Raw genomic sequence first — 72,089 nt, 5'->3', positions numbered from 1 at the left:
TTATGGTTCTGACTTTGTACATTCCGATAAAATAGTTGGCATAATTAAACCATATGTCGAATCATACTACGACGTTGTAGGTGATGGAAATTGTGGTTTCCGTACGGTAGCAACTTACATTTTTGGTAGCGAAGAAGCGTGGCAGACAGTTAGGCATCACATTCGAAATGAAGTAATTGCTAACCGTTGTCTGTATCAAAGAGTGTTTGTTGATACTATTGATGCAGCTATTCGTAGGGTAAGTTGGGACGGTGCAGGTTGTACGCCGGATTATTGGATGCTCGTTTGGGATGACTTGTGGCCGGTTGCTACATTGTACAATGCTGTTGTCATGTTATTTGGCTTATCGGGTGGGGACACATTAGCGTTGTGTGGTACTATCTTACCATTGTATGCCGCATCCACTGCTACAAGACCAGCACGTGAGATTTGTATAGCTCATTTAGGGAATCACTGCCATCACTATATACGTTTAAATTTATCGCCTAACTTTCCAGTGCCCCCTATAATACACTGGTGATTTCTGCACCGAGGTCAAAGCGTTGTAGGATGGGAGCGCTTCTATCAGGATAGAGTGGCACAGTGGACCAGATTGGCCAAACTTAGGGGATATTAGTATTTGATATTGTATGGTTTTGTAATGTTACAGGTGAATTGTGATGAATTCTGTGTGGTTCTGTATGGTTCTGTAATGTTGCATGTGAATTCTGATGAATTCTGTGTGGTTCTGTAATGTTACAGGTGAATTGGGATGAATTCTGTGTGGTTCTGTAATGTTGCATGTGAATTCTGATTAATTCTATGTTGTTTTGTAATGTTACAGGTGAATTATGATGAATTCTGTATGGTTCTGTAATGTTACAGGTGAATTCTGTGTGGTTTTGTGTGGTTCTGTAATGTTACAGGTGAATTGGGATGAATTCTGTGTGGTTCTGTATGGTTCTGTAATGTTGCATGTGAATTCTGATTAATTCTGTGTTGTTCTGTAATGTTACAGGTGAATTGTGATGAATTCTGTGTGGTTCTGTATGGTTCTATAATGTTGCATGTGAATTCTGATTAATTCTGTGTTGTTCTGTAATGTTACAGGTGAATTGTGATGAATTCTGTGTGGTTCTGTAATGTTACAGGTGAATTGTGATGAATTCTGTGTGGTTCTGTATGGTTTTGTAATGTTGCATGTGAATTCTGATTAATACTGTGTTGTTCTGTAATGTTACAGGTGAATTGTGATGAATTCTGTGTGGTTCTGTAATGTTACAGGTGAATTGTGATGAATTCTGTGTGGTTCTATATGGTTCTGTAATGTTGCATGTGAATTCTGAAGAATTTTGTCAGGTTGTAATCCAAGGAATATATTCGAACAGGATATATTCCAATGGCTATATTCCAACGGCTATATTCAAACGGATATATTCCAACGGCTATATTTTCCATCTATAAAATTAAACAATTTTTCTACTTCAGTTATCCACATTTACTCTTTAAATTCATTTCAACGAAAACTCTCAACTATCAATGGCTTCATCTGATTTTACCAATGTGTTCCCTAATTTTCCTCCCAAGAAAAGCATAGTGTCAACTTTGAGTAAGTCTGATTGCACGGCGAAGATGCTTGATTACCAATACTATGCAATCCGTGTATATGGAGAGACATTTGTGAGTCCAGCAATGTTCCATCCTGAAACTCCATTTATGTTTTGCTTCAAACTTCCGTCTGCTGGTGAGTTTCCAATATACTCACTACACATGCTATGGTTCTTATGTTATATGCATTACATGCCTTTTGAATTCGCTCTAGAGGAATGGTTGAACAGTTTGAATGAAGGAAATATTCCTAGTCATATTCAAACATTTCTGAAGTGGTTTATGCCTATTGATGACTGGAAAGCTATGTTCGCCAGACTATTGCGTGATAATCAGAGGGGAATTATCCCTAGAAAAAATTTCAACTCCATCATCTTTTTAAGATGGACAGAGTCTGAAATTTCTCATGAGGTTCATCGAACTTATCCTTACTCGATCGTGCAAAATTGGGATCGCTATAAATTAGAGGTTCAAGTACTACAGAGTATCAGCGCTTCAAAGAACGATTACCTTCCAGGACGAGCTTGGCCAAGAAATAGAGGAAATGCTCCATGGAACATTTTTCCTGTGGAATATGAGACGAATATTGCAGAGGAGAAAGAGATATACCTTGCAATACAGTCAGGTGTACCAGCGACATCTTCACCAAACATTGACGAGTACGAAGAAGATAGTGACTAATGTATTTTTTTCCATTTATGTCGTTGTAATGTATTTTTTTTCAGTTAATGTATTTTTTTCAGTTTATGTCGTTGTAATGTATTTTTTCAGTTTATGTCGTTGTAATGTATTTTTTCAATTTATGTCGTTGTCATGTATTTTTTCAGTTTATATCGTGGTAATGTATTTTTAAATTTGCAATAATAACAAAGCGTACCACAAAAAAACGATAATATCAAAATACCAAATTCAATCATAATAGTACTAAAATACTTCGAAATACAGTCATAACTCACTTGGCCAAATGCCAAGCACCCATAATCTTCTCTAACGACTGCCTATATACAATCGCAGCATCCTCGTCCAGATGACTCATGTGATCCAACACAGTTTCACCCCAGCCAGCTAATCGACTAACCCACTGTCAAAAGTAGGGAACAAAAAACAGAGTTAATATCACTTCACACTTCAGTAAATATCATTTCACATTAGTAGATCAGTAAAGAAAAACCAAAAATAACTTACAATCTCACTGTTTGAGCGAGTATAAACAGTCGGTCCGGGTGCAACAATCTCCGAAAGTAGACGAGGGTGTGAGTGACGGGTGTACCAATGCATGTACTGATCCTCACAATCTGATGGAGTATGTGCTGGAGTGAATACAGACAATATAAGGACGGCCGACTGGGGAAAAGAGTCCCAAATACCCTGCACCATCACAGCTGGCACCTCTACACGATACTTCAAACTGGTCCACGGACGCACAGCCTTAGAAGGCTGCAATATCGGTCTAGGAATGGTCTGCACATGTCCAAGCTGTCGAAGGCATCTCCCCGGCATGTACGGCTCGATCACATCCCGATACCGTATCCATCCAGCGTATAGAGTCCTCGGGGTCTCCGTAATGGCATCAGGGCCATACGGCATCCACATCACCTACAGATGTATAAAATTACATTAACACATACAAGTAATACAAATTTGTTTTAATTGAACAGTATTTATAGTTATATAGCAAGTATACCTCATCTGCCGTCAACACATCAAGCCGGGCACGAAATGCTCTCAGCTGCTCATCGCTCTTCTCCATCGATATAGATGGCCACAACGAAGCCCTAGGATGATCCGGGTCAACTGTAACTGCCTCTCGATGTGGCCTGAAGCAAGGAAAATACTCGTAAATCCAGGACTGGAGCAATGTCATACAACCTGTCATCTGCCCGCAATCTCCTCTGGTAGCAATACCAAGATGACAGTATAGATATGCTAGTGCAGCTGATCCCCAAGAAAGTCCAACGGCTCCAGCTGCCGAGTCCTGCACCTCTAACAGACAAGAAGGTCGGATGCGGTCACCACTCTTGTCTACGAACAAGGTGGAACCGAGCATCAGCCACATCCAAGCTATAGCCTGGGTCTCAGGAATCCGATCACCTCTACAGTGCTCCATGACGGAAGCGGCTCGTATACCACCAGAGGAATAGTGATGGGCATCTAACTCAACCCGAGTCATCCCAAACAAATCCATCACGCACTCCTTAAGCTCATCAATACTCGCATCAGCAGTCACCATGGCACCATCTACGGGGATGCGTAATATCTACCACACATCATGCATCAAAATGGTCATCTCGCCAAACGGCATGTGAAACGATGACGTGTCTGGCTGCCACCGCTCTACAAATGCCGTGATCAGAGCAGCATCTATGTGACTGTGCATAATACCAGGTAAATGGAACATGCCAGATGACTCGATACGCGATTGAATCGTCCTGGAAGAACCACTGTACCATGATCTCAGCTTCGAGCAATACCCTGATCTGGTATGACACCTAAGGACGCCCTTATCCTGACCGGCCCAGATAGCACATGCAACATGTCCTAGAAAGCTCGGGATCACAGCACCATCAAATGGACCCCCGGGTACGGGGTCCTTCACAACCCAGTCATCCTCTGTAGCACTCCTCGATCGCTTGCTGCTACCTGAAATTACAGTAAACGGTTTACATTAAATTATTGGTATATTTTCCAATAATCACGATTAAAACAAATAAAAATAAGCAGATTTTTAAATTTCTCTTACCAGAAGACGATCCTGCGGTAGAAGAAAATCGTCCGTCTCGACCCCTCGTCACGACGCCACGATGTATGGGGATAGTATCAGAACTAGGACGAGGCATAGAGTCATATCCGTCCATCTCTATATCAGACGCCTCATCCTGTCCCTCAGCACGCTCCGCCTGTGCTGCATGTGCCCTCCGGGCGTCCGCCATGAACCGCTGCTGCTCCGTCCGCTCCCGCCGAGCAGATGCAGTAACAGGACGTGAAGACGTGTGTCTGCAGTCAGATCCCGCCTCATCCTGTAATATTATTTATTTATTATATTCAATTTACCATAAATTTTTTATTTTTTATGTGTTCGGGTCTGCCTACGCCCGGTCCGTACAATTTTTTTTTTAAAAAAACAAAATTTGGCCCGTTTTTGGCCTGGGCGGGTGGCTTACACCACCTGGCCGATGGGCCAAATGGGTGCGGCGCACCAGTCGGCCATAGGGCTGACTGGTGCGCCGCAAACGTTTGGCCCGTAGGCCAAATGGGCGCGCGGCTCATATGCGTTCCACCGTAGGTGGAACGCGTGCACCGCGCGATCCACCTTATGGTGGAGCGCGTGCGCCGCGTGCTCCATCACAAGGTGGATCGCACGGTGCGTACTTTTTCCACCTACGGTGGAACGCACGTGCGTTCCACCGTAGGCAGAACAAGTAAATCGCACCCGTCTGGTGCGATTTCTGGGATTTTTGCCTCCGATTTTGGAGGCAAAAATCATGATTTCGTTAATTATTTGAATGTAAAAACTTACCGTAATACCCATGTATCCTTTGCCCATGCCTACTTTTGGTGCCATGTCGTTTTAGGTCGGTTTTTTGAAAACGGAAAGAAAGTAGAGAGGATTTGGAATTTTCAAATTTCTTGTTTGAAATAATGAGAAGGGCAATATGGTCAACAGGGTGCGGTGAACCGGAATTAGGGGGCGGTATATAGTCGCTCACATAACCTAATTCTATCTAACTAAGGATTAGATACAAGGAAGGTTATAAATACCCCTAAGGGATTTTCGAAATCCCAACCCCTTGAGAATTTCGAATTCCACACTAAGAGAGAGAGAGAGAGAATTTCGAACCCCCTAGCCCGAGGACAAGATTTTCTACCGCTTTCTTCCGTTCAATTGATTTTCATCTTTCTTTCTTTATCCTTGATCTTGTGTTGATTAATTAGAGGCAATCTATTTTGGTTGCTACTCAACGGTTGATTCTAACTTGATCTTATATTTGTTTTGTTCTGTGCTCGGGAACTCGAAGTAAGAGTTGTGGGCACTTCGTTTGTGGGCACTTCGTTTGCAACGGTAGATAGAACATCTAAAAGGTATTTCTTCTTATCCCTCTTTATATGAAATAACGGTTAACGGATCTTGTGGTTTATGGAAATAGGTTAAAAATTTTATATTTCCGCTGCTATACGTTAGCCTATTTTTCCAACATTGGTATCAGAGCCATCGTTAAATCCGTTATTTCATATATGAAAATTTAGAAGTTTTTCAATCAGATTGAATAAATATTTATAGTTAGGTTAATTAACAAAACTGTTTTGATTAATTAGTTCTAAAAGATAAATAAGTTTTAATTAATTGTTAATTAAAATAAATTGTGCACATGTTCCTAATAATTTCGGTTGATAATCATTATAACAAAATCTATTAGTTTTATGGTTAGATGAATAAAATCAGTTTTATTTATTCTAAAAGATAAAACAGAAAATCTATAATAGTTTTTCCTATTTTCTGAAAATCGTTTTAAAACCGTTTTAAAACTGATATATATATATATATATAGAGAGAGAGAGAGAAGGGCTCTTGTGAGAACCCTTTCTTAGGTGAGGACATTTCTTAGGTGAGAACCAATTAAAACTACGTAGTTTTGGGGTATTTTTTTGACAAAAACGGTGAGTTTCATTTGAGAAGTCGCGCGTTTTTGAAGTTGAAAAGATCTGTCTCTTCGTTCTTCGACTTGTTCCTCGACTCCTTCGTTGTTTCCATCTTCTCTCATTTCTACAGTCGATCAACTTTGGTTTTGATAGAAGATTTGCTTTCTGCATTTCATCAATTATACCGTGTATTTCTTCCTCTGAACTTTGGTTAGTTGTTTCTCGTGTTCGTTTTTTCTGTTCATTGTTTTTGTTTGCATTTTTTCGCTTTTTCGTTTTTTTCCATGAATTTGTTCGTCTGAACGAGGTTTGTTGCTTTATGTTCTTCGTTTATTTTGTTGTTTTATGTTTTTCGTTGATTTTGATAGCGATTTTATGTAGTTTTTTTATTTTCTAGGGTTTCGTTTGTTTGAACTTTATGAAGAAGTTTCTGTATGTGTTTTCTATGTTTTTTGTATTCAAATGTATTTAGTTTGAGAATGTTTTTATGTTGTTTTATTATTGTTTTATATTTTGTGTTTGTTGTTCTAAAATGATGAACGTATGTTCTGTTAATGGTATATTGTTTTGTTTTATGTTTGTTCTCTATTTTTTAGTTTTGATACCTTTTTTTTGTTGCTTTTTGATTTGTAGGTTTTTCATTTGTTTGAAATCTGTAAGTTTGTTGTGGTTTGATTTTGAAATTTAGTAAGTTTCAAAATGATTTTATTTTTTTTCAAAGTTTGTTCTATATTTGCATGTGTTTGTTCTAAAATTTTGAACAATTGTTCTGTTAATGAGATATTGGTTTTGTTTGGAGGTTTTGCTTGTTTGAACTTTCAAAGTTTGTTGTGGTATTATTTTGTATGGTTTTTGTTCTAAAATATTGAACATATGTTCTGTTGATGAGTTATTGCTTTGTTAAATTAGTTTATGTTTTGTTGATGAGTTATTGCATTTGTTTTATGTTTTGTTCTATATTTGCATTTGTTTGTTCTAAAATGTTGATTATATGTTCTGTTTTTTTGTAGAAAATGGGCGGAAATGGAGAAGATAGTTTCCCAAGTAATGTGATTGATAAGAATTTGCTGGATGAAATTATTAAACAATATTGTTCTGATGAAGATATGAAAAATAAGAAGAAAGGTAAGAGTGATGTTCCTGTTGAAGCTATAACTGGAAAAAGACAGACATCTAGAAGATTTAAGAGGACTTCTAAAAGACCTTCCATTTCTAAAAGACCTTCAATGTCAGCCATTCCTGCTGACAATGATTTGCTCTCTAGTTATGTTGTTCCGTCTAATAATTTGTTGAGGCGGGAAACAAGGAGTCAATCTATCAAAGGTGCGTTGAAGCAGGAAACAAGTAGTCAATCTAGTAAAGGTATGTTTAGACGACAAAGAAGAAGTCTATGTAGCAAAGGTTTTGATTCTTCTCAAGTTTCTGAACCTTCTGTTGATGGTTTAAAGGAAGACGTTGATGCTAGGAAGCTAAAGAAAGTTAAGTTTGCAAGAAACATAAATGTTGCTTCTAGGTTTTTAAAGAAGCGAAAGAAGGTTGTTAGTGCAGGTGATGATGAAAATATTTCTAAAAGGAATAAGACTGCTCTTGGTCAAAGAATACCTCCTAAACAGTTTATTGGTATTCTTAATGATATTCCAGAGACTCATAAGAATGCAATTAGACGGATTGGATTTGGTGGTTTTTTGGATTTAAGTTTAGATGTTCATAATGCTTCTTTTTGTGAAAGACTTGTCAATAGTTTTAATGTAGATAGGTGTAGCCTTATGTTGGGTAATAGTGAAGAGTTGAAGTTTGTTAAGGAAGATTTTCAAGCTGTTTATGGCTTGCCTTGTGGAGGTGTAGAGATTGAGGAGCCCCAAGATGTTGGGGAAGATGATTGTTCAGATTTTTTTGCTGAATGGAGGTCTTATTTTGGGCTTGTGAGTGGAAGTCCAATTAATAGTACTGTGATTGCTAAGCTGAATGATCTGAAGACGAAACCATTGTGTGATGAGTTTTTGTTGCATTTCGTATTCTGTGCGGTGAATTGTTGTATTCGTTCAACCAAAAACCAGGCTATGAACTATAAATTTCTTTATAGTTGTAGGAATGTTAATGAGATTGTAAATTTGGACTGGTGTTCTTTTGCATATAAGCATTTGTTGGATTCTGTCAGTGATTGGAAGAGGAGTCCTACTTTTTTCACAGGTCCCCTTCCTTTCTTGTTGGTAAGTATATTTTTTTTATTATGTGTTTGACAATATTTGTTGGTTGTTTATTTTTTAATTTGTGTTTAACTTGTTCATTTTTGTTATTTTTTTGTAGATAAATTATTTTGATAGGCTTCAACGAGCTAATGTTGTTAATCCAAGAGATTATCCATTGATATCTGTTTGGAATAAAGAACGAATTCAAAAGAGGATGGCTTTGGAGAAATTGAGGGGATTTGGAAGTGGGATTGTGTTAAATAGAATATTGGTAGGAGAAAACTTGGTAAGAGAAGGTATGTATGGGGATGAAGGAAATTTGGAAAGAGAAGCAGTGAATAGGAATGAAGATAAACAAGATGCTGAAGTTGGCAATAAGAAGGAATGTGGAGAAGCTTCTTCTAGTGGACCAGCAGAAATTTTTGTACGTTATTATAGCTTTCCCTTTGTTTTTAAATTTTAGAACATTCTTATTAAATTTTAGAACATGTTTATTAAATTTTAGAACATGCTTACTATTATTTATAACTTGCCCTGTTTTTTAATTATGGTTTTGTATATGCAGGAATTTCTTTCTAAGTTCCAATCATTAGCTAAAGAACTGGGTTCTAAAGTTAATGAAATGTATGTTATGTTGAAAGAAGCTAATGTTGTTTTTGGTGAAGATGGTACAAGCGTTGAGATGGGTAATGTGATAAAGAGTTTATGGAGTAAATATACTCGAGGCAATGAAGATCCAGTTAGTCAAAGTGAAGGAGGGAAAGAAGAAGTTGTTAATGAGAACAAAGCTGAAAGTAAAAAAGATACAGGAATGACTGGAGATTTTGAATGTGATTTGTCTAGTCAAGATAGCCATCCTTATCTTAATTCTGAATTTTTTGATGAGATGGATGCTTTAGTTGAAAGAATAAAAAGAGAGAAGAAAGATCAGAGAGAAAGTGAAACTCCAATGAAGAAATCTGAAGAAAAATATTCTTGTCCAAATTTTAATTTGTTGAGTCAAGAGTTGCATGATTTTGTTGGAGCTGAAGGTGGATCTACAAAAGCAAAAAAATTTGTTGAGAAAGTGGATGTTGCAGATGTGAAGAATAATTCTGATCCTGAAGTAATGTATGTGATAAGAATTATTTTATATTTTGTTTATTTTTTTTAATGTTTGTTATATTTTAGAACATATGCCTTATTGTTTAGTACATAGGTTTTATGTTTCTGATTATCTTATTGCTTTTTTATGTTTTAAGGTGGTTTGTTTTGTCAACAGGTTTGTTGTTGATGATGAAGTTGATAACGTGATGATAGAAGATGTTGTGGATGTAGATTTACAAGCTTTGCCTAGAAATATTCCAGATAAGTTACAGAGTCTGTACAAATGGGCTAATTCCGAGTTGATGAAAGACAATTTTGTTAGCTATGTTGTTGGTGAAGAATTGTTTGGACATGCTGCTAAAGCATTATTGTTGAGGCAGGATATATATTCTTTGGTTCATATGGGAGAGATAACTTGCAACCTTATAATTTTCTATATGAGGTATTTTGTTTTTGAAATATTATAGTTTTATTTATATTAGTTGTAGTTGATTCTTACTATGTACTTTTGTGTTTTTATGTAGCTACTTGTTTAATTTGTTGAAGAAAAGAGGAATGGACAAATTGTTTTATTTTGTCGATCCTTATTACACTTATTCAATTGGAAGTACTAAAACAGTAAGCCAGCGCTCATATGAGTTGATGAATCGATTGAAGATGTCCACGATGGATAAGTCTATCTTTTTGTGTCCATATAATACAGGGTATGAAATTTTAGTTATTTTATTTAATATTTTTGTAAGTAATTTTCTTTATTTTGAAATAATAATAGTATTATTTTCAGTGGACACTGGACGTTGTCAGTTATCGATTTGATGAATTTTAAAGCTTATTGGTTGGATCCGTTGAGAAGGCGTTTGCCAATGGCAGATATATGGATGGATGTTATGAATGAGTATGTTTTTTGTTTATATTTTGTTTTATAGTTTATTTGATATATAATTATGTTTTAAGATTAAGATTATGTACCTGATTTTAATGAATTTCATTTTAACAGCGCTATTCTATTATACTCTGGGAATGATCAAATTAAAGTCAAATGGACTGCACTTTTGGTAACTCTTAATTTGTATATTGGTTTTGTACACGTGTGAAATTGTTTAGAACGTAAAGGTTAGATTGATGTACATGATTTTAATGTTGTGCTTGTTGTGTTGTAGGGTGTGCCAGAGCAGAAAGATCATAAAACATGTGGTTTTTTTGTAATGCGGTACATGAGAGATATTGTGATGGACAATGATTTGAAGTTTGCTGAAAAGGTATAGTCCACTTATAATAAATGTTTTGTTGCATTATTTTGAAATTATAGTTTGTTTTATGGTATTAATTTTTTTATATTTTGTAGTGGAAAAGTAGGTGTGGTATGAAATATAGTCAAATTGATTTGGATGAAGTTCGGAAAGAGTTTGTGGAAGAAGTGGTAAGAGTAGGAGTTACTGGACTTGATGACTGTTTTACTGATGATGTTTCTAATAGTAATGCAATGTAAGTGATATTTAAGAATTTTTGTAATTTAGAATATCTGTATGTGTTTTTTGAACATATGGTTTATATTTTAGAACATGAGAATAGAATTTAAGAGTATGTGTTTTCTGTTTTGGAACATGGTTAATTTTTTTTCCTTTTTGTTATTTTTTATGTTGTTAATAGGAGAGTAGAGAAAGATGTAGGTGAGAAAGTGGAAGAAGGTGGTGTTGGAAATCGTGCAAAAAGGATTTCAAAGTTGCCTGTGTATCTACAGTCTCCATTTTTGGTTGAGTCTGAGCATTTACTAAATAATATGCTTGGTTCGAGGAGAATGTTGGTGGAATATGCTTTCTGTAATGGAGACCCACAGTAAGATCTTAATTGAATGTTGTTTGTGTTAATTTGAATTTTCTTTAAGATATACTTATTGTTTTTATTTTATTCTGTTTGCTTTTTTTGAAGTGAGTTATTGTATAGTGATTCTTTGTCCACAATCAATAGAGAGGAGATTATTACCTTGTCAGGAAAGAATCATTTGGTTTGTAATGTTGTTGATACGTGGTCTCGAATATTGAATGGTGAAAGGAAGAGCAGGGGTCAAATTGCTGCGAACAGATTCTTCTTCTCTACTGTACCATTTGTATGTGTTTTTACTTTTTGATATTTTTTTTTTGTTAAAAAGAAATTGGATTATATTAATATGAATGTTGTATTTTTGTATAGTTGTTACTATGTACAGATAAGGGAGTTCCTGGATCTACTAAGTACAGCGATAGACACGATGCTTTTTTTGAGAGGATTAGTTATGAACTTCGTGAAGCTAAAGTAGATAGTTTACAAAATTATCAGTTGGTAATTATATTAAAAGTAAATTGTGTTTTACTGTAATTTTTGTTTGAAATTATTATGATGGCTAATGGTTTATCTTTTTAGGTGTTCTTTCCGGTTGTTCATGCTGCATATTTCTATCTTTTTGTTATCAACCATTTTACTGGAAAAATAGATGTTATTGATAACAAGGCTCTTGAGAAAGGTGTTCAACCTTCTAGTAAATATAAGGGTTTTGCAAAGGCTTTGGTAATATTACTCAACTGTTTTTTAGTTTTGTTATTGTGTTCTATATATTTATTATCATGTTCTGAAAAACTAACTGTATGTTCTGAATAGTTTATGATATGTTTTAATATTCATAAGATGTTGTTTTATGTTTTCCAGGTGAAAGCATATTCATTTTATATTAAAAGAGAAAGCCCTGAATGTTTGAATGATATCAGTGCTTATAGTGCAAGACATTTGAAGTTGAAGTGGAAAGACACAACCAATAATGATGATTGTGGTGTTTTCCTTATGAAGCATATGGAATTATATTTTGGACAAGATGTTGATAAATGGGATATTGGAGTTGGAGATAACAATGTGAGTTTTTTTTTTAATCTTTTTTATGATAGGTTGATGTTATTATTTTGAGAATATTAGTAATATTGATTTTGTAATATTGCAGGTTGATCCGTTGAAGAATTTTAGAGTTGAGTTCTGTTGGAGGATTTTGTCAGATCCTGGAAACAAAGAAGTTGTTGCTGTTAATGGGAAGGCATTAAAATGGAAGAATGAACACTAGTATTATTAGTTTAGTTAGTTATAATTTGTAATATATATGGGATAGTTATTGTAATTTTTGTAAAATATATTGTAGAAGTTTCTGTTGGCAAAGTTTGTGTTTTATTTTTTAACATGTTATATATGTTAGAACATAAGACATATTTGTTGGAACATAAAACATATTTTTTGGAACATACACGATTTTGATAACAGCAATGAAGTGTAGATTGGATATATTTGTTTAGAGTGGAAAGGTGTGCAGCTTAGAGGCTTGTTTAACAAAATTGTAATCATATGGAAATTCATTAGAATAGAATGAGAAGCTTGAAGTTAATTTTTACTGTTATACATGTTTATATCCACTATAAACATGTTAGATTCATTTTGATACATGTCATAATGATCATATTTGTAATACTTAAAATATGATAATTATGGCACACGTCATAAATTGGATGGAATATAGATAAAAAGATAGAGGAACATGAAATAATTATTATACTTATAATACTTTGAAATATGTTAATTATGTCATTGAATGAAATATGGGTAAAAAGATAGAGAAATAAAAATAACAAATTTTAGAGAAATAAAAATAAGAAATTTTCAGCTTCTTACATAGAAAAAAAATAATTCTGTGACAATAAATTGTATATTGGAAATATTAAATCGTTGTTCTAATACATGTATCATATGTTCTAAAAAATTTATCATATGTTCTAAACAATATAAGAGATTAGTTGTTCTATTTTTCTGGACAGTTTCTGCTATCATGGTTAGCAAGCTGATTACAGACTCTGCATAACCTCTTTTTTTTCTGGTTTTCCTCAACAGCTTTCTCTCTTTCACTCTTCAATCTTTTATCACCGTTTCCTTTTGGAATATGTACACCTGTACCTTTGTTCTTTGATATTTTTGGTGCTTTGACATTAATTTCAGTTGGTACACTAGTTCCAATCAACATTTCAATGTCTTGATTTTTTGTAAGAGTTCTATTTTTCTCAGTGTCTTTTTGAGTGATGTTAGCTTCTAAATCCATTCTGATTCCTTGAAACTTCTTCACAAGATCCTTTATATTTTCCTCATTACCTTGAGCTAAATAGACACAAACATTAATCTCTGACCATAGTTGATTCATCAATGTTTTCTTATCAATTGTAGCAGCACATTCTTCCATAAGATTTCTGTGCAGATTAATGTTTTTTTGACTTGTTGCTAATGTAGTCCATCTGTTAAGAACATACCTGTTAGGAATTGATTCAAGCATTTTTGCCTTCCAAACCCACACCATGTGTCTACATGGTAAGCCTTGTCTTTCAAACTTCTTGCACAAACATTTTGTTTCGTTTTCAATGTTGCTGTACATAACCTGAAAGTTTTTTGATGTCCTTTGCTCTTTGATAGTGTAAATTTCGAAAGGAGGTTGTTTATAGAATCCGTCTATTCCACAAAAGAAAGAACCATTATAAACCTCTTCCAGAAACTCATAAAAGACAGTAGTTGTATAAACATCAGCTCCATGTCTTTCAATACCCATTGGTGTTTTGCATACAGGTCTTTTATGTTTGACATCATTGTCATTGTGAGCTTGGTTATGCCTTTGTGCATCCATTGCACTATCAAATCTCAAATAAAATTCTACAAGACTTAAATGAGAATTTGTAAAAGCAGTGAAAAAGTTGTTCTCGCTCTCTGACCTTGATATAGTTCTCATAATTCCTCCTAGGAATAAGTCCCTGAAGTACGCTGGAATCCACATTTTTCTGATTTCAAATATTTGACCTAGCCATTCATGTTTTTCCAAATTAAACTCTGAAATGACTGCTTTCCATTTTTCATCAAATTCTTCAGGTTCAATCTCAACACTCCAGACAATTGGTTGAATCCTTTTTAAGAAATTGGTTTCTTGCATAATTGCACGACCTATTAAAAAAACCAGTAAGTATCTTCATTATATACAAAAAAAATTAACATGCCAATAATATATTGGAACATACAATTTAATACGTGATCAAAACATATAGTAGAACAATCAAGTATTAAATTTTTTAATTGTAAACAATGCTTTGGAAGGCTTACCTATTTTATCATTCATCTTTTTCATAATGTGCCACATGCAGAATCTATGTTCTGTTTTTTGGAAAACATTTTTTATTGCAATCTTCATTGTTGGATCTTGATCTGTTATTAAGCATGTAGGTTCATTGCTTCCCATTGCGTTAAGAAACGTTTTGAAAACCCACTCAAATGATGCAATATCTTCTTTAGCAATGAAACAAGCAGCGAATGTAACACATTTTTTATGGTGGTCTACTCCAGTAAAGAGGCCAAAGATCATGTTATATCTGTGGAAATAATATACAAATATTTATAAATAAGAAAACTTTTTAAGAATATAAGAATAAGATTTTAGAACATGTCAATAAGATTTTAGAACATGCCAATTAATATTTAGAACATTGGAATAAGAAATTGGTACATGTAATATTATACCTGTTTGTTTGGTATGTTGTGTCAAAAGATACCATATCACCAAATAGAGCATAATTCTTTCTACAAATGGGGTCTGCCTATAAAGCTCTGCAGAGATGATCGTCTTCATCCATATCAAAGTCGAAAAAAAAAGCAGACCATAGAAGTTTTTTCTTGCTGAAAATGTCAATAAACATTTGGGCATCTGACTCATAAATGTAAGCCTTTAAATCTCTGTGGAAGTTTTTGAAATCTTGCTTAGATGCTCCTACATTGTTGTATCCTCCTACATTTTCTTTTATTTGCCTGTATGTTCTTACGGGTCCGACATTCATCTACACAAAACACATGAACAGATTTTATAAAGAAAGTAAATACAATTTGAAAACATTGTAGATGTTGTTAGGAAAGTAAATTTAGAATATGACTCACCTTAGAATTATCAACAATCAACTTCTTGTGTAGTATTGTCAGTTTTCTTCCCTGTTTTTGAAATTTCATACAGCGTGGACTGTAAAGTGGGTGTGTATGTTCCTCTTTTAAACGAAAGACAATATATTTTCCATCATTGCAGTACTTTAAAAAAATTTGTGCTTGGCATCCAACACGTGTGATTAATCTTCTTCTCGGTTTATGTCCTTCAGTATCTTCAACATTTTTTTTCTGCTTATGGCCTGCTTTATTGCACAAACAGTATTGAAAAATCACAACATTTGTGTTCTTTCTTTTTTTCACTGTAGATTTTCTAATATTAAATCCTGCTTCAGTGGCATATGCTTTGTAAAATTCAATACCCTCATCAATAGTATTAAATTTTGTTCCTACAATAGGTATTTTTTCCGGAGAGCAACATGGCTTCCATTCTTTTGTTCCTCCAGGAGTCAGGACAATTGCAGTGGAAGAATGATTTTGCTGCTCTTCATGTGACACTGCATTTAAGTGCAATTTTGGAACATATGTGATAATATATAGGACATATGAACAATTGTTTAGAACATGAGGTACAATTTGAAGAACGTAGTGAACTCTATATTTCAATATACTCAATTTTATTTTTTCAACAATTTTTACAACTAATTATAAATAAAAAACGAATAATATGTACTAATATCTATAGAACACATGAACAATTATTTAGAACAAGATTTTTTAGATTATGAAGAACAGAGAAATTATGAAGAACACATGTACCTCTTTCAATAGTTGAAGACAGAGAAATTTCATGGTTATCATCATTCTCCTGTAGATTATTGTCTATTATTTCATGCAATTCCATTGTTTCGGAATAGAATCTGAATGATTTCCAATCTGTTTCAGATTTAAGCAATATCTGAATAATTATAAACATAAAAAACAGAACACAATTTAATATTCATTTATAGTTGTTGGAGATAAAATTACCTGATTGATGCTATTTCTTTGACTGTAGATCGTTTTTTCTTAATCTGATTTGCGATTTCAGATTATTTTTGGAGTGTTTAATGACGGAACGATGATGAAGGAGGTCGATCTAATTGACGATGATGAAGAACGATGATGGAGAAGATGACGGAGAACGATGATGAAGAAGATGCTTGAGATCGCTGATGAAGAACGATGATGAAGAACGGTGATGGAGAAGATGTGAGAGATTTGAGCGTTTTTTGATCGTGATTTTGGTGTGAGTGATTGCGCGATTTGTTGATTGGAATAGCAGGTGGTTATAGTATTGAGTTAAACGGTGTAGTTTTAGGTGGTTCTCACCTATCAAAGTGTCCTCATCTAAGGGAGGGTTCTCACTTGATCCCTCCCCTATATATATATATATTAAAAAAAATAAACAGTAGTTCGGGTCGCGCCATACGGTGCGACCCGACTATTGTTGCGCGGTTGCTGCCGCGCGGCAGCAACCGCGCGCGGCGTCTGGCTGCCGCTGCCGCAAGGCAGCGGCATGTCCGACGCCTAGGGCTGCTGCCAAACGGCAGCAGCCCGACCTCGGGCCCGGCCCGATTCCCACCTAGTTTTAAATTGTTTAAAACTATTTTTTTTAATATGTATATGTATGTTTCAGAAATTAATAGTTTTCTGTTTTGATTATCGAATGAAAATTTATTTAAAAGTTTGTTTTACCTATTTGTAAATCAAAGTTTTAAATGAATTAAAATCAAAATAATTGGGACGTGCATAATTAAAGTTTTATGTAGTTAAGATAACATAAAAGACACGAAACTGTTAGAAGTAAAATTGGATGAAAGTTAAATGATGCGTTAATGTGATTAACCCAAATATTACATAAAATAGTTATGTAATCAACCAATTAAATTTATTTAATTGTGTCTATGCATGTTTGGAGTTATGGACATATTTGGACCCTCTTTAGTCTTTTGGTATTTTTGAAATAGGGTCTGCGAGTCCTGCCTTTCTACTATCTATTGTAATTTCTCCTCTCGTCTAATTCCCTTCAATTTAATTGAAGTTTTCTTTAGTAGTATAGAAATTAATTTGTAATTTCAAGGCGCCATGGAGAAGACGGAGGACCTAAAGAGAAATATGTAATAGTTAGTATTTCCCTAGGTTTGGCCTTTTATTCCGTCTCTGGCTCGACGGAATAATTTAGATGATATGTCCATAACGCCAATGTATGTGTCTGATGTATGCTAAAGCAAATCAAGACTAAGTTAGATTATGAGACCTAAAATAAAATCCCTCATTAAAAAGTTAAGTAAATAAGCAAGTTATTAAAATCTGTTGTCCCTCCTTAATATTATAATTCAGCCGGCAGTACTGAGGGCCTTTGGGTTGTTGGGTAAACTCAAGCTCGGGGTCTTACGATAACACCTGAATTATCGAAAATCACTTTTCATGAATATGGGGTAATACTTAAATTAGATTATGATAATTGGATGGGTAAACTCATGTTTTCATAAACTAATGGGCAATACGGTTGGGATTAATATAAATAGAATATTAGTTACTAATGTGGTTAGTAACCCAATAACCTAGGAATCACATTTAAGATGTGATTGATTACATGAATCTACCTAACGAATGAGACTAGCTTGTTGGGTAAACTCAAGACGAAATCTCAGGAGTTAGGATCCTAGCTCACTAAAGGATTTGTGAAATTCTTCGAATTAATATGGAGGGCTATTAATTTGGCAAAATAGTGGGAGCAATCTAAAATAAGCAAAAGGCCTATAATTTTAGATTGATATACTTTAAAGCAAATGAATAACATACGTTTACTCTTTCTCACTCTCAGGTTTATATAATCACTCTTAAAATCATGACTAAAACCAATCTGCAAAACATTCTTACCGATAACAAATTGAATGGTTCAAACTTCACCGACTGGTTTCGGAACCTCAAAATTGTTTTGAAGTTCGATAAGATAGGGTATGTACTTGATACAATGATACCCCCTATCCCTGCTGATGATGCTCCCATTGAGGAAATTGATGCTTACCAGAAGCACAAGGCTGATGATGATCATGCCGGATGCATCATACTTGCATCGATGACACCGGAATTACAAAGGCAACATGAGAAATGGATGCCTATTCCATCATCATGCACCTTAAAGAGCTGTTTGGGAAACAGACTAGGTGTGAACGCTACGAGATATCCAAGTTGCTATATCGTTGTAGGATGCAAGAGGGCACATCTGTCATGACACATTGTGTCAAGATGATTGGCTATATTACCAAACTTTCAAGTATTGGATTCGCGATGGATAACGAACTAAGCATAGACTTAATTCTTCAATCCCTCCCAGAGAGTTATTCACAGTTCATCATGAACTACCAAATGAATGACTTGCAAACCTCTCTTGAAGAGCTTGCAAATATACTCAAGTCAGTTGAGCCCAATATGAAGAAAGACAAGGCAATACCAGCTCTTGTCATAGAGGGATCAAAGAAGAGTAAAGGGAATTTTCCCAATCCTAAATATCCCAAGAAAGGTAAGAGGGCCATGCCCACTAGAGCTAAGGGAAAGGAAGTAAAGAAGCCCAAAGGAGAGTGCCACTTCTGTGGTAAAGACGGGCATTGGAGAAGGAACTGCAAGGAGTATCTAGCCACCCTCAAGAAGGGAAAAGGCGGTGCTTCAACATCTGGTAGGTTTTATATTGAAATAAATACGATTTCACAGTCTGAATCTTGGGTACTTGATACCGGATGCGGATCTCATATTTGTACAAATATGCAGGAACTAAATCAGACTAAGGAATTGAAGAAAGGAAGCATAAACTTGCGAGTGGGAAATGGAGTAAGAGTTGCCGCCCTCGCAATCGGAGATTATGTTTTAAATTTGCCCTCTGGGCTTGTAATAGAATTAAGGAACTGTTTATACGTTCCGCAAATGTCTCATAACATTATTTCTATTAGTCGTCTTGTTGACGACGGTTTTCATATTTCAATAAAAGACAAACGTTGCGATTTTTATAGAGATTCGATTTTCTATTTTTCAGGAATATCACAAAATGGGATTTATGTGTTAGATGACAAAATTTATGTTTTCGCAATTGATATCAAAAGACATAAGCTAGATAATTCAACTTACTTGTGGCATTGTCGTTTAGGCCATATAAACAAAAGACGCATGCTTAAGCTACATCAAGATGGGCTTATAAATTCAATTGATCCTGAATCATTGGAAACGTGCGAAGCATGTTTAAAAGGCAAAATGACAAAGACACCCTTTAGCAATAAAGGTGAACGTGTATCAGACACTCTAGGACTCATTCATTCAGATGTATGCGGTCCTATGTCAGTCCAAACAAGAGGAGGATTCAGATACTTCATTAGCTTCATAGACGACCATACCCGATATGGTTATATCTACTTGATGAAGCACAAATCCGAAGCTTTTGAGAAATTCAAATGCTTCAAGAATGAAGTGGAAAATCAACTAGAAAAGAAAATAAAGACACTTCGATCCGATCGAGGTGGCGAATATCTTTCAGATGATTTTCTGAATTATCTAACTGAATGTGGCATATGCTCATAATGGACACCTCCCTATACAAAGACATTCTGGGGCTATGCCTTGGAAACCGCCCTCTTCACCCTAAATCGAGTACCAACTAAATCCGCTAGTTCCACATCATATGAATTGTTCGTTGGTAGGAAACCCGTATTCTCATTCATGAGAGTATGGGGTTGTTCAGCATTTTTCAAACGCATTGCGTCTGACAAACTAGATTCTAAATCTGATAAATGTTTCTTCATTGGATACCCTAAGGAAACTATGGGATATTACTTCTATCATCCAGATGATCAGAAAGTGATAGTATCCAAGTACGCAACCTTCTTAGAGAAAGAGTTTCTCGAAGACACAGAAAAGGGAAGCATGATTGAACTTGATGAAGTTCATAAACAAGAAACACCAACTGAAACAACAGAAGCGATTGAGGAACCCGATGCAGTCCCATTAGATGAGACTCAAGTGCCACCCCTTCGTAGATCACAAAGAGTTCGTGAACTCCCTATTAGATATGGTTTTCTAGTGGGAGATGATGAGGTTCCCGTGTTAGACGACGAACCCGAAAACTATGAAGAGGCTCTTACTAGTCCAGATTCTAAAGCGTGGCTCGAGGCCATAGATTCTGAAATGGATTCCATGTACACCAACCAAGTGTGGACTTTGGTTGATCCACCCGAAGGGATAAAACCCATTGGGTGCAGATGGATCTTCAAAAAGAAGACAGACATGGATGGAAAGGTTAGCACCTACAAAGCTAGGTTAGTAGCGAAAGGATATCGTCAGAAGCAAGGAATTGATTATGACGAAACTTTCTCTCCTGTGGCTATGTCCAAATCAATCAGAATAATGCTTGCTATTGCCGCTCACTACGATTACGAGATTTGGCAAATGGATGTGAAAACAGCTTTCCTAAACGGAAACCTGCTTGAGGATGTATATATGATGCAACCTGAAGGTTTCATATCAAAGGATGCAAACAAGGTTTGCAAACTTCAGAGATCCATTTATGGACTCAAGCAAGCATCTAGAAGCTGGAACAAGTGTTTTGATGAAACCATAAAACAATTTGGTTTCGAACAAAATTGCGAAGAAGCTTGCATTTATAAGAAAGCAAGTGGGAGCTCTGTAGCATTTCTAATATTATATGTGGACGATATATTACTAATAGGAAATGACATAGCTCTGCTACAGTCGGTAAAAGTATGGTTATCTAGTAACTTCTCAATGAAAGACCTTGGTGAAGCAGCTTATATACTTGGTATAAAGATCTACAGAGATAGATCAAGAAGACTGCTCGGTCTTTCACAGGCTACATACATCGAATAGGTGCTAAAGCGGTTTAGCATGCTTGAATTGAAATGAGGTAACTTACCCATGCTACATGGAGTAAAGTTAAACAATCATCAATGTCCTAAAACCGATGATGATAAGAAGCGCATGGCTGTAGTCCCGTACGCCAGCGCAATCGGTTCGATTATGTATGTTATGCTATGCACTAGACCTGACGTAGCGTTCGCGTTATCTATAACGAGTCGTTACCAAGGAAATCCGGGAGACGAGCACTGGATTGCCGTCAAAAACATTCTTAAGTACTTGAGAAGAACTAAAGACATGTTTCTAGTGTACGGAGAAGGAGATCTGAAAATAGAAGGATTTTCAGACGCAAGTCATCTCACAGATGAGAACGATTTTAAATCCCAATCAGGATACCTGTTTATCTTGAATGGGGGCGCGGTCAGCTGGAAGAGTTCCAAGCAAGGAAGCGTAGCTTTCTCTACGACCGAGTCAGAGTATATCGCTGCTGCGGAAGCAGCAAAGGAAGCAGTTTGGATTAGGAAGTTCATTACTGAACTTGGTGTGGTTCCTGACATTGTAAATCCCATTACACTATATTGTGATAACAATGGAGCCATTGCGCAAGCAAAGGAACCACGATCTCATAATGCGTCCAAGCATTACCTTAAGCGATACCACATTATAAGAGAAATTGTGGCAAGAGGAGATGTGAGAATAGAAAGAGTACCTAAAAAGGACAACGTTGCAGATCCGTTGACAAAGCCCTTAACCCAGAAAGTACATGATCGTCGTCTAACTTCTACTGGGATAAGTTATAGAAACAATTGGCTTTAGTCCAAGTGGGAGTATGTTGGGGTTTAGTGTCCTATAGACAATTGTTCTAGGATACAAACTTAATGTAAATGAAGTGTTCTTTATATCATTTGTTTTAATGAGATATATGTTTTATAACTATATAAAGGCAATCCCTTTTAAGCACTAAATAAAGTCTAATAAAAGGAAATCCGTAAGTTTGTTTTAAAGTGATTATAAAGTGTTCATACAAGCATGAAGTGAGACAAAACTTTATAATAAACTAATAGACTTAAAACCACCCCAAGTCAAGTGATATGTTTAGGATTGACATATCACTGCTGAGACTTGCATGTAACAATGTCTTCTTTCCGACAGAAATCTGATCTCACAAGCCTCATATATATAGATATCTGGACAGTTACATGGATCCGATGAAAAGTAGTTCATTAGGATTGGGGACTCGACTTGAGATAACAGGATGGGTAGATTCATCCTTGTCACATGTACATCTCATTAGTATTAATAGGTATAAATAATCCTCAGACTCAAAGGAATATTAATTGGTATTCTGGATTATGGAATGTGACGCTTTGATCCTGTTGTAACACGATCCTTAATAGAGATGACTCTAGGGTATGAACAGCAGAGGTTGGGTATCACAGGAAGTGATTGCGGGATCGTTATATATTGGATTGAGCATTTATCACTCCCGATAAATGGGAGATATGTCCATGGATCGCTTGTGGAAGTCTTGACTCTAAATCCTTGCAAGGTGATAGCTTAAGAATGAAATTAGATTTCTCTTAACCTATCTAATTGGAGTTGACTCGGCCAAGAACAAGTAAAACGAACGTCTCGCTATATGTGACTTGACATTACCCATAGTCATAAGATTCAGTTCAAGGACGTAGTTGATAAAGGATCGAATTATACCGTAACTAATACTGAAAGGTCAATGACAGAATCAACCTGTCTTCTTATAGCTCTAGGGGAATGATTACGGACTTGCTAATCACATACTCTGTACATCATTCCGTTATGACAAAGATTAAAATATAATTCTTTGAAAATTAATTTTAATAAGTTGCATACGGCTAGAAGCAATAAGAACCTAATGGGTCACACATAAGACTTGGAACCCAAAAGAGAGACAGATATTAATTAATTGACGGAAGCCCAACTGAGCCCAATAAGGCCCAGTGACTATGGGGGTCGAAATTTATGTATAATAAATACATAAATAATTAATTTGATTTTATCTATTCTAATTAGATTAGGATTATGAATTAAATTAATTAAAGGATAACTAAGTTAGGAGTTTTAATTAGATTAAATTACTCCCATTATTATCCAATAAGGTTATTGTTATTATCTTTTATATTTAGATATATTAATAGATAATAATTAAGAGTTCTATTCCGAATTGAATGCTTATTCAATAACCTAATTCTATCTAACTAAGGATTAGATACAAGGAAGATTATAAATACCCCTAAGGGATTTTCGAAATCCCAACCCCTTGAGAATTTCGAATTCCACACTAAGAGAGAGAGAGAATTTCAAACCCCCTAGCCCGAGGATGAGATTTTCTACCGCTTTCTTCCGTTCAATTGATTTTCATCTTTCTTTCTTTATCCTTGATATTGTGTTGATTAATTAGAGGCAATCTATTTTGGTTGCTACTCAACGGTTGATTCTAACTTGATCTTATATTTGTTTTGTTCTGTGCTCGAGAACTCGAAGTAAGAGTTGTGGGCACTTCGTTTGCAACGGTAGATAGAACATCTAAAAGGTATTTCTTCTTATCCCTCTTTATATGAAATAATAGTTAACGGATCTTGTGGTTTATGGAAATAGGTTAAAAATTTTATATTTCCGCTGCTATACGTTAGCCTATTTTTCCAACACGGACGGCCTCAACCGGTACACCGTTTTGCCAAGAAGTTTCGTCACACATAAGAAATTTGTCTAGATGTTCGTTAGGGTTTTCATGGGGTTCTCCTCCGAACTGGCCAAGTTGTTGGATGAGTTGGATCATGCTAGTCTTGATTTCATATGTGTTGGCCGGGATGGTGGGGGCAATGATTCCGTTGCGATTTTGATGACGGTGCGAAGTAAGAATCTCCATCATCGAGCGCATGTCATTGCCTCCACCATTGCGGTTGTTGTTTACGGGTTGCGTCGGCGGCCTTTGGTTGACCTCGGGCTGGTTAGCTTCATTGTTGAGGTTTGCCATTTTCTCTCTCCGAATCCTACAAAGAGTACGTTCAATTTCAAGATCAATAGGAACGAGAGTATCACTCCGGGATCGGGTGTGCATAAAATAAATAAATGAAATAATTATAAACAAGAAAAAATGTTGTTAGTAAAAAGTATATATAAAAGGTATATATAAACAATTTATACAAAAATAATGCTTAGACTAACAATAAAACGTTTTTGTCTAATATTGCAAGAAATTATAAATCCCCAGCAACGGCGCCAAAAACTTGATGAGGCGTGTTAGCGTACGGTAGAGCTTCTACGACGAAATGTATATTATGATAAGTGCATTATGACTATGGATGTGATCTTCCTAAATGCTCTATCTCTACTAGACGCCACTACTTAAGGGCAAGTGTACCCCGTCGTATCAAGTAATAATCCGGTTAAGACCGGGTATCGAATCCACGGGATTTATAACTACAAGTATTAAACGACTCGGTTTTATATGTTATCTAAGCGGTGAATACTTTGAGTTGATTCGGGGAACAACTACAAACTACTCCTAACTACGGTGAGACAAATTTATATAACAAAAACTCTACGAAATGATACGGATGGCGATAAGTTATAAATATGACAAACAATGACTCCAAATATATATACGGTTAATGATTTACTCTTGCAATGACGACTACGTGTAGTAAGACCGACCCGTGAAGTACTTGGACTACGTGGTTCCTAGTCAAGGCATGTCTAATGCTTGGGACCAGAAATTAAGGCCCGTAAGTTCCATGGTTTGTCAATTCCTACGGTTTCCGGAGCGTCACTTCTGGTAAGGCAACACCTATATGAATCCCTAAGGATAGCCCGAATGGCGTCGGAAATCGCGTTCCCCTACACAATAATCAATTACGAGTATCAAAACAAGTAACAAACATCAACACATATATAGAAAAAGAGATTATGAATCATAAATTATAAATATGGAGAATGTAAATATGAAATACAACTAAGCCTAGTACATAGGAAGAGTACAAGCTAATTAGCAAGTGAAAAAGGAAGAATCCACCCTCGGAACTAGCTAACCGGACTCAAGGCCGTCTCTTAGGACTTGGAGGTGGAGCTCTCGAGCTTGGTGAACGGAGATGGAACGGAACTTTGACGGAATGTCGGAATCAACGAACAAGCTCTCAAGGTGATAAAGTTTAGCTATATAAAAGAGCTAATCTATAACAAGAGTTTGTATATCAAAGAAAGCTTCCTAAATGAGTGCTAGTCACTCCTATTTATGCACATCAAGTAGGGGTATGATTTTCTGCAGATTTCCCATGATACGCCTCGCGTATGGTGGGAGACGCCCTGCGTATTTGCCCATTCCGTCAGAAATCTTCTGCATGTGGACCAAATCCAGATCTTGTTGTCTCAACCACGCCCCGCGTAGACTGGGGTGCGCCTCGCGTGTTTGAGTTTCTGAGATTTTATTGCTTGAATTGGGTCTTTTACGCCACGCGTAGCTGAAGCACGCCTCGCGTAAGTGAGTCTCTGGACTTTTAGACTGAAGAACTTCCCATACACGTGTTAAGCCCAAAATATACCTAAAATATCATCAATAATTACATCAATATTGCTATGAATTTGTGCTGTTTATATCTGTTTAGAATACTTTTACTCTCGAATATGTTTCTTTCATGCAAGGTACATAAATATTTGGTAACATCCAAATAGGAGTGAAAAAGGATCAAAAACAGAAGAAAAACCCTACAAAAGGAGTCGAAGACGACGAAAATTAATAACGCCAAATCGAGGACGAGAACGAAAGCCGAAGAAGCGAAAACGTTCTGTGCCGCGACCGCGGCTCCCCCAATTCTCGGTCGCGACACGCTCCCTTCAGCTCCTCCTTCCCTTCGTTCGAAGACCAAAATGATGCTCCCCCATTCTCAGCCGAGAATTACATATTCTCGGTAAGAGCAGAAAATCTGTAGAAGCCAAATTGCACACTTTCGTTTTCGATGAAACGCGTTCGTTCGGGTGGATAAAGACGTCCTTTCACAACGGATACGATCCTTCACAACGGAAACGACACTTCAATCAAGACTCTTCAACATATATAAATAAAGAGTTGAAGAAGAGTTGAAGAGAAGTAGAAGAAAGAGATTAGTATAGAATTTATGCAGAAATTCCGAGTCAAGTGATTCAGAATTTAGATTTCATTTCTGTTCAAAACAATATGATGTACACACATTGTTTATTCAATAATAACAAATACAGTAGCGTTTAGACATTGTTCAAATTTAGTTTACATTTTGGTAGTAGACAGACCCCGTCTCTATTACGAAGATTCAACGAGAAGATTGAGTAGAGGATTCGCCCCTGAGTCTGACAAACTCTAACGAAACCCAAGGAAAGGATTGACAACCCATTCACTTACAAGTCGTCGAATGTTTCCATGCTCCTTGTTCTCTGTAAACTTGTATCAATTTATATTTCATCTAATAAAGTCCGTTCTATTCGATAGATTTTTATGCAGCACTTTGGTAAAGGATCCGAAGTGGATTGATGCTGGTGTTTTCATTAAAACGTAGTTTAATTCAAAATCTTTACAAGGAAACGTTGTTGAACACTTAGACAAATTATTATCTCGGTAGAGTTTTAATTTGGTTAAGGAAGCAATCTAAACCAGTTAGGAGGATTGTTGCGTTCAAAGCCTAAAAATTAGAGGTTCCGTCATTTCTTTCATCTTTATAATTTATACAAAGTCTAAAGTTGTTTTCTTTGCTTAATGTAAACAAATACATTTGTTTACTTTTCTAAAAAGTACTAAGCGTTCCTGTCTTGCAAATTCATTCTTAAATCAGAATATTTTCTAACATCTTCATACTCTAATCTAATTCTTATTCTAGCAGATTCAAAACCAAAACCGATTTAACGATTTTCCTTACTATAAATCTTATAAGTAAATTTAACCGATTCAAAATAAGTCTTTGTTAAAAAACGTTCCCTGTGGGATCGATATCTTTTATTACTACAAGCGTATACCGTGCACTTGCGGAAATCGCTCAATAAGTTTTTGGCGCCGTTGCCGGAGAACGCCAAAATTTTTCACAAAAATTTAGATTTTTTTGTATTTTATTTCGAATCTAGGTTTATTCATACTTATTCAAACTTTTATATTTTATTTATTTTTAGTTACTAATATATTTATTTTTCAAATTCTGTTTTGAAGGTAGTTCCGGTTCGTGCACAATTTCAAGTTCATGCGCAGTTCTCGAAGTTCGGGCACGCCACCAGAGCCTATTGACCCAGAAATTGAAAGGACTCTTAAGAAGAACAAAAGAGACAACAAAAACAACAACAACAAAAACAAAAACAAGACCCCAATAAAAACCAGAGTTACCGAGCCAGAAATTATGGCTACACTCATGGATTACGCTAGGTCAGGAGTGGCCGGGGGTAACAAACAGTATAGTTAGACCCCAAATTAATGCACACCATTTTGAAATTAAGCCATCATTGCTTAATATGTTGCAAAATAACGTAACATTTTACGGGTTACCTAACGAAAATCCTAATACCCATTTGACAAATTTCTTAGAAATTTGTGACACTTTTAAAATTACTGATGTAACTGCAGAAGCAATCAAACTTCGCCTTTTTCCTTTTACTTTGAAGGATCGAGCCAAAGAGTGGTTAACTTCTATGCCAGCCGCATCATTTGAGACTTGGGAGAAATTAGCCCAAGCATTTTTATTAAAAAAATTTCCTTTAGCAAAAACCGCAAGAGTCATTAAAGAGTTAACATCTTTTTCTCAAAATGATAATGAAACTCTTTATAAGGCTTGGGAACGTTTTAAAGAACTTCAACGTTTATGCCCACACCACCAATTGCCCGCTGAACTTTTAATGCAAACATTTTATAATGGACTAAATCCTACAACTAAAGGTTCATTGGACGCTATGTCTGGAGGGTTATTCATGAAGAAAACATCTGCCCAAGCAAGAGAACTTTTGGAGGATATGGCAATTACCAGTAGTATGTGGCCTGCGGAACGTGGACACATACCAATAGTGAAACCATCATCCTCGGCAACATCATCAGTTAAAGGTATAGTGAATCTTGATCCAGTTGCGATGTTGCAAGCCCAATTTTCTGCCTTATCGCAGAAAATTGATAGGTTTATGGCACCGTGTGATCCTAATGGTAAGCCAATCCAAACGGATGTGGATTACGAAGGTATGAGCGAAATTGAACAGGTAAATTTTGTCCAAGGGCAAAATAAAAACAATAACCCTTATTCCAATACATATAATCCTGGATGGAGAAATCATCCTAACTTTAACTGGAAAGATAATAATAATAATGCTAATGCTAATCAAAATCGTACCACTAATTATCAAAATCAATCAAGAGATACGATTAGCAATTTATCTTCTAAAATCGACAAATTTATTGATGCTATGAGCGGAAAAATAAGTAATCACGACGATGGTTTTAAACGGATCGAGAATAAATTCGATCAGCTTATTAAAAACCAATCATCTAGCATCCATAATTTGGAGGTTCAAATTGGACAACTCGCTAAATCAATTCCATCACGCAAAGAGGGAAGTCTTCCAAGCCATACGGAAGAAAATCCGAAAGAGCATGTTAAGGCTATCACTCTTCGTTCAGGGAAAAATTACTTAGGTCCAGAAATGCCAGGAAATTCGACTTTACCTAGAACTGATTTACCAAAGTCCAAAGAAGATACATTACATCAAAAAGATGCACCAATTGACTCTAGTACAAAAACTTTTGTACCCAAACCACCTTTTCCACACAAAGTCCGCAATAAGGACGATGACAAACAACTTTTAACATTTTTAGACAAACTTAAAAATTTGCATATTAATTTGACGTTTATGGATGCAATTACGCAAATTCCCAATTATGGTAAATTCCTCAAAGATTTAATTTCAAAGAAAATCAGTTGGGAAGGAATTTCATCCATTTCACTAAATGAAGATTGCAGTTCAATTGTGTCAAGTAATTTGCCCACAAAACTCAAAGATCCCGGATGTTTTACCATTCCGTGTAAATTGGGAGATATTGAATTTCCCAGTTGTCTCTGTGATTTAGGAGCAAGCATTAACTTGATGCCGTTATCTATTTTTAATCAGTTAGGCTTAGAAGAAGATATCAAACGTACCAATATGGTTTTGCAATTAGCGGATCAAACCACTAAAAGACCATACGGTATAATTGAGGATGTTTTAGTTAAAGTTGAAAAATTTATTTTTCCTACCGATTTCGTTATTTTAGATTTTGCTTATGACGTTAATTGTCCGCTAATCTTTGGTAGACCGTTCATGAACACGGGACGTGCTCTAGTTGATGTGTCGGAAGGGAAAGTAGTTTTACGAATAGGGGATGATAAGATTGAGTTTGATATGAACCAAGCGATGAAATATCCTATGGAAGATTTCGCTTGTATGAAACTTGATTTGATTGAAGAATGTGTCAATGGCATTGTTCAAAAAGAAGAAATAATAGAACCTATAATGAGTGAGGAACTAGAAGATAAGGACCCAGAACCTTTGATTCGAGAAGATGGACCGGTTCCGCCTTCGATTATAGTTCCACTTAAATTAGAACTTAAAGAATTACCAAGTCATTTGAGGTACGCTTTCTTAGGCGAAGGCAATTCTCTACCTATAATTATCTCTAACAAATTAACACAAGTTCAAGAAGAGAAATTGAAAGAAGTTGTTAGAAATAGGATAGGAAGTATGGGTTGGCAAATTTCAGACTTAAAAGGTATTAATCCGAGTATCGTAATGCACAGAATTCACTTAGAAGAAGATAAGCCACCTAAAGCGGATAGGCAAAGATGCCTAAATCCGAATATGAAAGAAGTAGTCAAAAATGAGATTACTAAACTTCTGGACAATGGAATCATCTACCCTATTTCGGATAGTGAATAGGTTAGTCCAATCCATTGTGTACCTAAAAAGGGAGGCATAACAGTTGTAAGGAATGACGAAGGTGAATTAATACCTACACGAACCACCACTGGTTGGAGGGTTTGTATAGATTATAGGAACCTTAATAAAGCAACTAGGAAAGATCATTTTCCTCTTCCTTTCATTGATCAAATGATCGAAAGGATAGCTGGTCATGCTTTCTACTGTTTTCTAGATGGTTACTCCGGATTCTTTCAAATATATATCTACCCGGATGACCAGGACAAAACAACCTTCACGTGTCCTTACGGAACATTTGCATATAGGAGAATGCCCTTTGGTCTATGTAACGCACCTGCAACATTTCAACGTTGTATGACTGCAATTTTTAATGATTTCATTGAAGATATCATGGAAGTTTTTATGGATGATTTTTCAGTTTATGGGGATTCTTTTGATTCGTGCCTAAAAAACTTGGATAAAGTTTTGTCTAGGTGTGAAGAAACAAATTTGGTATTAAACTGGGAAAAATGTCATTTCATGGTTGACGAAGGAATTGTTTTAGGTCACAAAATATCTGAAAAAGGATTAGAAGTGGATAGCGCAAAAACTTCAGTAATAGAAAAATTACCCCCGCCAACTACTGTTAAGGGAGTAAGATCATTTTTAGGACATGTCGGTTTTTACAGAAGATTTATCAAGAATTTTTCTGTAATTTCCAAACCACTTACTAATCTACTCATGAAAGATTCAACCTTTGATTTTAATGAAGAATGCGTTAAAGCTTTCGAAACGTTGAAAACAGCTCTAGTCAGTGCACCTATTATTTCTAAACCCGACTGGGATTTTGATGCTCGTAAATTATATAGAGGTTAATAGGACAAGTGTATCCTATCGCAGCAAGTAATATAGTGCTAAGCACAGGATCGAACCACAAGAACTATTTATCACAACTAGTCGGCCCAAGGTAGGCACACAATTGTTCGGAAGGTTGAATATGTGGTGGAGTGATTAAAGAGGCAAATTTTCTAAAATAAAAGATAAAAGCGTTTGACAAGGAAGAATTCGAATTAATTGATGAAACAATCTAAGATGGGGATTCCCTTAATTGGATCCCATGTATGAGTTACTGGGATTTAGTTTCATATCATAATGATAATTGACGGTAACCACCTAATTAACCACGTGGAGATTGTCAATCTCCTGTAGTCTAATCACATGCATTTGGTTGACGGCTTGATTAGGCATATAACCTAGGGCATGCAAAGCATTAGGGTCTATGGTGATTAAGGCTAAAGCCGTAGCCCAGCCACTAGCCCGCACTCCTAGTGGTCTCTAGCGAGGTCAGATTATGCTAATTCAGATTAGGTAATTCCTTGGTCAGGTAACTACCTATCTGCAATCCTAAATTTGTCAGACTCAAGGCGTTAGGTTCTGCTATGTCAGGCTAGTTGATTATCATCGAATCTCATTCTAGCAATCATCCTATCCCTGACAAATCTAAGACATTAAGCTCGCATAATCTAATCAATTGGAAACAATCCAGTAAACTAAATCCCTAATCATACATGGTTATGCAATCAAATCATCCCCATCCCAGATTGGTTAGGGATTAGTTCATAGTTAAACTAAACAAGCAATTATACCACGCATTATAAGCCTGAATCATCATTAATTCAAATAAGCAAAAAGTAAGAGACAGAATAAGGAATTAGGAATATAAAACCCGATTTCGTCTGATCCTGATCACAAATTAGGAGAGGACTCTCCTATTTCAATCTTCAAGAAGCTAAAGAACTGTTACAATCGAAGTAAATCAAAAATAATAAAAACTAATACAAGGAAAGAAAAAGAGAAGAACAAAAAGGGAAAGGAAGTAACCTAACAAAGATGACATCCTGTTCTATTTATAGTGGAGGCTTAGTTAGGGGTAGTTTGGGCATTTTGCAGGTTGAAATTCGCGCCTAGGGAGTGAGGAAACGTTGGGAAATTGCTTCCCAGCGTTTCGTCTCGTTGAGACAAGAGGGTGTCTCGACGAGACACTAGGCGTCTCGTCGAGACACCACACGATGGTTCCCTTTGGGAACCATCGGCCCGCCTCGTCTCGTCGAGACGGGCAGTGTCTCGACGAGACAGGCACTGTCTCGGCAAGACATGCACTAAATTGGGGCTGAGTCCGGTTTTTCTTTGTTTTGGTCCCTGGACTTCTGAAATTTGCTTCGACGGTCCCTGAATTGTCCGGAGGTGCTCCACAAGGCACGGGTCTGGTTCGAAAATGCTCAATCAGTCCCAAAACGCCTGAAAATACAAAAAATGCCATAAATAATGGAAATTACTGATTTTAACTGAAAGATAGCAAAATGATACTGAAATTGAATGGAAATAAAGCAAAAACGAGCTAAAACAATCCTAAAAACCCTATATAAATGGGAGCTATCAACCCCCCCCCCACACTTGAATCTTGCTTGTCCGCAAGCAAGAAAGAATCAAAGGCAACGAAAACTCAACAAATAGCTCACGTACACAGACAAAGATCCACTGCACTTTTATCATCTATACGGTCTCAGACTACTCAAGTTACAATTAAAAACAAAGTGAACCTCAGATAAATCTCCAAAACTGATTAATTAGTTTTATCAACCAACACTTTGCGAAAACGAAAAGGCGAGGACTACGATTGCTAGCTCACAGGTGGTCGCTCTTGCACTCAAGTGTTTGGGTGAAATATGAATTTGGCGAACGCTCTACAGTCTATTGCACAAAATGGTCACGCTGGAATTGCATCATCCATCCAGTCGAAATTACGCATCACAATCAAACAAGATTATAGGTCTTCAAAGGGTTGTAACATAGGCTAAGGTTTGGGGTAGGAAAAAGGGAATTTAGGCTAAAAGTTAATGACTCAACTAGCTGGAATATTTTTTTGCAAAAATTGGCACTTTTCCCGCCATATGCGAGATAGAAGCTTAAGGTTGATTTATTTCAGTTTGGGAAGTAATTAAAGAATGCCTTTTATCATTTCCTCTATAATTTATTCGGTTCAATTTTGAACCATAAATATTTCTTTTCTTTTCTTTTGAGATAGAGGGGACAAAGGGTCAATTTGAATTGGTTACTTCTTCTATTTAGAATTACAACCTTTCAATGGTAGCTAATGGAAATTTGAAGGATGTGTGCCTAAGGATTTTCTAACCGAAATTGAGTCAATTAACTTGGGTGAGAAAGGGTATTTAGGAAGGCTAAGGACTTGTAACAAGGTTGATCAAAGAAAATGGGTAAATAAGGCTCAAAGGGGCTTATCTAGTGGAATTGGTAAGGGATTTTGGCTAATCAAAGAATAGGCTAAGTTCACAAAGGGCTAAACCTAGATTGCCTAATCATTTCAAGTTCAATTATAACACAATATTCAACCAGTATTGGATGCAATTCCTATGAGCATAATGACAATAACTGTAATCCCACACCTAAGAGATCGATTGTTCCTAAAAATGAGTCTAAAATATTGACCTTTAGACTCTAGCTCACAATTTAGGGGTTATTTGCAACAATCCTAGCATCACCTAACGAAACGTTCCATGTCAATCTTAGTTAAATAACACTCTTTTAAGACTCAAATGTTGTTCACAAGTTTTTGCTTGCATGCACCGATTTCAACTGAGCTTTCAGACTTTCAAAGCACAATTTCAATTGTAATGTCAGGATTGCTAGATGCATCAAAAATCAACTGCCTAAGATTCTTTTTATTTCTAATACTGAAAGCAAAATATTGAAAGCAAAAGCTAAACATGCCGCAAAACACAAATACAAATAGTGGCATAAAACATGCAATTGGTACATGTACAAAATGTCCTATCCTATTGCCTCCTCCCCCACACTAAATCATGCATTTAATTCCAAAAGATGCATATTTATGAAATTGAACAGTAAGTGAAAGAAAAGAGATAGGATAGGAAAAACTCCCTTAGGGGGCCTCTATGTAACGCAGTGTTTCCACTACGCCCAAGTTATCTTCATAAATTTTCAGACGCTGCCCATTGACCTTGAAAGGGGCATTGTGGCCGTTTGTGATCTCGACTGCTCCGGAGGAGAATAACTGGGTGACCTCAAACGGTCCATACCACCTCAACTTCAGCTTACCAGGGAATAATCGTTGCCTGGAGTTGTACAGTAAAACCTTATCCCCTACCTCAAAGTGGCGTTTGATTATTCTCTTGTCATGCCATCTTTTCGTCCTCTCCTTGTAGATCCGTGAATTCTCATAGGCACTGAGCCTGAACTCTTCCAGGGCATCAAGCTGCAATAACCGTTTCTCACCTGCAACTCGTGTATCAAAGTTTAGAAAACGGGTAGCCCAGTAGGCTTTATGTTCGAGTTCTACAGGGAGATGACATGCCTTACCGTAAACTAGCCTGAATGGGGACATGCCAATTGGTGTTTTGAACGCTGTCCTATATGCCCACAAGGCATCATCTAATTTGAGTGACCAATTATGCCTAGAGGAATTTACTGTTTTTTCAAGAATGGTTTTGATCTCTCTATTTGACACTTCAACTTGACCACTGGTCTGGGGATGATACGGGGTAGCCACTTTATGAGTGACCCCGTATTTATGCAGGACCTGTTTAAAAGCTTGGTTACAAAAATGAGACCCGCCATCGCTAATAATGGTGCGGGGGGTGCCAAACCGTGTGAAGATATTCTTTTGCAATAATCGGATGACAGCCCGCGCATCATTACTAGGCAGGGCTACAGCCTCCACCCATTTAGAAACGTAGTCCATGGCTACAAGGATGTACTCGTTATTGAACGACTTCGGGAAAGGTCCCATAAAGTCTATCCCCCAAACATCAAAGATTTCACAGACTAAAATTGGTTTCATAGGCATGGCATGTCTCTGTGAAATGTTACCAGTTCGTTGACACTTATCACAGTTTTTAACAAAATTAAAAGCGTCATGGAAGATTGTGGGCCAATAGAACCCACTCTGGAGTACCTTAGCTGCAGTTCTGTCCATGCCATGGTGGCCACCTACCTCTTTAGAATGACAGAATGCAAGGACGGAAGCTACCTTCTCCTCAGGAATGCACCGACGGATGATGTTGTCGCCACAAACCTTGAATAGGTAGGGATCATCCCAGAGGTACTGCTTTGCGTCGTGCAGGAACTTCCTCCTCTGCTCGTAAGAGAGGTCTGGAGGGATCAGCTTTCCTACAAGGAAATTAGCAAAATTGGCAAACCAATGGACATGTCTAATTGACAGTAAGTTCTCGTCGGGAAATGTCTCCTGGATGTCTGCATCGGTGTCTGTATCCACCTCCTCTTGTTCCAATCTAGAAAGATGATCAGCAACCACATTTTCAACTCCCTTCTTATCTCGTATCTCCAGATCAAACTCCTGCAGTAATAGAATCCACCCAATGAGTCTAGGTTTGGCATCCTGTTTTGAAAACAAATACCTCAATGCAGCATGGTCAGTGTAAACAATAACTTTTGAAAGCACCAAATATGAACGAAACTTGTCAAGTGCAAAAATCACAGCTAATAACTCTTTTTCTGTGGTGGTATAATTTAATTGAGCGCCATTCAGAGTTCTACTAGCATATGAAATTGGTCGGCAAATTTTATCCACTTTTTGACCTAAGCATGCACCTACAGCTGTGTCACTGGCATCACACATTAGCTCGAATGGTAAATCCCAGTTGGGACTAACCATTATGGGAGCTTTAATCAATTTGTCTTTTAAAGTGTTAAAAGATTCAAGACATTCAGGTGTGAAAACAAAATTGGCATCCTTCAGCAACAATTGGGTCATAGGCCTGGCAATTTTAGAAAAATCCTTAATAAAGCGCCTATAAAAACCAGCGTGGCCTAAAAAACTCCTAACTGCTTTGACACTGGAAGGGGGAGGTAGTTTTTCGATCACCTCAACTTTAGCAGGGTCTACCTCAATCCCTTTTCGTGATACCTTATGCCCTAAAACTATACACTCAGTGACCATAAACTGACACTTTTCCCAGTTTAGGACTAGGTCAGTTTCCTCACATCTTTGCAGCATTAATCCCAAGTTATGCAAACAGCTATCAAAAGTAGTACCAAAAACAGAAAAATCATCCATAAAGACCTCCATGAATTTTTCTATCATATCATAAAATATAGCTGTCATACACCTCTGAAACGTAGTAGGTGCATTGCACAACCCAAAGGGCATCCGTCTATATGCAAATGTCCCAAAAGGGCAAGTGAAAGTGGTCTTTTCCTGATCGTCAGGATCCACTGATATTTGCATGTAGCCCGAATACCCATCCACACAACAGAAGAAAAACTTACCTGCCATGCGTTCAAGCATTTGATCAATGAACGGAAGAGGGAAATGATCCTTCCTGGTGGCGTCGTTTAATTTCCTGTAGTCCACGCACATTCGCCACCCGGTAGTTTTCCGCACCGGGATTAGTTCATTCTTCTCATTCAATGTCACTGTTGTGCCCCCCTTCTTCGGCACCATATGCACGGGACTCACCCACTGGCTGTCAGAGATTGGATAGATCATCCCTGCATCAAGAAACTTAATTACCTCAGCCTTCACTACTTCCTTCATTTTTGGGTTGAGTCTTCTCTGTGGTTGAGCAGTCGGCTTCACCTTATCCTCCATATAGAGCCGGTGTTCACAGAGAGACGGGCTGATTCCCTTGATGTCAGACATTTGCCATCCAAACGCTCCCTTGTGCTTCCTCAGCACCTCCACCAAGCGATCTTCCTCCGGACCTGTAAGTTCAGCCGAAATAATCACAGGTAAGTGCAAAGGAGGTGCCAAGAACACATATTTTAAATGGGCAGGTAAGGGTTTGAGATCGAGGGTTGGTGGTTCTTCAATCGAGGTCTTAGGCCTTGTCTTGGTTCCTCTGTCCAGGAGTTCATCGTGCTGGGCCCAATGACAACCCTCTTTACCTTCTCCCTCGGTCTCCAAATCCAATGGCTCCTCATCTAGTTCAATACTCAGGTTCCGTTCTTCAGTTTCCTGGAAAACATTCTCAACCAAAGAGTCAGTTACGCTCAGAAAATTACAACATTCATCATCAACAGGAAATTTCATAGATTTTAGAATGTTGAATTCAACTTCCTCATTTTGAAGCCTGAGAATCAGTTTGCCTCCCTCAACATCAATCAGTGTTCGTCCAGTGGCGAGAAAAGGCCTCCCTAACAAGATCGGGACTTGATCATCTTCTTCAATGTCCATGATCACGAAGTTAGCTGGGAAGATGAACTGATCTACCTTGACCAAAAGGTCTTCCACCACTCCAACCGGACGCCTTATAGACTTGTCAGCCAACTGAATTGTGACTGACGTAGGCTTTGGGTCTCCCATTCCTAATTTCCTGTAAACAGACAACGGCATAAGATTTATGCTTGCACCAAGATCACATAAAGCACGTTTAAAATGAACCTTGCCTATTGTACAGGGAATGCTAAAACTACCAGGATCTTTAGATTTTTTAGGTAACGGATTTGTTAGCATGGCAGAACATTCCTGGCTTAGCATTACAGTCTCATGATCTCCTAATTTTCTCTTTTTAGAGATCAGCTCTTTTAAAAAATTTCCATACACAGGCATATTCTCAAGAAGTTCAAGAAACGGGAGGTTAATCTTGATTTTCTTAAACACATTTAACATTTTGGAATAATCCTTGTCTAACTTAGCTCTCCCAGAAGTAGGATAAGGCAAGGTAACCTGTGTTGGTGGTACATCAGTTTCAGTAATCGGAGTTGGATCAGAAACACTTACCTGTGGAGCAGACGGGGTAGAGATATTACCAGGAATGGGGTCTGAAGCCTTGTCTTGCTGAGGCACAAAGTCTGGTGCGCTTACCTGTGTTCCGCTCCTAAGCGTGATTGCTCGTGCTTCCTCTTCTACCAATTTACTGACCTGTGTTTGAAGCCTTTGGAAGAAAGCTTCATTGTGTGCCAACCTTCCTTCTATGACACTCAGGCTCTCTCTCAGGACATCTATACTTCTCTCCCATTCAGTCTCAGAATCTGATCCTCGGTGTCTGTCCTGCTGCCAAAGTGTGCTATTCGACCCATACTATTTTAGATAATGGATCTGTTCAAGTACCATCGGGCACTCCACGTTCTTGTGCCCTCCGCTGCAAACCTCACAGCTTGCTACTGGTTCTGGTGATTTCAGGTGAGTCCCCAGCAGATCTACTTTTTCTGTAAGCGCTGCTATCTGATGATTTGATTCTGAAAATATTCCAGGGAACTCTTCGGCTGTTGTGCCTCTTCTTGGAGCCGGCTTCTCAACTTGCCAACATGCACTTCGTTCAGCTAATTCTTTCATCAGATTGTACGCTTGAACTGCAGTCTTGTTGAATAGATTTCCTCCCGCTGCTGCATCCAGAAAGGCGCGGCTGACAGGAGATATCCCTGAGTAGAACATGTCAACAAGCTGGTACCGCTGTAACCATGGTGGGGGCACCATCTTAACAACTTCTGGAACCTCTCCCAGGCTAGATGCAAGTTCTCACTGTCGGACTGCCTAAACGAGGTGATGTCGCTTCTGAATTGTGCAGTCTTTGACGGAGGGAAGTACTTTGCTAGAAACGCTGATACTGTAGTGTCCCAGTCAGTGAGAGACCCTGGCTCAATGGATTGTAGCCATTCTGCAGCTTCTTCTTTCAGAGAAAATCTAAACAGCTTCTGGAAGATCTGTTCAGATGTGACGTCTTCGCACTTGAAAGTGCTGCAGTATTCCATGAATTTGTCAAGATGTGAGTTAGGATCTTTGTAGTAATCCCCACCGAACTGTCCCGAGTTCTGGATCATCTGAATCATTGTTGGTCTGATTTCAAATGACATTGCTGTTATTGTCGGATCGAGGATGCCAGAGGTGCTTATAGGCCGCTTTGCCCTCAACAACTCCATGACCGACGGATCTTCGGCCATTGTGTCCCCCTTTTACATCCTGCAAGAACAATATCAGCTTAAGAATCAAGATGCAATGATGAGTAATTCCCAGAACCTCGGTTCATGGAATTCCAAACAATTATATAAACCTATCACCAAAAGTAAACTAGTTATAAACAAAAATAGTCCCCGGCAACGGCGCCAAAAACTTGATGCTCGTAAATTATATAGCGGTTAATAGGACAAGTGTATCCTATCGCATCAAGTAATACAGTGCTAAGCACAGGATCGAACCACAATGACTATTTATCACAACTAGTCGGCCCAAGGTAGGCACACAATTGTTCGGAAGGTTGAATGTGTGGTGGAGTGATTAAAGAGGCAAATTTTCTAAAATAAAAGATAAAAGCATTTGACAGGGAAGAATTCGAATTAATTGATGAAACAATCTAAGATGGGGATTCCCTTAATTGGATCCCATGTATGAGTTACTGGGATTTAGTTTCATATCATAATGATAATTGACGGTAACCACCTAATTAACCACGTGGAGATTGTCAATCTCCTGTAGTCTAATCACATGCATTTGGTTGACGGCTTGATTAGGCATATAACCTAGGGCATGCAAAGCATTAGGGTCTGTGGTGATTAAGGCTAAAGCCGTAGCCCAGCCACTAGCCCGCACTCCTAGTGGTCTCTAGCGAGGTCAGATTATGCTAATTCGGATTAGGTAGTTCCTTGGTCAGGTAACTACCTATCTGCAATCCTAAATTTGTCAGACTCAAGGCGTTAGGTTCTGCTATGTCAGGCTAGTTGATTATCATCGAATCTCATTCTAGCAATCATCCTATCCCTGACAAATCTAAGACATTAAGCTCGCATAATCTAATCAATTGGAAACAATCCAGTAAACTAAATCCCTAATCATACATGGTTATGCAATCAAATCATCCCCATCCCAGATTGGTTAGGGATTAGTTCATAGTTAAACTAAACAAGCAATTATACCACGCATTATAAGCCTGAATCATCATTAATTCAAATAAGCAAAAAGTAAAAGACAGAATAAGGAATTAGGAATATAAAACCCGATTTCGTCTGATTCTGATCACAAATTAGGAGATGACTCTCCTATTTCAATCTTCAAGAAGCTAAAGAACTGTTACAATCGAAGTAAATCAAAAATAATAAAAACTAATACAAGGAAAGAAAAAGAGAAGAACAAAAAGGAAAAGGAAGTAACCTAACAAAGATGACATCCTGTTCTATTTATAGTGCAGGCTTAGTTAGGGGTAGTTTGGGCATTTTGCAGGTTGAAATTCGCGCCTAGGGAGTGAGGAAACGCTGGGAAATTGCTTCCCAGCGTTTCGTCTCATCGAGACAAGAGGTGTCTCGACGAGACAAGAGGGTGTCTCGACGAGACACTAGGCGTCTCGTCGAGACACCACGCGATGGTTCCCTTTTGGAACCATCGGCCCGCCTCGTCTCGTCGAGACGGGCAGTGTCTCGACGAGACGAGGGCCTGTCTCGACGAGACAGGCACTAAATTGGGGCTGAGTCCGGTTTTTCTTTGTTTTGGTCCCTGGACTTCTGAAATTTGCTCCGACGGTCCCTGAATTGTCCGGAGGTGCTCCACAAGGCACGGGTCTGGTTCGAAAATGCTCAATCAGTCCCAAAACGCCTGAAAATACAGAAAATGCCATAAATAATGGAAATTACTGATTTTAACTGAAAGATAGCAAAATTATACTGAAATTGAATGGAAATAAAGCAAAAACGAGCTAAAACAATCCTAAAAACCCTATATAAATGGGAGCTATCAGATTTACCCTTTGAAATTATGTGTGATGCAAGTGATTTAGCTGTCGGATGTGTTTTAGGTCAAAGGAAGGATAAGAAACTTCATGTCATTTATTATGCAAGTCACACACTATCCGGTGCACAATTAAACTACACCACAACAGAGAAAGAAATGTTAGCTGTAGTTTTTGCATGTGATAAGTTTAGGTCATACTTGTTAGGTTCGAAAGTTATTATTTATGCTGACCATGCAGCTTTAAGATATTTATTTGCTAAAAAAGATGCAAAACCACGTCTAATTAGATGGGTTTTACTACTACAAGAATTTGATATAGACATTAAAGACAAAAAGGGAGTCGAAAATCTTGTCGCCGATCATCTATCAATGCTTGAAGATGAAAATGGTCCTATAGGTGAAACTAACGGTATACGAGATGATTTCCCTGATGAACATCTCTATCAAATAAAAAGTGTCATGTCGCCATGGTATGCGGATATTGCAAATTATCTTGCAGCCAATATTGCTCTAGAAGGATTAACTTTCCAACAAAGGAAGAAATTCTTCTTTGACATCAAACAGTATTTTTGGGAAGATCCTTTTTTGTTCAAGACTTGTGGTGACGGGATAATTAGGAGATGCGTTGGAGAAAATGAATATGAATCCATAATGTCGGAATGTCATTCTAGCTCTTATGGAGGACATAATGGAGTTAGTAAAACAGTAGCTAGAATATTTGAATGTGGTTTCTTTTGGCCTACGATGTTTAAAGACGTCCGTTCATTTATTACTCGTTGTGATAAGTGCCAAAGAACAGGAAATCTAGGAAGAAAAGATGAGATGCCCCTCACAACCATATTAGAAGTTGAAGTCTTTGATATGTGGGGAATAGATTTCATGGGACCTTTTCCCCCTTCTTTTGGTAAAACTTACATATTAGTTGCCGTTGATTATGTTTCAAAGTGGGTTGAAGCAATTGCAACCCCGACGAACGATTCTAAAGTAGTCATTAGTTTTCTTGACGATATATTTTGTAGATTTGGTTGTCCTAGAGTCATCGTTAGTGATGGCGGTACCCATTTTATAAACCGAAGTTTTGAAACGCTTATGAAAAAATATGGAGTACGCCACCGCGTGTCGACGCCATACCATCCTCAGTCAAATGGTCAGGCGGAGATATCAAATAGAGAACTCAAATGGATTCTAGAGAAAACAGTTTCATCTTCAAGAAAAGATTGGTCTTCTAAACTCAATAATGCGTTATGGGCTTACCGTACTGCATTTAAAACACCAATAGGAATGACTCCATACCGCTTAGTGTATGGGAAGGCATGTCATCTGCCAGTCGAATTAGAACATAATGCCTATTGGGCTATTAGGGAACTTAACTTTGATTTACGACAAGCAGGTAAGAAACGTTTGCTCAATTTAAATGAGTTAGATGAGTTACGCCATCTATCTTATGAAAATGCAAAGATTTATAAAGAAAAAGTTAAAAAATGGCACGATTCCAAAATTAAAGTCAAACACTTTAATGTTGGGGATAAAGTGATGTTATTTAATTCACGACTTCGTTTATTTCCAGCAAAACTTAAGTCCAGATGGATAGGACCGTATTTAGTCGTCAAAACATTCGATTATGGTTCTTTAGAACTGGAAGGTCCTAACGGAGTTCGTTTCAAAGTTAATGGTAATCGATGTAAAATCTATTACGAAAATATTTCACAAATAGGAATTGAGTTCGTAACAAGATTATCTGACGTATAAATCATTCAGTTTTTTTTTAAGTTTTTTTATTTATTTTATTACACAGTTTATTTTGGTTTATTTCTTTTTATATTTTTGTTCATTTTTATTATATTTTATTTTATTTTATTTTATTTTTTCCAAATGCCATTTTTATGATTAGATGACTTAATGTTATGATTTAAATGCATAAAATAGGTTTACTTCATGATTTTAGATTTGATTTTAGGAAATTAGACCGAAATTAAAGTTTCAGGCAATTCTCTGCCGAGAATTTGGAATTCTCAGCCGAGAATCCTCTTTTTCAGAGTTGTCCAAATAGGTTAGGTTTTTTTTCTGAACTTTCCGAGAATAATTAATTCTCTACCATGAATCAGAGAATAGGTTACGATGCCTGATTTCCGCAAGGAAATCAGCGTGTCGCGATCGAGAATTTGGAATTCTCGGTCGCGACACGCGTTATTCCTGCACTATCAGGCCTGATTCATCTTCAACCTGCAGATAAACCCTTTCATAAACGAAAACTTAAGTTTCTTCGATTCTGAAGGGTGTAATTTTATGCCTTTTCGCATCAAAACAACACCTCATTTCGTCCTAAAATCTTATAAATTCGTCCATAAGGATCTTGGTTATGTTACAGATCTTTTCATTTTTGTCATATCAAATTTCTGATTTTCTTCAAACACCATTTTTTCACTAAATAATAGAAACCTTGTTTCTTTAGTTCTACACCATGCCTACTAAACACAAAACCTCAAAGCAAAATGCTGCTTCAAGCAACAAACGCCTAGACTTATCCAAACGATATGGGGCGCCTTTTCCTATCTTCAATCACGACGAAGGTAGGCGTTACTGGAGGCTCCGTTACAAATTCTTCACTGGAATGTTGTATATGGATGACTTTCTTAACGTTCAACTTGGAATTAGCGATGACATGAGCCGCTATTTGGAACGCTTAGGGTGGACAAAATTCGCCAAAATGCGATTTCCTATAATAGACGACTGGATACTCGAATTCTTTTATACCGTTCGTTTCGTCAATAAACGACGGGTACGTCTCAATTTTCGTCGAGATGGCGAAATCTTCACTTTCGGCTATCCCGAGCTGCATGCTTGGTTTGGTTTTTCCCCGAGGGATACAATCAAACGTCATCCTGGAAAAGACATGACATCCACTGATATTTGGAGAATGCTCACTGGATTCTGGCGATTTAATTCTAAACTCGCCTACAATCAGTCTTTTCACTCCAGTTCCATGCTGTATTTGCACAAATTTTTGTGTCACAGTCTGTTTGGTCGCACATTCAGTTGTGTGGTCCGTGACACTGATTTGTATGTCCTTGGGGATGTGTTCCAAGGCAATACAGTGGATTCTTCCAAAATTCTGATGGAAGGTCTTATTGCTGCATCTCGATCCACGGATAAAAAGATTGGATTCGGGAATATTATTTGTGGGATAATTCTCGGTACCAAGGGTACTATCGATATTCCTTGGAGCGAGGATGAGAGTTTTCCGACTCTCTATTATGAGTTTCTCGAGTATGAAGGACTTGTGAAATGTGTATTTCAAGCAGGTTCTCATTTTCTTTCTGCACCGGAACGTCAGGCTTTCTTGCAGTTGCAAATTGATCGCTATAGGGCTAGAAGAATCCCGCTTGATAGGGATGAATATATAGAGTAGTTTAGGTTTTTCAAATTTGTTTTGTACATATTTTTCTGATTTTTGTTGTAATTGAATTGTTTATTTTGTACATATGTGTTTTGTTAATAAATTAACTTTTCTATTCATCTTAGTTCATTTGTTTTCTGATAGTTGAACTTATTGGTAAATTAACGATAATTAAATGTTTAGATTAATCTATTATGATTTATTATTCAAACGCATAATCCAATTTCACAAACTTAATTCATTGAGTTTAATACATTAGGTTTTTCCAATTCATTCAATTGATTAAATTCATTTATTTAATATATATTCATATGAACTTAATATGCACTTAATATGATTCTTTTAACTTGTATGCATAAATGAGCATTTAAGTTTCATTAATTCTTCATATACCATTTATTTCCCTTTTAATTCAATTTATTAAGGTTAAACCTTTGGTTTTCCTTGCAATTAATGTCATTTATTTTAGTTTTTAAGTACATGGACAGTTTTTATTAAGTTCAGGACCCAATTCATCAACAAAATTGCACAAACCAAGTCAAAAGGCACCAAAATAGCCATTTTTGACCAATTCTCTACCGAAAATTAATAATTCTCGGTATGGGCAGCAAAAACGGACCGAATTCAGAGCAAAATGTTCTCTGAAATTCGCGTGCCGCGATCGCGGCTATGCCATTCTCGGTCGCGACACGCGATCTGCATGCCCTTTTGATTCCGATTTTTGACCTATTTTAAGCCTATTCCTATTCCTATTCTACCTCTACATCTACCTATTACCCCCTATATAAACCTACCTCTTACACAAACCTCACATCACCTCTCTTTTTACCCAATCCCTTACTCCAAACTCTTCCCCATAAAACAACTTTTACTCTTCCCAATTTATTCATTACCATTTCTATACTCTTTTCAATTCAAACACCTACCATTACAACTCCCAAACTCATCTTCAAGCTTTGCTCTTTCCCTCAATTCACTTTTTTCTTCTTCTTCTTCTCAAACCCTAAACACCATTAACATGCCTAGAACTAAGCGTGTTGGTCACAAGCCCACTGTAACGGAAGCTAATCGCCTTCGGGTTCGATGCGGCGCTTATTTTGACATCGCTTCGGAGGAGGAAGCCGCTCGTTTCAAACATTTTTCACAAGCCGATCGCCAATTTATGGACATGCACTTCCTAGACTTCCATTCGGGCTACTACAATTCAAATCCCTCTTTGTAATTTTATCACGGCTATCGTGTTGGGAGCACGGGGTGAATTGGCCGATTTTGACATGTCCACTTACCATGGGTATATTCCACTTTTGGACATCTCGGCTCTTGAGCGGGCTCATTTATTGCTTCCGTAAGGTCCCCCCGTCTTTATTTCGTATGCTTCCCGTATTTCCCATCTTCGTGGTACTATGGGTGGAGGCGCTTCAAGTTCTCAATTTGTAGGTACCGAAGGCGGAGGCGAGGCGGAAGGCGAGGAGGATGCACCACCGGCTCAACCACAACCCCGAGCACCTCAAGATGATGATTCGGTTGATCTTAGGCGGATTTTGGACCAAATCAATTCCAACAATCACCAAATGAACTTAAGAATTAATGATTTGGTGGAAAATAACATGGTGATGAATGACAACCTCAACCTTTTGAGGCGTGAGCATAGGTCTACTCGGTCTCGGATGCTTTCATTTTTCCGACGCCGAAATGTGGAGACTTCACCTACACCTTCGGATTCCCCGCCTAATGCTTAGGTTGTCTCCTTTATTTTTGTTCTTTTGTTAAAGTTTGGTACAATATTTTCTTATGTTTGGTACAATTTTAATTTTAATGTTGGATGCTTTTCTTTTGCTTAATTCTATTTTTATTATCGTATGCTTTATTTCGTGTTTATTTTTCATGTTTTATCAATTTTTGCACCAATGAGGACATGGTCCAATTTAAGTGTGGGAGGAGATATACATATATCATTTACACATACACGAATAAATGCAACGAATAATTTTTATGCAAATGCAATACTAATATATTGCAACACATAACACTTTTTTTTTACACTACTTAACATTTTTCATATATTGATAAATTAATCATAAGTTAATATGATTATTTGTTTATGTTATCATTATCGTTAGAAAAAATATTTCTATATGGGTAATATTTTTCAAATTTTTCACAAAACTCTGATACGATTTTAAGTAAAATTGTCTCGAGTGAATGTATTTTAGTTAAATAAATTCTTTATTTTCGATCTCTATTTTTATCATGCAATTCATGATACAATAAATCCTATTTTTAATTTTCAATTAGGTTTATAGACATTAAATTGAACTAACAATTTTTTTAGCTCGGTTTGATTTCGTCTTACATTAACACCAATTGAAGTTTTTAAGGAAACTTTAGCCATAATACATGTTGAATTTTAAAGTCAATATAGGATGAATGTGCTATCTTTCTTTTTCCCAAGTTACAATTTCAATTTTATATTTCATATTAATTAATCAATTAGTTGAATTCTTAACTTTTGGCCACGATTGAGACCAATCTTATCACAATCGAGGTATGAAAGGGAAGAAAATTAAGTACTGTTTACTTTTGGCCACGATTGCGACCATCCTTATCACAATCGAGGTATGGAAGGAACGTTAAAAGCAACAAAAAAATAAGCGTGTTTAAGTTTAAAGTAACGATTGCGTCCACCCATGGCATGGTCGGTACCTCTTAAGCAAACACTAAGCAATAACATACGTATAAGTTACGATCAAGACCACCCTTATCTCGGGCGTAACTAAGCAAATAAATTAATCCTAAGTACTTATTTAAATATACAATATATCTCATATATTAGTTTAGGTTTGGGAAAGGAAATTTTGTGCTTTGAAATGCCTTGAGACGAAAGACTCAATAACATGCGTGCTTATATCGTCCCGAATACTTCAAATTCAAAATTGGAAATACAAGACGAATGATATAGCATTTATTATACTAAGTTAGTTTGATATTTTGCGTATAAATTTGCCATGCGAAGTAAGTCTTTTCGGCTTAACTAATTCAAAAGGTAATACCAAGATGTATGTTTTATTTTTATAAAGAGATTAATTAAAGAATAAATTCAGTGAAATTTTGCTCGGGACTAGCAAAAGATTAAGTGTGGAGATTTGTTAAGCCCAAAATATACCTAAAATATCATCAATAATTACATCAATATTGCTATGAATTTGTGCTGTTTATATCTGTTTAGAATACTTTTACTCTCGAATATGTTTCTTTCATGCAAGGTACATAAATATTTGGTAATATCCAAATAGGAGTGAAAAAGGATCAAAAACAGAAGAAAAACCCTACAAAAGGAGTCGAAGACGACGAAAATTAATAATGCCAAATCGAGGACGAGAACGAAAGCCGAAGAAGCGAAAAAGTTCCGTGCCGCGACCGCGGCTCCCCCAATTCTCGGTCGCGACACGCTCCCTTCAGCTCCTCCTTCCATTCGTTCGAAGACCAAAATGATGCTCCTCCATTCTCGGCCGAGAATTAAATATTCTCGGTAAGAGCAAAAAATCTGTAGAAGCCAAATTGCATACTTTCGTTTTCGACGAAACGCGTTCGTTCGGGTGGATAAAGACGTCCTTTCACAACGGATACGATCCTTCACAACGGACACGACACTTCAATCAAGACTCTTCAACATCTATAAATAAAGAGTTGATGAAGAGTTGAAGAGAAGTAGAAGAAAGAGATTAGTATAGAATTTATGCAGAAATTCCGAGTCAAGTGATTCAGAATTTAGATTTCATTTCTGTTCAAAACAATATGATGTACACACATTGTTTATTCAATAATAACAAATACAGTAGCGTTTAGACATTGTTTAAATTTAGTTTACATTTTGGTAGTAGACAGACCCCGTCTCTATTACGAAGATTCAACGAGAAGATTGAGTAGAGGATCCGCCCCTGAGTCTGACAAACTCTAACGAAACCCAAGGAAAGGATTGACAACCCGTTCACTTGCAAGTTGTCGAATGTTTCCATGCTCATTGTTCTCTGTAAACTTGTATCAATTTATATTTCATCTAATAAAGTCCGTTCTATTCGATAGATTTTTATGCAGCACTTTGGTAAAGGATCCGAAGTGGATTGATGCTGGTGTTTTCATTAAAACGTAGTTTAATTCAAAATCTTTACAAGGAAACTTTGTTGAACACTTAGACAAATTATTATCTCGGTAGAGTTTTAATTTGGTTAAGGAAGCAATCTAAACCAGTTAGGAGGATTGTTGCGTTCAAAGCCTAAAAATTAGAGGTTCCGTCATTTATTTCATCTTTATAATTTATACAACGTTTAAAGTTGTTTTCTTTGCTTAATGTAAACAAATACATTTGTTTACTTTTCTAAAAAGTACTAAGCGTTCCTGTCTTGCAAATTCATTCTTAAATCAGAATATTTTCTAACATCTTCATACTCTAATCTAATTCTTATTCTAGCAGATTCAAAACCAAAACCGATTTAATGATTTTCCTTACTATAAATCTTATAAGCAAATTTAACCGATTCAAAATAAGTTTTTGTTAAAAAACGTTCCCAGTGGGATCGATATCTTTTATTACTACAAGCGTATAACGTGCACTTGCGGAAATCGCTCAACAACACGCCCCGCGTGCATGGTTATACGCCCCGCGCATTTGAAAGTTGACTTAGAAGATCCTGCAGTCTGACATTCATGATTGAGACATTATTGCTTATCATTGCTCATACGCCCCGCGTGGAAGGTAGGACGCCCGCGTGGCAGTGGGTGAGTTCCACGTGGTGCCTGCGGATTGAGAAATTATTTCTGACAATGTGTTCCACACCCCGCGTGGAGGGTGATACACCCCTCGTATATCGGAAGATTTTTGCTCCTTGCTCGTACCTGAAATACAATTCTCGAGAGCCAAGTTAGCTTGATGTTTTATTTTCTAAATTAATCAAAAATAAGGAAAATTAACCGAAAGTACGGAATTTATTTTTATTTCATTATTTTATTAAAACACTCTATTTTTGCAATTAAACTTATTTATTTCATCTAAAATCAAACCGTAAATCACACTAAAAGATAGGGACGAAACGCCCCTATCAGCACGCTCCGCGTAGAGTTAAAACACGCTCCGCGTATGAGAAGAAATGATCCGGAGGAAGTTCAACAGCCAATCTACGCTCCGCGTATATCTGGGCACGCCCCGCGTAGATCTGGGCACGCCCCGTGTAAAATGGCTACTGATCCGGAGAAGAGATCAACAGCCAACATACGCCCCGCGTATAATTAGGCACGCCCCGCGTGCCTTTAGTTTAAGGAACTTGCTCCTTACTCCAGCTTCCTCCTTATTTACAATCCTGTCACTCCTTATTTACACCTTTGCCACTCCCTTATTACAACCATGCCACTCCCTATTTACCATCCATGCCACCCCTTTATATTTAACCCATTTACCCCTTATCTTTATGTTTTAATTAGCTATGTAATTTGCCCTTTATGTAATTTGGCAATTAGGGTTTTTGAGATGATATAAATTCATCTCTTTCTCTTTGTAATGTTTTAACTTTTTATCAATTAAATTATAATCTTCTTCGAGAAGCTTTGTTAAGGTTTTCACCTTCAACAATGGGGGATCTTTGATTTCCTACGGATTTAGTCCGTAAAACCCGGGATTCACTCCTTCTAGTTTAGCTAGAGAAGAAATATCTTTGTAAGTTTACGATTAAAACTTTCAGATAAAACCGATCAGTATAATTTGGTATCAGAGCCGATCGTTTTCCTTGAACGGAGACTTATTTCGACTATGGTTCAACCAAATTTATCTCCAAAATATGAAGAAACCTTCAACAAGGGATTGGAAAACCTCAAAGCCATGGTGATGAGGTATCATGAGAGTTGTAAGGAGGATTTTCGAGTGATAGACGAGCTAACGAGGGAGCTTAAGACATCCGTAAAGAGTCTCAAGCAAAGGTGCCGAAATAGCTCCCAACCAACCATGAAAGTCCCTCCTAAAGATCCATCACCAATCTGTCCTCCATCACACATGGTAAAGGTAAATCCCAAACTTCCAATTTCTAATGTTAAAGTTATGAATAGTCCTATTGTTAGGAAGAAATTGGATGTTGGTGATGTTGTTTATGATAATGAAGTGGATTTAGATTCTTCTTGTGAATTTATTGATAATGAAATTGTGGAGGAGGATTTAGATTTATTTGTGGATGAGGAGGAAGAGAGGCTTGTATGTGAGAACATGGGGGAAGTTGAATTGGTGTGTGCTAATATTGAGAAAATCCATGTAGCAAGGAATGCTCCCTATGTGTTTGATGAAATGCCCCTTGAACATAACCTCATTGGTATGCTTGAGGGAAGTGATGGCATTTATTTTGAGAGAGAGGGAAGTGAGTTTGGACTTATTAATCTCTTTGGGAAGAATGATGAAATTCCATTATGTGTGGAGGTTGATGGCTATGGAGATGGGAGAGATGTTGGTGGTTCAACTATAGTTGGGTGTAACATGTCGTTTGGGTCGGGTAGCTATTCAAATGGTTTAGCCGGCTTGAACTATAGGGAGAAGTAGAAGGAAACAAAAGGTCGTGGGAAAATACGGATCGTGGATGAAGATGGAAATGAATTTGAATACAACCATGAAGAAGAGGGGTTAGAAGAGGAGATTGATGAAGAGGAGGACCAATCCGAGAATGAGCTAGAAGGAAATGTTGATTCGGTTTGGTTCGGTTTTTTTGGTTCGGTTTTTATTTTTATTTTTATACAATTTCGGTTTTTAGTTCGGTTCGGTTTGGTTCGGGTATAAACTGAAAAAACCTAAAAACCGAATTAGAGTATTATTTGGATATTAAAATTAAAGCTAGCATAAGCTGATAAAAAAAATCGAATTGGAAAATTATTAGAATACTAGTTAGAGTAATATTAGACGGTTTGTACATAATGTACTAGCAATACAATTGCTATTAATATACTAATTAGTATAATAACAGAAACATTATCCTATTAGCAGTAGGATTCTTATTAATACAGTACACTATAGATATATATAAATTATAATTACTAACTTAGACTAAATAAATGAATAATTTATAAAAAAATTCCAACACTATAACATTATAAAAAAGTTCCAGAAATATTAATGTTTAATATTTTACATAATTTATAAACCAAGTAAATGGATAATAATGTTAAACAATAATAAAATTCCAGGGAATATTATTAACTATCTATAATTTGGTTTGGAATAGAACCAAACCGAACCAAACCGAAATAGTTTGGTTCAGTTTGAACCAAACCGAATTACAATTTGGTTCGGTTTGGTTTATAAAAATTACTCTTATTTGGTTCGGTTTTATTTGGTTTGGTTCGGTTTTTGAACCGAACCGGACCATGCTCACCCCTAGGGAGGATGAACGTCGAAGCATTGAGTGGAACCAATATGGGGCCGCTTATGAGGAAGACGAAGATAGGGTCTACTATGATGAGAATGGGCGTCGGTGTGTTGAGTGGGATCGACACGGGGCTCCTTATGAAGATAATGAAGGTAGATTCTATTCTGATGATGAGTTGGAGGATGTTGAATGGAACTACCATGAAGATATCTATGAGTATGATGGAGGTAGGTTCCATCATGATGATGAGTTGGGACAGAGTGGAACCGAAGGGAAGAAGCTTACAATGATGAAGATCGGTTCCGAGACGACTATGGGTCGGGAAAAATTGGGTGGAACCGAAATGAAGACCCTTATGAGCATGATGATGGTCGGTTCCGAGATGACTATGAGTCGGGAAATGTTGGGTGGGACCGAAATGAAGATGCTTATGATGAAGAAGAAAATCGGTTCCAAGATGAGGATGAGGCGAGAGGTGTTGAGTGGAGCCAAGATGAAGACACTTATGAAGTTGATGATGATGGCGATGAGCACAATGTGTATTTGGTGACTAGGGTGCCAATGCCTAGTGAAGAGGAGCCTAGCCAACGTCATCGATTATTTAGAACTCGATGCTTAGTTCTTGGGAAGAAGTGTGAGATGGTGATCGACGGAGGAAGCCAAGTGAATATCATTAGTCGGTTCGCCATGAGAAAGTTTGGGTTGGTTTCCGAGCCACATCCTACACCTTACCGCCTTGGTTGGGTCAACGAGGTGGAAAAACTTCAAGTTACCCATTGGTGTAAAGTTCCTTTCACTATTGGAGCTTATGGGGATGAAGGTATGTGTGATGTTGTGGAGATGGGTGCTTGTGATGTGCTACTTGGTAGGCCATGGCAATTTGATTGTGATGCCTCACATGCGGGAAGAAGCAACACCTACACCATACGCAAAGGCGGAGTCCGATATGTCCTTACACCTTTGAAGGGTTCTCCTAGTAAGAGAATGGAGACCGTTTTGGAAGATTGTCCAACTCGAGAGTTGAGTGTGAATGGGTGCATTGGTGGAACGTGTGAGACATTGAATCATCGTGACTTGGGTTCCATGGATGAGTTAGCTAGCCACTCTCCTAGTGAAGTCAAATCTAAAGAGGAGAATGAGGTTGAGAAGGAGGGTAGCAAAGTTGGAAGTGAGGAAGTAGAGCCGATGTTCAAGGGTGACAAGCACGTGTCTTTCAATGAGCCACCTAAAGGGCTTCCACCTTTGAGAAAGCTACCACTAGACATAGCTTGGGATCCGGGAGATAGTGCACCTAGCTCTACATATGGTGAGTTGAGCTTTAGAGAGGAGGATGAAGGTTACTCCATGATGCCTATTGATAGCACCGAGACACCTAACACATGCCACATGCAAAGGAATCAAGTCTCTTACTTGGTAAAATCTGAACTTATTCTTTTGTGCTTTATTGAAATATATGTGTTGGAAGCTTGGTTGTGTATGTTCAGGGAGAACCTTTCCTATGATGAGCCCATGAGAGGTGATCTTCTTGTGAAGAATGAGGGTCTTATGTTGAGGGAGGATCTTTCCTATGATGACCCATGAGAGGTCATCTTGCTATGGGGAATATGAGCTTTATGTTGAGGGAGAATCCTTTCTATGATGAGGCCATGAGGGGTGATCGTGTAGTGAGGAATGTGGGCTTCATTGATTATTTATTGAAGGGGAATGGCTTCCCGGGGAACATAGAAAAGATGGAAGGAAGTCAAGGCTTGGTAAACTCGGAACTCATTACCTTGTGCTTTATTGAAATGTATATGTTGGGGTATGTGTTATGCTATTTGAGGGAACCCTAACTCTATGAGGAGTCAATGAGCAGCGGTCTTGTGGTGAAGAGAGTGGGTCTTATGAAGCCTTTGATGAATGGGGATAGCCGCCCGAGAGATGTTAAGAAGATAGACGAAGCTCAAGACTTGTGGGATCATTGCCCAGTTAGTCAAATGGCAAGTCTTGAGTTCCCAAGGTTGTTAACCCAAGGTGAGGATGGAACTACTATGTCTGTGCTTGGGTTCACTATGATGTGGGTTGACAAGTGTCGCCGGGATATTCCGTTTGATGTGGGCCATGGGAAATGAGAGATTGAGCATGATAGCCGAGTTAGTGGGATGAATGATAGCAAAGTCCGAGCATATTCAACTCAAAGTCATGTTTGGGTTGTGAAGGGTACTCAAGGGATCGCTCCAATTGGGGTTGATGTATGGCGCCGGTACATGCCTTTTGAGGTCGGCCATGAGCAAATGGAGGTTGAACTTAGCATCCGGGTTGATGGTGTGAGGTACATTGAGGTCCGGGCATATTCGACTCAAGATCATGTTGGGGTTTTGAAGAATATTTGTGAGATTGATTCTAATTGGGTTGATACGTGTCGTCGGGACATTCCATTTGAGGTAGGCCAAGAATGGAAGAAGATTGTGTTGATTCCTCAAGTTCATGATGGGGAGATCAAGAGTATCCATGGGTGGTCCATGCAACCAAATGAGGGGCGTTGGAAGATCATCCAAACATTTATTGGGAAGTGGTTTAACAAGCTTCGCCAAGACATACCCTTCGATGTTAGTAGAGCATCCGATATTGGTGGAGATTGGGAGATGAGTACCACAGAAGATGAAGTCCGGGGTGAGGAACTTGTGGAGATATGGGGAAAAGCCCCTGAGGAGAAGGTGAGTCCGGCAATATGTGGAATGGACTTCTTGAATTCATCTCGAACAACACTTTGGTTCGATTTGAGGGCTTGGGTTCATTCACAACGAACACGTCTCATCAATATGTGGCAAGCAACTTGGGGTCAAGTTCTTTTTCAGAGAGAGTGTATGATGCGGGGCATCTTTCCCTAGGATCGGGTCCGGACGAGGGAAGTCGGAGGAAGAATCAAGCACGAGCAACAAGCGAGTAAGGAGGCCAAAACTGTGCCACACAACAAGTGGGGCACGCTCTGCGTGGTTTATTACACGCTCCGCGTACTTGAGGGTTTGATCCAGAGAAAAGTCCAGAAGGTCATCCACGCGGGGCTTGGAATAGGCACGCTCCGCGTAGAGTTAAAACACGCTCCGCGTATAAGAAGAAATGATCCGGAGGAAGAGCTCAACAGCCAACATACGCCCCCGCGTATAATTAGGCACGCCCTGCGTGCCTTCAGTTTAAGGAACTTGCTCCTTACTCCAGCTTCCTCCTTATTTACAATCCTACCACTCCTTATTTACACCTTTGCCACTCCCTTATTACAACCATGCCACTCCCTATTTACCATCCATGCCACCCCTTTATATTTAACCCATTTACCCCTTATCTTTATGTTTTAATTAGCTATGTAATTTGCCCTTTATGTAATTTGACAATTAGGGTTTTTGAGATGATATAAATTCATCTCTTTCTCTTTGTAATGTTTTAACTTTTTATCAATCAAATTATAATCTTCTTCAAGAAGCTTTGTTAAGGTTTTCACCTTCAACAATGGGGGATCTTTGATTTCCTATGGATTTAGTCCGTAAAACTCGGGATTCACTCCTTCTAGTTTAGCTAGAGAAGAAATATCTTTGTAAGTTTACGATTAAAACTTTCAGATAAAACCGATCTGTATCACATTCTTTGTTCCACCCCCACATCATCAAACTCAAAACAATATCCTACCTTAAACACATTCTCCATTATTCACCCCTTCGAGCTTAGACACCTCATTCATTTCAGCATGTTACAAACCACATTCTCTTCATAAATATCATTTAATTTCCCCCTAAAATTATGGGTAATTAGAAACTGATATTTGTTAATTTCAAGAAACGTTGATGATTCACAGTGAATACAAAATTCAAACTAGTACTCCATTTTCTTTTATATATTTCATATTCTCTCTATATATACATATAAATAAAATTAATATTATAGTATATATATATATATATATATATATATATATATATAATACCAAAAAAATAAAAATAAATGTGAGATTTCTGTTACGAAAATAAGATTCTGAATTGCGAAAAGATAAAATTCTTGCAAATCTATCACATATTTTAAAATAATTACTCTGTAAATTTATCTACCCACAAAATTTCTCATTCTCAACACCTTTACTCTCAGCTAATGTTACAACCCATAAAACACTTTTTGATCGTATTTATAGTCAGTCGCGTTTGGTAAAGATTTTGATGACCACGCAAATTTTTAATAATTAGTGTTTTTATCAGGACTTGAGTGAAAAATCCAATACCCTAAACACTTGAGTGTGAGAGTGACCTCCATGTGAGGTATTTAAATTGGTTCAATTTTATTAAACTTTATTAAAAAAATGTCCATTTGAAAAATAAGTGTAAAACTAAATCAATTTTGTTCAAAGAAAATAGTCTGAGATTTGCATATCTATAGAATTTCTGTTTATTTTTTATTAAAATAATTCCTATCTCTGGATTAATTTATTCGGCAATATTCTTTTCAGCTTTTATATGCTTGAGGACAAGCAAAGTTTAAATTTGGGGGTGTTGTTATCATCGTAATTTATAGCATTTTTTGTACTTTTTTGAATGAAAGGCTGGGACGAGGCTAAGTAGAGCATTCGGACATCCCAACTATGTTGGCACCCCCTAGCGCTTACTTAGCCAAACCCGAATATTATAAATAAGATAAAAGAGTACACAGAACAGAGAGAAAAGCTAAAACAAACATAAATGATCAACGTTACACAAGTTGTCAAAAATATAAGATTGACAGAACTCATGAGCTGAGTTCCACCAAGTCAAATTAGAGGCGGTGACGCCAAAACAGGCTAGGGAGTCCGTCGCCCATATTGCCTTCACGGTATATATGAGTGACGCCAATCTCCATCGGAGCACACAGCTGCAGGCACCTCAGCCAATTTTGTTTAATTTCCCAAGGCACCACCGACGAACGTTGGCGAAGCAAGTGAACCACTATGCTTGAATCTGATTCGATCCATAAACAAAGCCATTGTTTCTCCCAAGCCATCTCAATGGCAAAAATAACTGCTCTTAGTTCCGCTATATGTGCAAAGTTGTCTGGAATTGGAAAAGCAAAACACCCTCGTCCAAAGCCTCTCCCATTTCTAAATATCCCCCCTACACCTGCAGGACCGATGCGCCTTCGACTGAACCATCTGTGTTCACTTTAATCCATCCCGGACCAGGCGGAATCCAGCGCACCAGTTTGTAATCTGGAGCAGGCGGCGGACGGCTTCTGGTAGCAACCGTCGACTCCTACAGGTGAGACATGAGCTTATAGACCGAATTTTGGATTGAAGGGAGTTCATCGTCGAACACAACTTTGTTCCGAATTTGCCAGATTAACCAAGGACAAGTTACAACTACCAAATACCAATTAGCAAAGAGTGCGCACCGCATTCGTTGACTTTGCAGATCCGCAAAGAAGGCATTAAAGTCACCTACCGGGAGGATGTTCGTCCTGAACCATTTACCAATATAAGTCCACAATGCAGAAGAGAACGGGCATGTCATGAAAAGATGGTCAATTTTTTCCACGCTACCCTTGCATAGGATGCATCTGGAAATGTAGCAGAAACCGTAGTTCATCAGCACGTCGTGGGTCGCCAATTTGCGATGTAGGACTTTCCAATAACAAACTGATCTCGAAGGCAGGATAAATTTTTCCCAGATGAACCGTCGGCGCTTGAGGCGAAATATGATCAGAAAATTGTTTCACAGTGAAACACCCTGTAACAGACAGCTTCCATATATAGATGTCTGATTCATCCAAACCATATTTTCCCGGATGCTAACTAGCAAAAAATCAAAATTTACCCAAAGGTCCCCAACAAGGAAGTCATTAACACAATTGTACATACCAGTTTGCTGCTTTGTAGACAGGTTCAGTTGATCCGCCACCGAAGGTAGGATCCATTCATCGGTCCAAAAATTGAGAGAAGAGCCATTACCAATCCACCATTTAACTTGGCTTTTGATAATCAGATAACAGGCCTTGCAAGAGATCCAAACAGAGGAGTTTACTAGATAGTTCCGAGGCTGGCCTGAACCATATAAGAAGCGTTTTTTTAGAAGTTTAATCACAAAGGAATTTCCTTGCACCAATTCCTAGCATATTTTGTCTAGCAAAGCTAAATTGCAACGACGGAACTACCGAATACCCAGGCCTCCGCCTTCCATGCTTTTACCATAAGTAGACCACAACACGGCAACCAGTTTTCTAGATTCCCGGTTCCCCGTCCATAGGAAGTTTCGTGTTGCTTTGTTGAGCTTGTTAAGAAGCAAAAAAGGCCACCGATAGACCATAAATGAGTGTATTAGAGCTCCAGCTAACGCTAATTTTATTAACATCACCCTGCCAGCAAATGAGAGAGCGGTCCCTTTCCAAGAACTAAACTTGCTTAGGAAATGGTCCGCCAAAGGAAGCAATTGGCGGCTTTTTGGCGCTCCCCTAAACAGAGGTACCCCAAGGTAGACAAAAGGCAGATCAAATGTCCAGATTCCCAGGATATTGGAGAGCTGATTAGCCATGAGACGAGAGATCTTGTTACTAAAGTAGATTGTCGATTTTTCCCAGCTTACCATCTGACTCGAGATCGAACCATAGAAACTGAATAATTCTCTGATGGAGTGGATGTTTCTCTTGGTGGCTTTATCAAACAAAAGCATATCGTCAGTGTAAAGCAAATGGGAAGGGAAATTAGAATTACCTGCGTAGTGCATGGGAGAAAATCTGCTCGTGTCAATCAGATGAGCTAGCCATCTACTGAAAAAATCCTTAGTGATACCAAATAGGATCAGAGAGAGAGGATCCCCCTGCCGAACACCTCTAGAACAGCTAAAATAACCGCAGGCAGCCCCATCAATCAAAACAGATATCTGAGAGGAGGCCAGAATGTTGAGTATCCAGTCTCTGAACCTTAAAGAGAAACCAAACGCCTTCATGACAGACATGAGAAAGTTCCAATTGAAGGTGTTGAAAGCTTTCTGAATATCAATCTTCAAGGCCATATTACCTCCAACGCAAAACTTTCCCAACATGTTGATTCCCTCCGATGCAGCTACAATGCATTGATGAATATTTCTATCTGTCATGAAACCCAATTGGTTGTCTAACACAATTTTATCAGCGACGGGAGCAAGTCTATCGGCAAGAATTTTTCAAACAATCTTATAACTGAAATTACTCATAACAATTGGTCTAAACTAATTGAGATGATTAGCTCCAGCAGTTTTGGGAACCAAGGACATAAGGCTTGAATTCAATCCAGCAAAAATGTAGCCTATATCGAAAAAATTCAGTGACATGTTACAAACATCCGAACCGACCACACCCTAATATTGCTGATAAAAGAGCCCACCAAACCCGTCAGGACTAGGAGTGCTGTCTTTATTCAGTGAGAACATAGCTGTCCAAATTTCCTCCAGACCCGGTCTCTCGGTTAACCGATCATTGTCAGAGTTGGTGATCAAATCTGGTATTACCGTTGCAATAGGACCCTAGTCGACAAGAGCGGAGCTACAAGAGAAGAGAGCTGAGTAGTAACTTACAACATGTCGTGCAATTCTATCAGTGTCAAAGCTGAGTTCACCATCGATATCAATTCCGATCAAATCGGTTTGAGCTTTCCGGATTTTTTAGGCCCGATGGAAGAAACGTTTGTTACGATCTCCCACCTCAAGCCAAGTCGCTCTACTTTTTTCACGGAGCAGGAGTTCCTATTTGTGTACCTGAAGATTGAGGTCTGTCTAAGCTGATGCTTCCAAAGACTTTAGGTTATCAGAGAGGCCATTAGAAGTAATTTCTATCTGAATGTTGCCGCTTCTTTGCTTCCTCAATATTCACCTCAATGTGACCAAAAACTGTGTGATTCCAGGTTCTGAGTATCAGACACAGTGTTTTAAGCTTATGACATAACAACTGAGCGGGGGGTAGCGACAGCTAAGAAGCAGCCCAGTGCATAGCAATAACTTCATCCAGTGAGGGGTGAGTGATCCATATTGATAAGAAACGGAACCTGTACACTCGTGGGGGACCAGTACTACAGTGAACCAGCAGAGGGAAATGATCTAAACTATGGTGAGGAAGAGCAGAACAGACAACCATATCCCATTGATCAAGAAATGACTCCGAAGCCAAAGCACGGTCAAGCCGACATTCAACATGAGCTGAACCCGTTCCCTTATTGGTCCAGGTAAACTGAAGACCCGAGGTATTCAAATCCAAAAGGCGGCAGTCGCGAATGAACCCTCTAAAATCAGAACAATAAGCATTAGAAGGTCTACCTCCTGATTTCTCGTGGGCACCAGTCACTGCGTTGAAATCTCCCAAAATTAGCCGATTAGCATCCCCAGATACACGAATCAAATCCGACCAAAGATCATGTCGACCCAATGCCGAGGTGCTTCCATAAACAAAGGATATTTGTGAAGTTTTATTCATCTTCGCAAAAGAGAGAGTGATATGCTGCTCATGTATATGGAGAACTGAAACTCCCGTAACAATATCGATCCTTGCAAAAACCCAGAGGGAATTGTTGTTGTTTGTGGCAATCAATTGTAACCCCAGAGAGAGCCACGAGGAATTAGGGATACGGTCAAATCTTACCATTGGCTCCACCAGAGAGATAAAATCAGGCATGTGCACCTGACTAAGCAATTTCAAAGCTCGTTGTGTCCTACGATTGTAAATTCCCCGGCAGTTCGAAAAGAGAGCTAGCATTGATATCGGCTGGGAGGTCTACTTCACCGTTTCGAGCGAGCTCTTGACTGAACCTGTGGGGCCTTTGCTTTTTTCTTAACTGAGACCCATTCTTCCTCCTCATTCAAGTCTTTACCCTGCGAGTCGTTTCCTGTGACCAGTTCCATGTTCGTGTTTAGCCTTAACTGGATGGGAACTTTAAGGTTTTTCCAGCGACTGTCACAAAGAGTGGGGCTAAGTTGCTTGGGTATCTCAGAGGCGAATGAAAAAGGTCCTAAACCCGCGCTACTATCCATGCCATTGCTGTTTCCATCACACTGATCTCCCCAACTGACATTCTGATTAGCAGATGAGTCTCATATAGTTTTATGCAAGACTAACTGTAAATTCTGCTACTGAGGAACATGGTCCCTAGTGTTATCCTCGGGAGCCACCGATCTATCTCGTCAATGAGGTTGCCTAGATGGTGATCTAGTTTTAATTTTGTTCCCTTCCCAGTTTTGAGGAGGCCGAGCATTAAGATTTCTTCTACAATAAGCTGTTGGTCCCGTGTAATTAGTTCCAAGGGGGGGTTAGGAACTAATGTAACTTTTTCGCTTAATTATGCTGACTTAATCAATTCTTTAAATTACTTAACTCAGTTTTGGTCAGCACGACCGAGAGAGATGTAAGACAGCTTTAGTCAGAGGCTGACTAGAACCGTTTTACTTGCGAGTTGGGAATTAACACTTATGTCAGCTTCCAACTCAGCATTCTGATTACTCAGTGTCAGCTTATATGATTTATATCGTGAGTAATTTAAGCAAGTAACACATACATATATATATTGAGAGAGAGTTAGAAATTACTCAGCAGACTTATCCTGGTTCGGCCTCACCGCCTACGTCCAGTCCCCAGAATCCTTCCCGGCTTTTTCAATCCAATACTGAGCTCTTTAAAGGTAGAGCACAAACCGTTTACAAGGTAGTTGAATATGCAAGAGTACCTTCCTCTATTTGTCTACTCAACTCCACTAAGTGCTATAACCAAACACATAGATTTTCTCTACCGCTGAGTACTTAAAACCGAGTACTCAGCACCACTCTCTCAATTTTTACAATTGATACAAACTTGTTCTTTCTAGATTGAGAACACTTTAGATGAATACAAATTCAATCTAGCTTTTACACAGAAATAGAAATTTGGTGTAAGATCTTTTTCTTGTTTGAATGTGCTTTGTATGTATGCTCTTTTTCTTTTTGTACTTCGGCAAAGGATCCAAGTGAAGCACTTGTCCTTTTATAGTGAATTCCTGATGCGGCAATCATTTGAATCTGGAAGTATCCGTTGAATTCAAACGGCTCCTTGCGTCATTCACTAGTCAGCATACAGATTTTGCAGGCCAATCCTGTCGTCTGAAATTAGCAGGCGTCAGGCTTGTCTTCTAGTGCCAGTTTCGTCTTTTAGCTAATGGTCAGTTGACCCATGCATCTCGAAACTGTCTCCGTGCATAATTCCAAAGCTTCTGTTATTGGTGTAGACAGTTGTCGGATCTTGTCTTTTAGCAAACGGATCATTCGCGCTGTCTTGACGAACACTCAGCTTGAACTTATAGACGTTGCCTTTTATCTTTGGCCAGGCCGAGTCATGTTCCACTCAGTTTCTTTGATCAGCTTCGTCTTCAAGCGTTGATTCTGAGGAAGGCCTTTTCTTCTTTTATGCCGAGTTGTGTTCTACTCAGCTTCTTTGGTCAGCTTCTTCTTCAAGCGTTTGTTATGAAGACGACTTTTCTTCCATTATGCTGAGTCGTGTTTTACTCAGCTTCTGTGCCTCATGCTGACTTCATTCTGTCGTACTTTTTATTTCTGTTTACTTAAAATTATACTCAACATTGAACAAACACATTAGTACAATTAAACCAAAGTACTTAAATTTAATTGCCCCTTAATCATGGATTAACTTAAATAATTTTGTCAAATCAAAATCATGTAGAAAGGTGTTTCAACAAACTCCCCCATTTTGATGTTGGAAAAAATATTTAATTGTGGAACTCAGCATTAAAGTTCCCCATGATTGAATCACTTTTCATTCTTCTGAATTGTCTCCCCCGTAAGGGTTGCATCTGTTGACTTAAATTAACTCTAAACCTTCTAAGATTTAATCGAGTGAAATTAAGACATGCCTACACTGACTTAGTTCAATTCTAGACCTTCCAAGATCTAATTCAGATGAGCCTAGGTCAGTTTTCAGAAGAGTTCAATGCTTGGAACATATAAAAGTTACTCAGAGTTGCACTTAGGTATCAGAGATATTGTATGGGTACAAAGTTCTGTGTGCTGAGTATATTTTACTTGTAAGTTCCTAATGTTCACAAGATTTTTACTTTGTTCAATGTTTAGTTTAAGTATGACAGATCAACATAGAATTATAATAAGTAAGCATCGCATGTAGATAAATCAGTTTGAAAAGAACAGATGCTTATAATAAAAATAGAACATGCCAAAAGTTACAAGTCTAGGACTATTCCTAATCTATCTTTTCATGTTGACTTAAACTTGGTGGGTTTTGCCTTTGCCCTTGGCAGATCTTGGTTGCTGACTAGGATTTCTTGGGTCAGCAGAAGATGGACTAGGCTTCTGCTAAGTTATCTCCCTTTGTCTTTGCTGAGTTCCATCAGCGCGTTCTTTCTCCCCCGTTTTGCCAGCATCGGGATTGGAAAGAGGAGGAAAGAAGATTCCCTGCTGAGCAGCACGAGATAATTTGGATGAGTACTATTGAAGTTGACTCGTACTTTCTCGAAGACCATCGAAGACTGCCATGCCATCGGCCATAGTGGAAGCCGGGATCTTAATGTTGGCACTGAGCATACTTAAAAGATACTCTTGAGATTTCCCGATCCAAGTGATAGATTCTGTCAGTTTGGCATAGGATTGATGAAACATCCTGAGCAGGGCAGTGTCATAATTTTGACTTTGAACATTGGTATGCCGAACCTGCTTAAGGGTAGATTGAGTACACTGTAGAATCTCATTAGTATTCACGAGGTCAGTGTCCATTTCCTGTTTATTCAGCTTCACTAATTTGTTCGATGGAACACTAGGAGGAGGAGGAGATAAGCTCACGAGCTCCGGTCAGCTCAGAGGTCAGCTGGGTGAAGTATTGATTTACCTCAGCAGAGGTTGCATAAGTTGAGTTCGCAGCTGATAAGGTATTGAGTTGACCTTGGATGGAGTTCATGTGGTTCACCATCATCAACTGGAGTTCGGCCAGCTTCAGTATTGATTCTTGCTTAGGCTGTTGAGAAGCAAAAGATGTCATAACACTCATTAAGTCCTTGAGACCTTTGATTTCAGTTAAAAGTTGAGTGACAGAAGAGAGTTGAGTTGGCTCAACATTAACAGACCCAGCAGCATCGGCATTAGTTTGATGAATATCCTGAAGTAAGGCTTGAGCTGAGTCAATGATTCTTCCTCCAAACTCAGTAGCATGCAAGTAAGCATATGATTCATCATGTTGTGGTTCAGAGGCCGGAATTGGAATAGCACCGGATGGAGGAGGAGTTTGATGCTGTCCAGAAGCAGATGTGCCAGCATGGTCAGCAGCTGGACTTTATTCAGATCACCAGCAGGAACAGACTGGTTATCATTCTGCGATAAAGGAGTAGGAAGAGGTGGATCGGCAGAGATATTGACATGCTCAGTATCAGTCTGAAGCTGAGTAGTTGCAGAAGGTGGAGGTAGTTCAGAGCTGACTTGAGCAGGATTTTCCTTTGCTAACTCTTTATTCTGAGCAGCAGGGACTTCGAGCACTTGCTCGGCAGAAATTGGACCCTCAGGATCTTTGGGATCGGCTTATTCCTCAGCTTGAGAAACAGAGGCTTGCTTTTGCTTGAGTTGGTCGGGAGTTGGCTCAGTGACCATGGAGAAAAATTGAAACTAGAGTGTGGTGAGGTCAATGATTGGTTCCCGTAGTGGAGAATCGTCAAGAAGGTCGATGACTGGAGATTTCTGAGCCTTTCGTTTAAGTCATTTGCCTGTGCTGTCCTTTTTGTTTTGAGAAGGGGGGTCAGCAGCAATAGAGTCAAGTGACTCAGAGGCAGAGATGGGACCAAGGTCAGTATCAAGACCTTCCACAACCTTGTTCTGTACTTGTTCCTCAGTTTGATTCTCAGTCTGCTCAGCATCAACTATTTCATTTTGCTCAGCAGAGCCTGTCTTATCAGCATGAAACTGACGTCCAATATCACCCAGTTCTTCTTCTTGGTCAGTAGGAGTTTTCTCAAGATCAATTTCTTGACTTCTCACAAAGTGTGAGTCTTTAGAGATTACAAAGTCAATAGGAGGTGCGTCAATTGGCTTTAACCCAGAATTTTTCTTCTTCTTTTGCAAAGGTTGCTCAGGGGTTTCTTCACTTTCTTCCTCAGGCTCAAATTGCCTTTTCTCTGCTGACTTAGGTTCACCTTGAGTTTGGGCAGCAGTAGCTTTTATTCTCAGCTTCCTTGGAGCTGTGTTGACATCCCTTGCGGATTGGTCAGCTTTCCGCTTCTTATCTTGCCTTGTTCGGTCAGTGTGTTCAACCATTACCTTATTTCCTTTCTTGGTTGGCACACCCTGTGCAGCTTCAACCATATTATCCCCTTCTTCATTTTCTTCTGCACCTTTCCCTTTCTTTGACTTAATGGGTTGATCATAGGCTAACCCAAGCAGCAGTGCCGCTGTATTTCTGTTCCCCAAGTCTCAACTTCTTCGACCGTGCTCACTTGATGGTCCTGGAGAATTTTTGTGATTAGGGAGCCCATCCTGAGTTTCCCAGTACTCCGTTGGAATGCGCCGATAAGAAAGACGAGCATATTGAGTGGTTGGTAGGTCAGCATATGCCAAATGAAGCATTGCTCAAAGTTCGAGGCCGATGAGGAGGAGTTGACCTTTGGGAATAGGAAGTTGGTCAGGATGTAATGAGCCATTTTCTGAGGTTGACCCATGCACGTGCTGGCTATTTCTCCTTTGTGGTCTTTTGGTTTGCAGAACTCAATAGGATAGTCAAGTTTAGCATGGTCGTTCGTGGTCCTGAATTCTGTACCCTTGGCCGGCAGCTTCAGCAGGGTTGCTAGATAGGATGGAGTGATCATGATGTTCTTCCCTTTGACACTGGTCACTAAGTGGTCAACATTGTCCTCGTTAACTCTGAGGTTTGTGTAAAATTCCCTTACAAGGTGTGGATAGGTGTTACCCGGGAGAGAAAAGAGGTGGGTCCAGTCGTTTTTGGAGATCCACTCAAGAAGGGTTTCTCAGCCTCTACGAACCCTTTTGAAAACCAACGACAACGGAGTACCTCACAACCTTTAACGCTGTTGTATATAGGGAGGAATACGCTCTCCTTGGGTGGCTTGTTCTTCTTTTCCTTCTTCCTTGTCGAAGGTGTTGCTTGGTCAGCATTAGGGTTTTTGCTCGGAGTATTGACTTTAGATTGGTCATGCTGACCATCTCCTTGAGACTCACTTGAAGTCTCTTCATAGTCCTGCTGAGCAGGAGAAGGAGGATTTTCATCGGAGCGGTTGTCGTCGTAACCGGCACCGGAGATGTTTTGTGTATCGTCAGACATGATTCCTTGAGAAAATTTGAGAGGTTTTGGGATTTAAGAGAGAGAGAGATTGAATGCCAGAAATTTCGAGTGTAAAGAAACATGAGTGGGAATTTGTCCACTATTTATAGAGGTGCCGAGTTGATCTGATAGGTCGAAATGACGGTTTAATGTGTGTGCTAGCATTTATTGTTTTCACTGGCTTTTACTCAGTATCTAGAATACTAAACGTTTTTGTCATTCTGAGTGCACAGTTTTACGTAGAGGAAGTATTTGTATGCTTAGTAACTCAGCTTATGATAACCACTCAGTATGTATGTCTACTCAGCATAAGGTTTTTTTATGTAATTCATATTAGCTCAGCATACAATAGTTACTAATTTAGCACAAATCACTCAGCATGGTAATCACTCAACATTCATTTAAACATAGAATTTTTATTGAAGACGATTAGACATACCGATAGCTTCCCTTAGTATGTTAAATTGCTCACGAGCCAGAGGCTTTGTAAAGATATCCGCAAGCTGTTCATCAGTTGGTACGTAGGTCAGCTTGATCTCTCCTTTGAGTACATGGTCTCTAATGAAGTGATGCTGAATGCTGACATGCTTCATCCTGCTGTGTTGGATTGGATTTTTGGATAAGTTAATGGCACTCTTGTTGTCACATTTGACCTCGATTGTATCTGTTTGTACGCCATAATCCTCAAGCTATTGCTTAATCCACAGGACTTGTGCCACACAGCTTCTAGCAGCAATGTACTCAGCTTCAATTGTTGACAGGGCCACTGACGATTGCTTCTTGCTGAACCAAGATACTAGACAGCTTCCAAGGAATTGACATCCTCCTGAAGTACTCTTACGCTCTAGCTTATCTCGTCCATAGTCAGCGTCAGTGTATCCAATGAGTGTGAAGTCATTTGTATTTGGATACCATAAACCTGTATTAACTGAGCTCTGCAAATATCTAAAAATTCTTTTTACAGCTATAAGGTGAGATTCCCTAGGGTCAGCTTGATATCTCGCACAATAACATACTGAGTACTGAATGTCAGACCTACTAGCAGTAAGATAAAGTAGAGAGCCAATCATACCTCGATATAACTTGCTGTCTACTGACTTACCTTTCTCGTCAGCACAAAGGACAATGTCAGTACCCATCGAGGTAGATATGGGCTTACATTCTTCCATATCGAATTTCTTTAACATTTCTTTGGCATACTTAGACTGACTAATGAAGATGTCGTTCTTCCCTTGCTTGATTTGTAGTCCAAGGAAGAAGTTGAGTTCGCCCATCATAGACATCTCGAACTCAGTTTGCATCTGTTTACTAAATTCCTTGCACATAGATTCATTAGTAGCACTAAAGATAATATTGTTGGTCCCTTATAACGTAACAAGTTAGTTCCAAGGGGGGGGATAGGAACTATTTAAAATTTTAATACGTTAAGGCTGACTTCTTTTTCTTGGAAAAAGGATTACACAGCGTGCTGAGTAAATTAAGACACTAGCTTAGTCAACTGGTGACTAAGTCAGCTTCTTTCTTTGAGTCAGGAGATAGCACTTGAGTCTATTCCTGAACTCAGATACTCAATACAACACAACTCAGCGTGACCTCTTTACTTGGTCAGTTTTGTTTAAGCAAGCAATATATATATTAAGGAGTTTAAGGTTAGAAAGATGTTACTCAGCAGATTTATCCAGGTTCGGCCTCTAAGCCTACGTCCTGTCCCCGTAACACGTTCCGAGCTTTCGAATTCTCTACTGAGCTCTTTAACGGTAGAGCATCAAACCTTTTACAACTTAGAAGCTGAGTATAACAAGAGTACCTTCCTCTATACCTCTACTCACTCCTAATCTCTCGCTGAGTACTATAACCGAGTACTCAGCCTCTCCTTTCTAATCTCTAGAAATGATAAAGATTTGTCCTAAACAACAATTGCTAAGACACCTTAGATGATTGAATAATCACTCTAGACTTTTACACGGAAGTTATATAATTTGGTGTAAGTATTTGCTTTGCTTTTTCTCACAGAACTTGAGTAGAATTTTGGTCAGCGTAATGGCTTGATAATGTTCTGTGTTTTAATGAAGCAACTGAAGGGCACTATTTATAGAGACGTATGAGGCATCAGTCATTTCGAATTTTGAAATAACCCTTGGAGGGAAACGGCTTCCTGTCGTTGTCACTCAGTCTTGCTCAGAGCTCTCGGCCAATCAGATTTGAGTATCTTCTGTCCTCGGTCAACTTTTAGTCAGTTCGGCAGAATGTCTCTCCATTTATGGTAAGGTCAACTAGACAGTGTCCTGTGTCTTCTGAACTTTACCCAAAGTGGAAACACTTTGTCTGGAAGTTGTTCTTGCTCAGCTGTTGTCTTGTACTCTTTGTCGATTCAACTCAGCAGCTTCACTCCGAAGTTGTTCAACGAAGGTCTTCTAGATCCTTCTCTTGCTGAGTTGCGTTTTGATCATAACGACAGCGTTTTGCACACGCGGGCCGAGTTGCCTTGATCTGTTTGACTTGGGCTTTGACTTCCGTATTGGGCTTTAAGCCTTTTAGTTTTTATGTCTCATAAACAATTTAACTCAACATTGAACAAACACATTAGTTAAATAAATCAAAGCATTTAAACTTAGTGTGTTTAGAATATATTTAATTTTACTTAAATAATTTTGTCAAATCAAAATCATGTGGAAAGGTGTTTCAACAAACTCCCCCATTTTGATGTTGGCAAAACTATTCAGCGAGGAACTCATTGTTGAGCTCCCCCATGATAGTTGACCTATTATTACTTAGCAAACTCCCCCGTCAGGGTTGAGCTACTGACTTAGTTTTACTCCAAACATTTTAAGGTTTAATCGAGTAAGTCTAAGGTCAGTTTTCAGATATAGGTCAGCTCATGGAACATATTCTATTTTACTCAGTATTAAGCGGAAGGTTTATCATTCAGAGAGCACTGAGTAATCGTTTTGTTCAATGAGTCTTATTAGACAGTGTTTTATAAACATACAGGACAATGTCAAACATTTGATCAGCATAGGATACAATCAACAAGTATTATAGACAGTAAACACAGTTGATGTAATTGAAGATACATAATAATTAAATACTCAGCATCATATATAAAATACTCAGGTTTGGATAAAAGATGCAAGTATTATTAAAGTAAAGTGGTCAGCATACATAGCAAAAGATGAGCATAAAGAACATAGAGACTATAGACTAAGTAAGAAACTAAGCCTAGCCTATTTCTACTTCTTCTTCTTTTGCTTAGACTGACTACTTCTAGGAGCCTCCTGCTGAGTTCTAGCTTGTTCTTTCTCTCCCATTTTGTCAGCATCGGGAGGAGCAGGAATTCTAAAGGAGTCGGTTAAGACTGCGGCGGTCAGTACGGCGAACAGCTCCTTAAGTTTTTCGGCACTATCATTAATGCCGTCAAAGACAATAACGCCTTCATTCAAGACCTCTTTTGGTATGCCGATTTCAGCGGCGCTGAGCAGGCTCAGTATGTAAACATGAGACTTACCTACCCAAGTAATTGAATCTGTCAGTGCAGCAAAGACTTGATGAAAGGTCTTCAGCAGTGCTGAGTCATAATATTGACGCTGGATATTGTTATGACGCACAAGAGTGAAGATCCTTTGGGAGTTGACCAATATCTCATTTTGCTTCATTTGATTAGTGTCCATCTCTTGCTTATTCAAGTTCAGCAGACGAACTGCTTCGCTAATTTGCTCCACCGAGCATTGAGAGTAGGAAGCCAGCTGATCGTTGGTCTTGGTTTGCTCAGTGTTAAGCTGGGCGAAGAGCAACTTAACTTCATCTGAAGTTGCATACTGAGTGTTCGCAGCTGACAAGGTTTGGAATTGGCCTTGAAGAGTGTTAAGATGTTGAACCGTTGTCAGTTGGAGCTCAGCCAGCTTCGATATTGAGTCCTTCTTGGGCTGATGTGATTGAATTGTGATCATATCACTTAGCAGATCTTTAGGCCCTTAACTTCATTTAGAAGCAAAGTGACTTGGGTCAGCTGAGCTGATGTAGTGTTAGTAGTCCCAGCAGAAGGTTCAGCATTTTGATGAAGATCCTTGATTAATGTCTGCACCGAGTTGATGAGTTGTCTACCAGACTCGGTGGCATGCAGATAGCTGAGTGATGCTTCATCATGTTGCCTAGTTTCCTCAGTATGACCAGTTGGTGGAGGAGTCAGAGTGATGACATGGTCAGTGACTGGAAGAGGGTTTTCGACCTGCACTTGGTTTTCTGGAAGAGATGATTGATCGGCAGTAGTGATGGTCGGTGAAGTAGTAATCCTAATGCTGTCAGTGATGACAGGGGCAGGAATGTTCTGAGTCAGCAGAGTGCTTGGAGCAGCAGTATTGACAAGAACTTGCTCGGTTTGGCTAGTAGAGGTGGTAGAAGCATTCAAGTCGGCTTGTTCCTATTGTGAAGAAACAGAGGCTTGCTTTTCAAGAGAAGCTTGTTGAGAAGAGGGGGTTTGCTTACTGAAAAACTTCAGCTTAAGAGAAGAAGGATCTTTAGTCGGCTTTTGAACAGGTAGGTCAATGACAGTTTTCTGACTTGCCTTTACTAATCTTCTTCGGCGAGGAGGAGTAGGGTCAGCTTGGATAGATTCTCCTGAGTGAGAAGGAGAAGTCTCTTCTTGATCAGCATTGAGCTGGTCAGCTTGTTCGTGTTCTTTATCTGCACCCAACTCAGTATTAGATGGGTCAGCAGCTTCCTCTTCACTCGCTGTCTCCTCAGCGTCATCCTGATCGCTTTCTTCTTCTTCTTCTTCCTCATCATCCTGATCTTCGTTATCTAATTCTTCTTCCACCTGAGTGATGAAGTGATCATCCAGTTCCACATCATCTTCTTGATGCTCAGCTTCAGTTCCCAGACATTGGGTGAAGTGAGAATCACCAGGAACAATGATGTCGGTGGGGATAGCATCAATTGGGGTCGGCTCTGAAGACTTCTTCTTCTTCAGAGGTTGCTCAGCTTCCACTCTTTCCTCTGTATCAGGCTCATCTTGCCTGCTTCTCTTCTCAGCTGACTTAGGTATCTCCTGACCTTTTTAAGCAGCTGACTTTAGCTTCTTGGCCTGAGGCTCAGCCTTCTTTGAAGGAGTCCCAACAGCTTTCCTTTTTCGGGCAGCTGGAGCCTTTGTCCTTTTCCCCTTCTTTGAGACAGTTGTCTCCTCATCAGCCTCATCAGCATTTTTGCCTTTCTTAATCGGTTGGTCATACTTCAAGGCACGCAGCGCAGCAGCTGTGATCTCAGAGCCTTGGGCCTCAGTTTCCTCGAATAGATCAATTTGATGGTCTTTGAGGATTCTGGTTATGAGTGAGCCTAGCCTAAGAGTTCCTGTGCTCCTCTGGAAGCCAGCGATTAAGAAAATTGGCATATTGATGGGCTTATAGGTTAGCATATGCCATATGAAGCATTGCTCGAAATTTGTCGCTGAGCTGGTGCAATTAATCTTGGGGTAGATGTAATTGGTCAGCAGGTAGTGTGCCATCTTTTGGTGCTGACCCATTGAAGAACTGGAGATTTCTCCAGAATGGCCAGCGGGCTTGCAGAAGGTGGCTACATACCCAGTTCCTTCATGATCACCCTTCTTTCTCAGCTTTGTTCCCTCATTCTTCAATTTCAGCAAATTGGCAAGGTAAGTAGGGTTGATAAAGATTGTTTTCTCCTTTACCACGGTTACCAGATAGTCCTAATTATTGTCAGCAACCCGCAGATTATGGTAAAATTCCCTTACTAGGTCAGGGTAAGTGGAATCTCTAATTGAAAACAGCTCGGTCCAGCCGTTCTTCGATATCCATTCACAGAATGGTTGCTCGGTTGTTACGAAAGCCTTAGAGAACCATCTTGAGAAGTCTATCTTCCATTCTCTGACATCTTCGAAAACCTTGGTATAGGTTCTTACTTTGGTCGGCTTTCCTTTGGAGGAAGTGGCTTGGCCAGCTTTACCTTTGCTCGGTGTGGTGGCCTTAGTCGTTTCAGGCAGAGTAGTATGCTTAGAAGGTTCATCGGAACTAGTCTTAGGGTGACCGGCACCGGAGATGTTCACTGAAATCTTAGTCATAGTT

General features: G+C 38.4%; 2 non-coding genes across 2 annotated transcripts; one reads left to right on the top strand and one right to left on the bottom strand.

Moving 5' to 3' along the window:
• Nucleotides 1-28,073: 28,073 nt before the first annotated feature.
• Nucleotides 28,074-28,180, bottom strand: LOC136216123 (small nucleolar RNA R71). The gene has a single exon (XR_010683114.1). It is a non-coding gene; the product is annotated as a small nucleolar RNA R71 (small nucleolar RNA).
• A 10,511-nt stretch (nt 28,181-38,691) lies between these two features.
• Nucleotides 38,692-38,798, top strand: LOC136216242 (small nucleolar RNA R71). The gene has a single exon (XR_010683237.1). It is a non-coding gene; the product is annotated as a small nucleolar RNA R71 (small nucleolar RNA).
• Nucleotides 38,799-72,089: the final 33,291 nt, after the last annotated feature.

This window comes from Euphorbia lathyris, chromosome 1, assembly GCF_963576675.1.
Source record: "Euphorbia lathyris chromosome 1, ddEupLath1.1, whole genome shotgun sequence".
Taxonomy (NCBI): domain Eukaryota; kingdom Viridiplantae; phylum Streptophyta; class Magnoliopsida; order Malpighiales; family Euphorbiaceae; genus Euphorbia; species Euphorbia lathyris.
This window is presented reverse-complemented; position numbering and strand designations above follow the sequence as displayed.